The sequence below is a fragment of the Parasteatoda tepidariorum genome, chromosome 3 (genome assembly GCF_982258835.1).
Source record: "Parasteatoda tepidariorum strain Cologne lab strain chromosome 3, Ptep-v5.0, whole genome shotgun sequence".
NCBI classification, from domain to species: domain Eukaryota; kingdom Metazoa; phylum Arthropoda; class Arachnida; order Araneae; family Theridiidae; genus Parasteatoda; species Parasteatoda tepidariorum.
In genome coordinates this window covers 95,432,235-95,504,323 of record NC_141757.1, presented here as the reverse complement: position 1 = coordinate 95,504,323, position 72,089 = coordinate 95,432,235, and the positions used below count along the sequence as shown (strand labels likewise).

General features: G+C 27.5%; 1 protein-coding gene across 2 annotated transcripts; it reads left to right on the top strand.

Moving 5' to 3' along the window:
* The first annotated feature begins 37,957 nt into the window (after positions 1-37,957).
* LOC107451396 (CD63 antigen) lies at positions 37,958-66,955 on the top strand. 2 transcript variants are annotated; one of them, XM_071183175.2, is made up of 7 exons: positions 37,958-38,301; positions 50,417-50,599; positions 53,929-54,003; positions 56,248-56,337; positions 59,820-59,930; positions 64,483-64,566; positions 65,905-66,955. In XM_071183175.2, the coding sequence occupies exons 1-7, from the start codon at positions 38,239-38,241 to the stop codon at positions 65,968-65,970; spliced, it is 672 nt and encodes a 223-aa protein (XP_071039276.1). In that variant the 5' UTR covers positions 37,958-38,238; the 3' UTR covers positions 65,971-66,955. The 2 variants fall into 2 exon arrangements, 1 of the variants encoding a protein (XP_071039276.1); XR_015432657.1 differs by lacking the exons at positions 64,483-64,566; positions 65,905-66,955 and adding exons at positions 60,316-62,052; positions 63,179-63,478 and having other exon boundaries at positions 38,042-38,301; positions 59,820-60,265.
* The last annotated feature ends 5,134 nt before the right edge of the window (positions 66,956-72,089 follow it).

Genomic DNA, 72,089 nt, shown 5'->3' with positions numbered 1-72,089 from the left:
ATAACAGTTGAAGCGATTCGTTAAATGATTAAAAACTTAACGATCAGCTGCGTCCCCTTAGTGGTGCATGCGCAAATTGTATTCAATTGGTATACATCGTACCTGTTTGGTAAGCAAAAATATTAAATTTCGGTTATGAACTCATCACATTTGTTTCCGCATTCAGTTTGGACTCTAGTGCCGTTTGGGGTTCTATTGTGGCGACGAGAGACATTAAATTTTGGCGTATGGGTCTATGGCCTGGGTCGTAGTATATTATTACCTATAGCTATATACCTATAACTTTGAATGTTATTTTAAAAATTGATTACTAAGCAAAATTATTTATGTTCACAAATAGGTCTTAATAAGGAAATGTTTGGACGTGGTTAGCGTAAGTAAAACAGACTACTTCGTTTTAGTACAGATATTTTAAGTGAGTAACTTTAACTTTCATAGGAGATACTGTTTTATTCCAAGAAACAACAATTATTGGGAAGCAATCAACGGGAATGGTGAGTCCCCTAGTAATGCATATAAACAAAACATAATTATGTTTTATTGCTGAAAGCATCTTCATTTTGAAAATATTGAATAAAAAATACACTAAGACATTTCATCTAAAGAGAACTATGTTATGAAGCGTTCGCTGTAAATTTATCATTTCATTTCAAAAGTGCCCACCTACTTATTGTCAGGTATTTATCTAGAAGAGATAAAGTAGAGCACTCGACTTTTGAGCCTACGAATTTTAAAATATTCCATTGTGTCAGTTTTATCGCTAACCACACCAGGATGGTACAGGTAAAGAAATCAACAAAAGGAAGTAAAACTAAAATTGATACAAGTCCCAAGAGCATCGAAAATTGATTGACAGCTGACCCTTCTTATCAAATATTATTTATTATAAAATGAAACCTTGAAAATGAAGCAAAAGATATTAAAAAGGATAACAGTCTTTGTGGATTTTAAGAAGTACAAAAACTCTTCTTTCATTTAATATTTTTTTTTAAAGAAATAATTTTCATTTTAAAAGATTTTTGGAAGATTGTAAATTTTAAAACGTGCTTTTATTATCTGCACCTTGATTACGATTATCAAGAAAAACGTAATTAATTAATTACATTTATATATTTTAATAATTTTTTATTATTAATTGAAAAATTTAATTAATTTAATTAACTAATGAAATAATTTTTAAAGCACAAATGCCTAAAATCGCTATCTTTCAATTATGTTTTGCGTATTAATATTGATTAGCGTAATATCAATTGAAAATTATTGAAAACAATCCTACTTGAAAATGTTTAATTGTAATTGGGGAAAAAATAGACAATTTTAGTAAAATTTAAACCCCGGATGCAAATGCCCAAACATTTATCAAAATTAAAAATTAAGGAGAAACTCTTTTTACTGTAGTCACTAAAATATTTTTCTTCCTGATATTGTGAAAAACTACTTCCAAGTCAGACTAATTAAATAAAATAAAAAATCTCAATTGATCCGCTAACAAAATTTAAAAGTTGCAATTGCTCGAAAATATTTATTTTAATTAAAATTTTAAATCGATACAATAATTCGTGTGAGTTGAAAGTGCATTTTTTAAACTATCGCTCAAAACGGTTGTTAACCATCTTTTACGTATTAGTTTAACACGTTTTTATGTAACGCCGCTACAATTTTTTTTACTATTTTAGTTTTTGATTGGTTTTAAAAAGGTAACCAGATCTTAACCCACGACAACAAAATTTGCTCATTTAAAAAATAAAAAAAATTGTGTGAAGAAAAGGCACGATTAAAACTATCTGAATGTAATAAAATTTACCGTGTTTCTGGATATGGGAACACCAAAGAGCTCGGTAATTTTTACCGAAACGCTTTGGTAATGATTTTGGTAAAATTAGCAATAAAATATGGTTTTGAAATTTGGTTAATGAGGTAAAATTTGGTAATTTTATTGTAATACCTAAAAGCATAGCACAAAAACCATTTATTCGGTTAAGTTTGCTCTCCAGTTTCGCATTTTTGCTAAATGTGTGGTAATAAGAACTGTAATTTTGAAGACCACAATTTCCGGTAAACGGTTACCATATGAATGGTTTAAATGCTGTATATTTTGTTTTATTACCAAGCTTATGCTATTTATTAGAAATGTTTTGGCTATACAGTACGGTTATTTTACCAGAAAGATATTTCTCCATGTGATGACTCATTATTCTTCTAAATTACTATCTTGACAAAAAAACCAACAAAGCTGAGCATTTAGTCAAACGTGCTCAATGCTTGAAATAGTTCGCCGTGTTATTAGATATTTAACAAACAATAAAGTCTATTGAAAAATTTAAAAAGAAAAATTGCAATTTCATAGCTTTGGTTGCCGGTAAAGGTAGCAAAAATGCGTCATTTGTTTTTAAAATAAAGTATTTCTTTATTTATCTTACTATATACACTGCCAAAACCTGCGGCAATTTTCTCAGAAAAACTGTTTTATTTTAGTGCGCTCTTGTTTATTTTATCAGCATAAAGATAAACAAGTTAAACAGCAGAACATAATCTATATTTTTAATTTTTCTGTGTCAATTTCGTAACGAAAATATACTTTTTTATCGAACGAAATTACAGGGCCGACGAAAGGGGTGAGCCGCCCGCAGCGCCAGGTTAGGGGGGATCACGTCTACCTGCACGTCAAATGTGCTCTAAATAAAATGTGAAATTCTTGAAATCATAATATTTAATGCTTAAAATACTCTTATTTTGTCTCCAATTTAAGTATTTCATCCAAATCTCGGCGGAATTTTTTTGAGAAATTGGAGTTGATTGGAAACAAGACTGGAAGGCTAATTTCTAAGATAATTAGTAAAGATTGGATAATTACCAAGCTTTTAATATATATTATATTAACAAGAAACATGAATACATTTTTACAAAATTTAATTTATTTTATTGTTTGATACATATTTAAAATAGTAATTGTATATAAATAAACTATGTATATTTCTTTAATCTGGATTTTCTGGGAGGCTAAAGTAAGAATTATTTTTCTCTACAAATTATTCGTAATAGCGAGTTAGATACTTTCTTTATTCATCTGATTTATCTAAACGTTTACTGTTGTAGTTTCCGTTGCACGGGTTTTTATTTATTTATATAAATAGTTTTATATACCTATATTAGTCTCTCTGGATAGATAATATCTAATCTTTCCCAAAAATTGTTTGATAGCAATAACACTTGAGAACGAACGTTAGGTTCCTTTGATACTAATACTTGATATTTTATTTTATTTTATAAACGTCGCTGAAAAGCCGACTCAATTTTCTGGGTTTACGATTACTAATGTTCAACTCCGTAGTCTTGTAATTTTGAATCTTATCCAGAAGACAAGGGAACTCCTAGATCAAGTTATGGGAGAAATTTGCATTTGAGAAGGTTATTTTGATGCAACTAACCCGCATTTGCGTTACATGGAGACTGTGGAGCACTGTGCTCGGTGCAAGCCGGATGCGGAATTCGTATCGTCCAGCCATCGCTCGGATTCGAACCCGGTTCACCTCCTTCTAAGGCGAACGCAAATACTTGATCTTATTTAATTTTATTTCATCTTATTTTATCCATCGTTGAACAACCGGCCCAATTTTGGGTTTACGACTACTAATATTCAACTTCGTAGTCTTGTAATTTTGAACCAATCCAGAAGACAAGGAAACTCCTGGATCAGTACCCCCAGAGGTATTGCTTTGTTATGGGAACATGGAGGACTTTTCGACTCGACAGGGATCGAACACACGAACTCTTGGACATGAGTCCAGTGCCCTATCAACCAGGCTATCCCGGCCCTAAATACTTGATCATGCCTAATTTGGGTGTGGGGTTTTCAAATCTGAAATAATCAGAAATAAAATTGCATAGAAAAGCATGCTCGGAAACGTTGTGCAGCACCGACAATAACTTTTATCGGAAATTAAGCAGCCAAAATATTTAATTTTGAAGTGTCTATAAAACTGTTTGTTTGCCACTGCTATAACACGAAAAAAATTTATTTCAAAGTTTATGCTTACATATTTGTATGTCATATAAAATTATGTTCTTTAAAAATATTGTGGGATACCTGCAAGTGACGTAGTATGGGTATCTCAAGCCTGATTGGTTGTTAAAACGTGGCTTTGTTGACATTAGCAACTGTTCTTTCCATTCCACTTACCCCGTAAAGTATTAATTCTCTTAAGTGATACATTCTACAAAGATATATAAAGATTCTTTCACAATGATTTCGTTTCTTTCACCATATATTTCTTACTTTTAACGAAAAGTCACAAAGACAGGCACGAAGCCATGTAGAACCTAAACAAACTAATAATGCATTGAAGTTGCCAGGTACACAAAACGAAAATCTATCACTACAATAAAATACATAAACAAAAATAAATCTACGAAAGAATTATATTTCAACAAATTCAATGTGTGATAGGCGCTGTATTTAATTAACATGCTAACTTATGTGGAAAAACCCAAAACTTTGCTCGCCACTTTGCTTATTCATTTCATTTAAGGAATTCACTCATCAATTAACGATACTCTTTAAAGCTCAACTTCGTCACGCCATTTTGCTTATTGACGATCAGCTGGCGCTGACGTCATAGGTCACATGTGTGGGTAAGTTTGATCTTCTTCTTCTCGAAGTGCAAGCATCCAATTGATATTTAGCTTATTCATATGTTTCCTAAAAGAGCATTTTGGGTTGGTATAAGAAAAGAAGATATAGAATTTTTAAAAAAAAGCACTTTTCTACAGCGTTATGACTACACGGGCAGAACAATTCAAATTATTATTATTTTTTTTAAAAATCTTTTTTTTTTTTCCAAATTAAGTTTTAAGAGCCGAAAATTTCTTCTGCCGGCACTGCAAAATCAGCAGTTTTTTACGCAAGAAGAATCGGTTTGCACCGTGCTCCTTCATTCTATTTTATCGCTAATTTCCCTGAAGCCCTGATTATTACAATTTCGAACATTAGTATCATATTAACCTGTATCAATTTCAGAAGAATAAAATCCTAGTTACTATCACAGTATTTTAGAATATATTGCTTAAACATTGGAATGGGACTAAATTTTCATAGAGCTACCTATACAACAGTTCATTTATTTTAGTCTACGAATAAATAAAAAAAAAGGGTGGAAAAAAAAACTATCAATGTTTTTTTCTTTGTTGTATTTTCTTTTCTTTTTATGAAACCTATAAACAGAAATATATATATATATTATGCGACACTTTCAGTACAATTAAAAAAAATTAGCAGTATTTATAATGAGGGTGGGTATTGGTAGTCCAGTGGTAAGAGAATTGGACGGAGGGGCCGGTGTTCGATTCGCGACTCCACTAAGACCCATATATGCGATATAGGTGCTCGTAAAATCCGTGAAATCGAAAATGTTGCAGTCGTCGCTGAGCAATATCACAGGTACAGAGATCTGGAAAGAAAAATCCTCCCACATCTATGTCTAAACTAAGGAAGTAGTCACTCGAATAAGTAATGTGACCCTCTATCTGTGAGATTCTGAGCTAAGACGTACTTTCACCCTTACGGTGCTCTCTTGTCAAACGAAAGGCGCAGTTTTCTGATTCATTTCGAAAAGGCCAATGTCCAAGAGTCATTAGAAACAACAACAATATAATGAGGGTAAATACAGTTTTTATTTACCCTTTAATTCTTCTCTATAAAAATTTTTCTAATTTTATTTTTTACGCTGTAAAAATCCTTGGTGTATAGTTTTCACCATTTTTGAAGTAAACTAACATTTCTTACAGTGCATGTGGTTGCATTTTTTATTTACTTTTTCGCAGTTTCGTTTATTAATTCGTTCTTTTTTGTTTGGTTGTTTTACTGACAATGCAGATTTTCATCGCTTTTTGTTTGGTGGCTTAGGAGTCTATAAAGAACACACACATAGACATTTATTTATATATAAATAGATATGATATATCGAAAATCTTCTATTTGATATAAATCATTCTGTATTTGTTCATTTTTTCTGAAAAACAATTTTGAGATTCCAGTAAATGAAAACTAGTAAAAATATTTATTTGTATTGAAAATCATAGGTATATTTTAATTTTAGAAAAATTAATTAATTGAAAACTGAGTAATAGAGAGGAAATCCATTGTATTTAACCATATATTAAGCTGTTTCAGTTGTTCTGTATCAATTATTAAATAAAAATTAATGTTCAATGAACATGTTACGGCAAGCGTAAGAATGGATTTTAATTAGCTATGAAATACAGTGAAACCTGCCAAGTTGACCACCCTTGTAAGTTGGGCACCTGCATAAGTTGACCTCAATTATCAAGAACGGAATTTTTCCTATATAATATAAAGAAGCAAAACCTTTGTAGCTCGACCACCTGTCTATCTTGTATGTTGACCACTGAAATAAGTCAATTTTGTCTAGGAGTATTATGAAATTCTATTCTAAAACCCTTATAAGTTGACCAGGAAAAAAAATTCAGAGAATTTTCTGTCATTTTTGCAATGTATGTTAAAATTTCACTTGTTTGGTGAAATAGTGTAAAAAGCTAATCTAAACCCTTTTGTGAGTTGACCCTCAGGGGAAATTGTAAGGGGTCAGCTTTTGACCATTTCTTTCATCCGTTCATTGAAAACAGGTGTGTTAGTTGAAAAGTTGCTCTTCCAGTTGCAATAGTGAGCATTTGAATAAGTGAATGCTCTGAAATATGCTTTGATCCTTTATTTATGGTCTTTGATCTTTAAGTTTAGTAAATAAATTTTAAAGTGTTCAAATAATTTTATTTTGTTAAAGTTTTCAAATGACATATTTTGTTAAAGTTTTCAAATGACATGACGAAATAATTTTTAAAAAAAATTAGTTAAATATTAGAATTATATGTATCAATTTGAAGTTCATTCAGGTTTAAACACATTTAAGATATTCATTTGCATATTTTCTGAATAAAATTTTTAAGTCAAGTAAAAAAAAAATTTAAATATACAGATGGGTGACAAAATAATACGAACACCTGTGAAATATCAGAAAATCTTTATTAATAGGGAGTTGCACCATCCTTTGACTGAATTACAGATTTAATACGACGTGGGATCGATGCATAAAGGTCATGGACAGCGTTTAAAGGAATATTAAGCCATTCCTCTTGCAAAGCGGCCTCTAATTCCAAAAGATTTGATGGAGGTGGGAATCGGGAACGAAGTTCAGACTCCAAATAGTGCCACAAATGTTCAATAATATTTAATTCCGGAGACTGAGGGGGTCAGGCGAGATGCTCAACTTCACTGTCATGCTCTTCGAACCATGTTTGAACGCACCTAGCGGTGTGGATAGGGGCGTTGTCGTCTTGAAAAATCGTGACCTCCGTCGCTCTCCAAGGAATACAGTCTGTACAAAAGGATGAACATGGTCAGCTAGAACGCTTAGATAGTCATTAGATTTGATTCTTCCATGCAGACGTACAAGTGGCCCAAGACCACGCCAAGATATCGCCCCCCAAACCATAATGGAGCCACCTTCGTGTTTCACAGTTGGTAAGAGGCATTCAGGATCAAACGCTTCATTGGGTGATCTCCAGACATAAACGCGTCCGGTGGTCTGAAATAAGGTGAAGGATGATTTATCGGACCATATTACTTGCTGCCACTGCTGTGGGGATCAGCATATGTGACCTCTGCACCACTGACGGCGCTTGAAAGCATTGGTTGCTGTCACCAAGGGTTTACGAATTGCCACTCTCCCATAAATGTTCGCTGCATGAAGTTCTCTTTGAACAGTTCTTGTTGAAACGGGGTCCTGAAGATGACTGTTTATGTCTGGTGTTATCTCGGATAACGATTGCTTGTGTTTTCGAGCTACTGCGCGCTGCAAGACATGTCTATCCCTATCATCAAGCTTTGACTTTCGGCCACTGTTTTGCTTTGAAGACTTCGTCTTACCTTCTTTCATGTATGCTGTCATAACGGCTGATACAGTACTTCTTGCAAACCCCAAAAGGTTTGCTGTTTCTGTCACCGATACTCCATTTAAACGTGTCCCAACAATCATCCCTCTTTGGAATTTTGACAGGTCAGACATTTCACCATATAAAAGCTAGTTAGATAAACTCATGCAACACAGGTGACTAATGTTGAGAGCCTGATAGCTTTCTCTTCACGCTCACTAGAAGGCAGACTTCTGTTGCAGGTGGCGCGGCTGTACTGCAGGTGTGAAATAAGTCACACTTTTTCACAGGTGTTCGTATTATTTTGTCATCCATCTGTATAGCAACATGATATAGGTAACGAAAAAGTAAACAATGACCCACCCCCTCTATAAGTTGACCACTTGTCTAAGTTGACCACTAAAACAATACACCACAAGTGGTCAACTTACACAAGTTTTACTGTAGTTACAAACAAACCTTGTTAAGAATTTATGGCTATCAAGTTTTTAAATTGCATTTCTTTTGCGTTTAAATTTTGAACGCATAATTGTTTAAGAAACAATAAAGTATTTAGCATTTTTAATTTAAAAAATGCTTGTAAACAAAATCTGTTAATAAATTTTATCTTTCGAGATTTAGAAGGCATTTCTTCTTATGATTTTATTTTTGACTCTAAAAGGTTAAAAGACAAAAGAGCATTTTCATTATTTTAAATTCTATTAAATAAATATCTATTAATAATTTATATCCATCTATTAATAATTTATATTTAACAGGCATTTATTTTTACTTTAACATATTTGTTTCTCCTCATCAAAAGAGCATTTTTATTTTTACAAACAAAATCTGTTAATTTATTATTATCAAGAGACATTTATTTTTATCTTTATATTTTAAACGCATAACGCATTTCGTTTCGCGCATTTAAGTTAAAAGAATAAAAAAACATTTTAATTTTTACAATTGCGTCTAAACAAAATCTGTTAATAATTTATTGCTATCGAAATTTAAAATGCATATCTTTTTACCTTTATATTTTTGGTGAATAAAATATTAAGAAAAAAGAAGAGTTTCTGCATTTTTACAAATGCTTATAAGCAAAATCAGCGAATTAATGATCGATTTTTACACGGATAAGAAAAATTCAGATAAAATTACCGCACTATGATATTTCTATTAAAAAAAATACACAAAAATATATATATATATATATCTATATTTCTGGTTTTTAAAACCAGTCATTTTGTAATTTTTCTATTTATACCGAATAGATTCACCAAAAATCCAGGCTTTAAAAAATTATAGTTCTTATTACCACAGTAAAAAATGCAAAACTGAAAAGTAAATTAAACCAAATAAATGGTTTTTACGTCTGGTTCTAAGGTATCATGATAAAATTACCAAGTTTTATCACTTATTATAAAACCATATTTTATTGTTATTTTCCAAAATCATTACCAAAGCGTTTCGGTAAAATTTACTGAGATATTTCGTGTTTCCACAGAGCCAGAAGCACGGTAAATTTTAACATATTTTGCTTTTTTTTTATCATGCTTTTTTTCCTAGTGCAGATTTAAAATGCTTTTCATTTTGCGTATAAAAGTTAAAGAAACAAAAGAGCATTTTCATTTCTTTTACATATTTAAATTAATTAGTTATTACTTTACAATTTTTTCTTAACTAAGCAGAGATTATTGTGAAGGGTATTCTATTATTATAAGTTGAATGCGAAACATATAAACACAATTTCAGGAGTTGTTAAAAAGAACAAGGCCAAACAAGTTTAAATATTACGAGGCTGAGTTTCATAACTCATCTCTTGAAAGGAACTCTAGGAATGATTAAAGGCCTCGTAATGGTTTTTAAAATACTTTTTAACAGCTTAATTACGTAAAGAAATAGAACAGAAAGAGAAGATTAACAGGATAATTGCAATGATTCATTCTAAAAGTTGATAATTTTAATTAGTAGTGAAATAAGTTATTTTTATGAAACGTAAATATGAATTTTTATGAACAGATATCAAAAATTAATGGATAATTTTTTACTAATCCCTAATAAGAAAAAAAAAGGATTATCAGTTGATTATTCGATTTAGTGACTAAACAAATCTTCGAGAAAGCGAAGATTTTGAAGCTATATTTTATGAAGAAACTGGGGAACTGGAGCTAAGATATCAGGATCATTACATTTTTTTCACAAATTTCTTTGGATTGTAAAACAAACAAACAAAAAATTTGGAAGAAAGAGAAAATCTTTGTTAAAAAACAAAAGTTCAAAAGTAATTTTATGAATAAAAAAAAAAAAAACATTATGGTAGCATTACCGTATTGCATGTTATTGTCAATTCTGGTTAAAAAAAACAACAACATAATTCTGGTTAATAAAGTCAAAATATTATTCATTTGGTAATTTAATTTTTTCTTTCACATGGTAAGGGTTTAGCAGAAATTCTGATTTGCCAAATTTTAGTTCGTATTACCACACATTTAGTAAAAACTGAAAAGCATATTTAGTGGAAAAAATGGTTTTTAAGCGATGCTTACAACATTTATCAAATATTATCAGATATAATAAAACCATATTTTATTGCTAATTTTACCAAAATCATTCCCAAAGATCTTCGATAAAAATTACCGAGCTTTTTGGTACTCCCAGAGAGCCAGAATCACGGTCAATTTCACCTAATTCTGATCGTTTTTCACATACTCTTACCATTTTTTTTCTTCGTAAAGAACAGTAGAATTTCAATAACTGATTGTTGTAAATCTCCGTTTCATCACAGACTTATTTTTTACAGCTCATGAATGCGATTTAATATTTTTTTCAGTACATTTTTCATTTTAAATAGTATTGTAATCTCTTTTTTAAACAAATCATTGATGGCAGTAATAACAAATGCTTTATAACACTAAATTTTAAAGATGAACACAAAATAACGTCTTAATAACTCAGGACAATTTCTTAGTAATTTAGATGCTTCTCCATCTACTGCTCTAATGCTTATCATCAAACTATTATAGCATACCTACTGAATCTCTTGTTTTTTTTTGTTTTTTTTTTTAAGTGGTAAGTATCTGATAATATTTTTTTATCTTTGCTCTACAAAAAATCGGTTTATAATTATTTTGACCATCCTTACATGTAAATAGTTTAAATAATGATATAAAAGTCCTAACAGTGTTTCCTAAAAATATTAAGTGTAGTTAAAAAACATGGTCAAATAATTCCTGCTCTGTAAAAAAGGGTTTCTCAAAATCGAGCAAAAATGTGTCAAAATAACTTCGAAACAAATAATAATCGAGTTTGAAAACATGTACTCAATACTGAGTATAGTGACAAGTTCAAAACAACATATACTCATTTTTGAACAAAATGTAATCACAAAAATAACATATCATGTACTCATTTTGAGTTACTTGTTTAAAAGATCTGGTTTTAAAAATGAGTAGTTGTTTTGAGCATGTCACTATATTCAATAATACACACATGTAGTTTTTTAACTATTTGTTTCAGAGCTATTTTGACACATTTTTGTTCAATTTTGAGAAATCCCTTTTTTAACGAGTCTTACAATTGTAAAATCAATTGAAAATATCGTTAAAACTTCAAAGAATCTTAGTGAGAAAATGCAGCTACGTTATTGTCTGTCTTAAGCTGATATTTATTAACATTTCATCCATTAGTTTTTTTAAATGTGGTGAAATTAGACCGAAAATTATTAAAAAGAATCAGTACTGAAAACTATTCTTTTCAATTGAAATAGTTAAAAAAAAATCTTTAAATTTTGAGATGCAATGCGTAATATGAAAAATAATAATAAAGGAACAATAAAATTTTGACCACTAGATAAGGAATGTGCATTAAGATAAATAAAAAAAATACATAGAGAAAGGGAAAGTAATATCCTGCAGGATTACTTTCTTTACTGTTATGGAGAGGGATTATTTTCCTTTTGTATAAAAGTAGTTAATAATTTGTAGCTTAATATTTTTTTTTAAATTTAATTTTCAGTATTTGAAACTTCATAGTTTAGTTTACTCTTAGTTTATCAAAACTGTTTTTTTTATATTTTAAATTTTAAATTACAAATATTAAAGAGAATTTGCTATTAAGGTTTTCTCTCGTTGTATAGCATCCTCTTGAATAATATAATTATCAATTTTGGAGATAGTAGACACGTTCTTTTTCTGTAGTAGCTGATGCATACTATAAGTAATGCATTATCATATGTTAAGTGATGAATTATTACAATTTTGTTACTATTTACTGTAAAACTATTGAAACACATTCTCGCTCTCTCTGTTTTTTTTCTCTCTTTTATCTTAACTGATGGATAAGAGGTTATTATTTTTCATAACGTAAAGGATCGAGCGGTAGTTCTAAGAAAGATAAAGAATCATTACTTTGAAACTCACGTTTGATCTTAAAAATGTTTTTTTGTTTGCTTATCTTATCACAAAAATACAATACTTACTTTAAAAACATTATAAAATCAATTGAATGCAATTCAATTCAATTTAAGGATTTAAATTTCAGAACATCCAATTTAAAATTATGTTTGTTGATGCTCCAAATACCAAAAGGAACTAGGGAGAACATAATTTTTTTTAAATTAATTTAGAAGGTTCCTCTTATCAATCCCATCACTTCATGTCGCTGCTTCGGATTCATCATCGTTTTTTGTTTTCACTCAACAGTCGATATTTTTCAAAATAATTTTAAAAAATTATAAAATATATAACTATTATTATTTTATGCTATAAAGGTTTTCGGTAATCGTAATGAATGATTACCTAAATTTCGAAAAAATAAGGATAAAAACAGGTCTTAGGCAGGGAAAGAGGGAACAATATTTATTTAATAATCATAAGAGAGAGAACAATCATCAAAGTGACACAAAATCATTGTGCTCCTCAATAAACGTTAGAGGAAATCTTGCAAAGTAAATTCGTAAAATATTTAGTTGTAGGGAATAAGGGAAATCTTAGTAATTATAATTGATCTATTAAATTGGTCCAGGGAAAAAGTCTTTTCCCGCGAGTTAGAAAAGAGAAAAACGTCTAACTGTTAATTGATACATACTTGAACTAAAAATAGATCAAAATACAGGATGTGAATTTTAAAATGTGAGAAAGATTGTTTCGTTTGGAATAATAAATTAAGAAAAAAAATTTACAGAAAAGGAATAACATAAAAAGATTGGTTGAAGCTTTTGATGTGTTCTCCTAAGCTTATAGAGTGTTCTAAGCGTTTTCAGAAGAGCAGACCCCCTTTGATCCCTCTTAATGCTCCCTCCTCGCCCTTTAAAAAAAAGCCCCCATCCCTTAAAAACGAAAACATTACCTTTTATTTTTGTCAGGGAAAGGTTGTTCTCTTAACTAACTGTTTTATTGAAAAGTCCACTTAGATTTTTAATTCCATTCCTTCATATTAGTAAGATTTTTTTGTATGTTGTCTAGTTATATAGTTAAAATTCACGTGATATTCGGCCCCAGGGATATTCACATCTTTTATTTGGGGGAGGGGGGCGGACGTATATTAATGAGTTTTTATAGTGATTTTAAATTTAACCATTATTTACCAATACCTTATATTTAAAAATGCACATATAAATGTTGTTTTCTTTCATAATCTTCAGTTTAAAGTAAAATAATAAAAGACAATAAAAAAAAGCTTTTAAGTTGTTTATTAATTAAACTTCTTTTTTAAGTTTACTTTCTTTTAAAATAAAATTTATACATCGAGAGATAGTCTTTTAGCATGCTTTTTAACTATTTTTAAATTTGCTTTACATTTTTCTTTTTAATTATTTTTCAAATACTTTAAATATGCACATAAAATAGTAGTGTAAGACTGTAATTTAAAAATTAAGGTTCAAATTAATAAAATGATAATACACATTTTGATAAATTTTAACGATGGTACATGATAGACCTTTGTTTCGCTTTTCACACATTAAAGTTACTATGGTGGCTTTTTAAATTTTTCTTATTATATAAAGCATTTTCGTGACAGCCTCTTATGGTAGACCAGGGGAGTCGTGGAGGTTAAGGCTCCCCAACTTCACGGCCAACAAGCATGTTGTTGGTAATGTGGTCAGCATTGCCCAGGCAAGCTTATGCCCAACGATCTGAAGCTGGGTGAGCTTTAAGACGACTTCCGGGATATAACCCCAATTATTCCCAATGGTAGTTCAATGCATTAACCACTGAGACATCGCGACTCAAATTTTTTCTCATAACAATTTATTTGAATTATGGTTTATGTATTGAATTATGTATGGTTATGTATTTATTTATGTATGAATTATGTATGAATTATGTATGAATTATGTATTGAATTATGTATTGAATTATGTATGGTTATGTATTGAATTATGTATGGTTATGGTTATGTATTTATTTGAATTATGGTTATGATATTAATCCTTATTTCGTTATAGGTATAGATTCTCTTTACTCTTTAAGTTTGTTTTTCACTTCTTTAAAAAAGAAAAGAAAAATACAGATAATTTCAAAATTAATAGAGAACGCCTATGTTATCCTAGAGAACACGTTTATTTATTTTAATGCTTTTTTTAATAAGCCTTTTTGTAAAAGCTGAAAGAAAATACATAACTATTATAAATGTCACCCAATTCCTCCACACTGTTTCCAAGAATACTTAAAAATTGTTCGAAAATAAGAATTGTAAACGCCAGCCAATTCCTTCAAACGTTTTTCGAACATATTATTTAAAAAGACATGAAAAATAAACATTTATTAAGCATATTTAAAAAGACAATTCTTTCAAACGAAGATAAAAAAATAAAAAAAAGACTTATAAGTCTTTTCAAGATTAAAAAAAAAGTCTTATTAATATGACATTTTGTATAACCTCCTGTCCTATGAAAAAAAAATCTGAAATTTCAATCAATCGGATACACGAGGCATGCGGGTAGAAGTGTCAAGTACATCATTTGATGTGTTTTAAATCACCAGGGAAACAGGTTTTCGTGCCCAAGGAACCTTGAAAATTCCTATTAAGCATAAAAAAGGAGAATATATGTTTTTATCAGAACACTTGAACTATGAAGGAAATGTGTATCAATATTTGAGCACATCATACTAATTTGGCAGCTGTTTCGGTCTCTTTAATATTAAAAAAAGGCACACAAGAAGATGATTTGATTCTATTCAGATTAAAGTATGAATTTTTTATCCAATGAAATAGGAGTTTTATGTTTGGGCTTTTAATAATACATGGCGTGTGCATTTTTTTAATCAAAAGGAAAAAAAATGTTTTTCTAATGTTTGCTTAAGATAAAAAATGTAGATATTGACAAAAGTAGAGGTATTCTTTTCTTTACATTAACAAATACTCCAGATTATAGGCTCGAATCTTATTCGAACACTTTGAATTAATTGTCCTTGAAACTAAGCATATAAACAAGAAGAGTACCAAAATATATTTTTTTATTATTGTTTTCTGATTGTTTATTTCATGTTATTTGCAATGCATATTTCAAAGCAGTCACTACTCAATTTGAACTGTTTATTTTTTAAAAACTTTCGATATGCAAATGTATTATATTTATTATTTCGATATGCAAATGTATATATGGTATTACAGAAATTACATTTTAAATTGCACTTTTAATGTAGGTAATAGTTTTTTTTTTATAATTTTAGTTATAATTTCAACAGTAAATTGATATTTTTTTACTATAAACATTGATATAAAAAACATAACGTAAAAAAGCACATCATAAGATTTATATTATATTCAATGGTGTACTAAACAATAGTTGATACAACTGTTTTGCAATAAATTGATATCATTTGGGCATCAAAACTAAGGTTGCACGATTAATGCAAAAAAATATATATAGTATATGTAAATAAATAAACAAATTTAACTTATTCGAAAAATTTTAATTTTGTTTTTTTATGGCATAAAAGTATAAAGCATAAATGATATATTTTTTTATTTGGGATAATATTGATGAAAATTATAATGCAAATACTAGTACAATTAGTTTATTAAGCTTTTATAAATAAATGCACTCTATAGATGAAAAAACATACATTATGAAGAAAGAATATAAAATTCTGAATGTAATATTTAGTTAATTTGGATACTTATTTTGATTATTCTGACTAACTAAGCCTGCATTTAAAATTAAATAGTTTTAGATATTTTTCAAACAAATACTTAAAAGAGATAGCTTTAAAAAAATAACCTATCAAGATAAATCGTGAAAGCAAAAGTCGTGAATTAATTGACGTAAGAGTTATGAAATATGAACTGCAATATTGCAAGTTTATGAGTTTATGAATAACTAGCAATAAGCTAGCAATAACTTAAGGATTTATTGCTAGCTTATAAAATGATACTCAGCAAAGTCGGTGTAAAAAATGTCAACCATATCCTTGTTGCTCATAATTCTAAAAATTTGCTTGAAACAAAAATATCACGAGGTTATAATTAAGTCATAATGTCATATCTATCAAATTTTCTATAAAATATATCTAATCTAATTTTGACAGATAATTTTTATCTAAGCTCAATACTGATAATTGCAACTATGCAACAGTTTCCCAAAAGTTTGCAATTGCATTAGTTTAATATTATTATGTTTTTTATATAATTCGTCCATTTAAATCGTACTTCGTAACAGTCAGTCGTAAACAGTAATGAAAGAAATGATAAAAATAAACGTAACATAATAACATAGCATTGACCAAAATTTGTATAAATATGATGCATATTTCACTCATGAAAATACGCCATTTTATAAAACACAAATACCATAAATGTAGTTTCTCGAAAGAAAAAAAATATTACTTATTTAATGCACGATTCATTATTTAAAAAATAGTTATCCTTTTTTATGTTTTATAAAGTTATTGTTTCGAATCGTTTTTTACAATACACCAGCATCGCAGACTAAGTTTTGAAAAAAAGTATAATGTTAAATTCAACTAATGCTAATGTTAAAATAATAAAATATTAAATTTAACTTCTTAAAAAATAAATTAAAGAAAAATTAAAAAACAATATCAATTTAGTTAAAACGAATTTAACCAGAATTAGACTGTTAAGTCAGGTGCACTGTAAAAAATTCTAGATCAAATTATGGCGTATGAAGTGCGAAAAGAAAATTAGGCCAGGCGAACGACCTTTATAACACAAAATGTAGGCGAATTTTTATTTACTTACTTTTTTTGTATACTATTATATGAAAATATTTACATCTCTACTTTTCACAGCGACTTATTTTGAAACAATGACATGCCACATTTTCAGCATATTTTTTAACTAAAAAAGTATAGTTTAATGGAGTAAATTAAAAAAAATTTCACATCATACAATTCAACGCAGTGTTATTTACAAATTCAAAAATAAATTAGCCGAATAAGCTACTGGGAAAGTTAGTTTATTATAGAAACAGGTACTTAATATTATCCAGTGGACCATTTTCGCCAACACCGCGCCTAATTCATTTTAGAATCTTCCAAATGTGTTTTTACGTAGTTTTTGATCATTAAGAAATAGACAAAATACAAATATAATTTATTGTAAACAAAAATAAGGAAATATTTAAATTTAAACCACTTTCGAATTTATTTTCAAATTTGATGAAAATGTTTAAACACCCAGAAACGTGCAAAAATTATAATATTTTTTTAATTTTTAATGGGCTTAAATGTATGACAACAGTTTTAAAAATAAGTTTTAAAAATAAGATTTTAAAGATAATTCAGTCAACACTAAGAAGTTTTCGAAAATATTTAGTTTTTACATAATATTTATGAAAATTAATTATTCCGATAGCTTCATTATCTTTTAAAAAAATAATATAATTGGTATCCTATGAAGTAAAATTTTTCTAAGTCATGTAGGAAAACAATGAATGACTTGCAATTTAGTTAATATCTTTTCGTAAATGGCGCATTCAAAATAATGTTTATTTTATGAGCGTACTGTAATGAAAGTGGTTGGAATCATGTAGATGTAAAGTAATTAATTTAGATGTAAATTAATAAATACCTGCGAATAATGACACTCCTGAATCTTTTCCTTTCTTTTTTTTCCTGACGCTTGTGTACCATTAAAATCGTGTTTTATTCAAATTCATTTAGTATGAAGTGATGATGACATACACTTAAGTGTCATACATTAAATATTAAATCATTATTTTTCGAAGCAAAATATTGTTTACGATTTTTAAAAATGCATACGCAATACGGTAATGCTTTATTGTTATTTTAAGGATTTAATTTAGGAGTAATTTAGGAGTTGAGCTCAAATTGAATAGGGTCCTAAAATCTACTTTTCTAACTTAATTTTTGAATACATAATTTTTTTTATTTTTAATAAATTAAAATATTATTAATTAGTAATAAATTATTAATTATTTTTAATAAATATTAAGAAATAATTATTAAATTATTGACTAATATCTATCACATTGAGTTTCAAGAATATTATTGTAGTATTATAAGCATTATTCAGAAATTTTTCTCAAAAGGAAATCCCATTTAAAAATTGCCATATTTTGAAATAATATATTGATATTAATAGGAATTTTTTTTACAAGAAGGATCTCAAAAAGCTCTATACCCTGGTCCCCAGGTTCAGTAAATCAGTCCTTGATTATTTTACATATGCATGAAAATAAAGCTTATGCTATATGATCTAGATTATAAAAGCAATTTTTTATTTTCTTAAAGGAAATATTATTTTTCAATAAATAAATAGCAATTTTAAAAATACATAGCAAGCAAATAATATCAAATTTATATTATATTTTTAGTTATACGTTTTTGAACGCTTTTAAAACTTTTCAAGTACAAAAACAAATACCATTATAACCAAAACGTGTTTCAGAGGGCCCTACCATGATAATAAATAATAATGCAATGGCTGGTCTTCATGTTCATAAAACAAAATGAAAATAGTGATAGGCCTATATAAATCAAACTGCACAGTTATCCTTAAATGATAATTTCAGATCTGTTTAAATTAAAATAATTAAGTTTTTTTTCTTTTTTTTTTTTTTTTTTTTTTATGAAATTGTGATCTTAATTGAAAAGCATAAGGGAAATTGTTACACTGTGCGATACTTTTGTGAATTTAGGATAGGAGCATCAGTTTTTTTTTTAAAAAATATATTAAGAGCATGAATTTTTTTACAAAACATTTCACGTTAAATCTTAATTTGTTTAATGATCTGGCAATTTTACCATATCTAAAGCTATATAGAACATGTTTTTAAGCTAACACCCTCGTCTTGTTTTGTATGTCATATTTTGCCAGTAAACACTTCAGTTATAATTCTATTAATACTCAGTTATAATAATTAAGATTTTCATGCAATTACAGCTAAATGTTCGAAATTGCATAAAGTAAGATGCTAAGAAACTCTGAAAAATGCTAAAATAAATAAATTTTCGAATTCTGCTTCAGAAAAATTTTTTAACCACATCTTTTTTTAACTTAATGTAAATGTTTCTCTAACTTTAAAGAGTGTTGCTGATGTGTAGTCTTTATAAAATTTCCACCTTCTGCTTATACCCATAGAAATAAATACATACTTACTACACTGATAAGAAAAGTATGGGGAATAATAATTGGATTAACTCTACTTATTAAAAACATTACATTATTCTTACTTCCATGTTCCTACTATGTGTTATGCAATGTGTTTATACACTGAGAAAAAACTATGGTTAAAACTACCAGAATATTGTAAAATTTACCGTGTTCTCAGCTCTGAGGGAACACAAAAAGATCGGTAATTTTTACCGAAGCGCTTTCGTTATGACTTCAATAAAATTAATAATAAAATACGTTTTTATAACTTATGATAAATTTTAGTAATTTTATCATGATGCATTGGAGCATGGCATAAAAAACATTTATTCTGTTAGATTTACTTTTCAGTTATGTATTTCTTACTAAATGTGAGGTAATAAGAAGTATAAATTATAAAACTTGAATTTCCGGTAAACCGTTACCATATGAACGAAAATATAACCGATGATACCGCATTGGTATATATATGGCATATTTTGGTTTTTAAAACTAGAATTATGTTGTTTTTTTTACCAGATATATCATTACCACACAGTATGGTAATTGTACCCTTATTTTTAACTAAGGGCGACTAAGAAAGGCAACTCTTAAAACTTTAATTGCATTAAAAAGTTATATAAAGCGTTTTAAAATTATATAAATATAAGTGGGGGAAGAAGGCGAATTTTCTCGCAAGCGTCTCACTTGAAACAAATTTTAACGAATCATGCTTTTTGGGACAGTAGATTTGGTGACAATTTTACAGAAGTCAGAGTTCTCGAATCCGAATCCATATATATTATTAAAAATATTCACGCGTTTCTCTTTAATTGTTGCCATCGGCCATTAAGGCAGAGGGGGTGCGATTGTTCTTGTTTTCCAGTGGCGCCATCTATCCCCATGAATTTGATTTCTGCCACACCCATACGCCACACCCGTTATGGGAACATGGAGGACATTGCGACCCGACAGATTTAACGTGCACCATTCACCATTTACTACACGGATAGTCTGCCCGTTTCGACCTAATGTTCTTACAAACTTGAGTCCAGCGCCCAGCCAAGCCGGCTATCCCGGCCTTCTCTTCACTTAATATGCAATTATAAATTATTTGGTCATATATTTTATTAACAAATTATTTTTTTCATCCAAGTTAATTTTTTTTTTACTAATTATAACCTAAGTTGCTAAAGGTAAATTAAATAATAAACAAATGATGAGGATTTTTATGAATAGAGCACAAAACCGCATAATTTATAATTATCGGCTTAATCGCCAAATATCCGCAAATATTATTTTTCAGCAAAATGTCTCGATTAAATTCAAATATTGATTTAATTCTCTTTCTCGGCAAAAAAAAAAGAAAAAAAATTCTTTCGCTAATCGAAACAATTTATTATTAATGACAATTTTATCTTCAAAATTTCGCCTTAAGTATCTTAACTTTCTCATTCAAAGTTCTTTTAAGAATTAGGACTATTCACTAGATATCCTGTTCCGACTTAAAAACTCTCGCCTAATGAAACTATTTCACGCCATTGCTCAAGAATCATTAGAGGACAAAAAGCATTTAAAAGTAATTGAATCATAAACGTATGTGACCTCCATTTGATGTGGCATTCTTTAAATGAATAAAGGTATAATTGTTAAAATGGTTGGGAAATTTAGAAAATGCTTATTTGATTATTTTCTTCATATTGCAGCTTAAGTTAGGGATTGTATTTGATAGATCAGATAATAGAAGAATTAATTCGAGTTTATTAATAGTTGATGTGTGTTTATGTCAAATTTCGTAATGATTAATTGTTATTATTTTTTATTAATATCTGAATGTTTGACAAGTTATAATTATATTATGAATAATCGATGAATTGCAATTCAATTGTCTTTTAGTAACTTTATAATCGGCTCTATTCCTCTGAAAATGAAAAACTATACATTTACCTGAGTGTGTTTGATGTTTGCTGAAAAATTAGTTTTCTCTTATCTAGTACTCAAAAAAAAAAAAAAAATAAATAAATAAATTTTGTGACAGAAATGTACAGGGGTGAAAAGTTTTATTTTTAAATTTTTATATTGTTATATCAAAAAATTTATCGAATTTAAAATGTTAAATAATTATTATGGTTAATGAGACTACAAAATTGAATTAATCTTTTGGATACGGCGTTTAATATCCGTTATTTTGGTACACCTGTTATACCAGCGGTCATCAAAAGGTTAAAAGACATTATTATTTGGAATGCAAATAAAGATTTTTGCCATGGAGAAGTATAAATTCCAAGATCACCTCACAAATATTGAAAATTTTAGGTATTTAGAAATATTTATAATACTTCGAACGAAGTTCTTAATAATATGAATTGCATTCTTAATTAAATTATATCATAAACATATCTGAATCTATACATTCTTAATTATATGAATATGCTATTGTTTAATTTAATTATTTTTTATATTAGAAATTTCATAACCTTGCTTCAGAAATGCCATTACTTCAATTACGTGCTCCAAATTTTAATTGAAGGCCTGTTTAATTTCTTACATGTTTCTTTACTTTGTGCTTCTCTTTAATTTCAAAATTTTATAACAATACAAGAAGAAAATATTTTGTCAACTTAAGTAAAAAAATTTTAAAAAAATAATAAATAAAAACACGCAACTTGTAACCAAATTATCGTCTACAAAAACGGAATGATTTAAAGTACTGAAATACTAATTTTGAATGTTTAAGAACATAATGAGCTTCAAAAGAGCATTTAATTAAAATATGTATTAAAGAAAAGAACGAAGCTTCATTATGTAAAAAAATATTAAAAATAATACTTATTTCAAAAGAAATTATTGTAAATTAATATAGGTCAAAACGACGGAAGCGAATTACTTTACTGTTTCACTCATTTTAAATTAACAAAACAATTAAATGTTCAAAAGCATACAATTCACAAATTTATAACTACTACTTTCTAAACCCTTTAAAAATTAAACACCGGATTCACGTTTTGTAAAGCTATAAAAACCGGAAGGACATTTTTTATTCTTTGAAAAAACTCTTACATCACCAAAAAATACCTTTTCAACAAGGAGCCTTGTTCTGTGCCGGTCAGATAGCTAGATTCAAGGTTAGATGAAAATAATAGAATTGGCGGTATCGTTTTCTGTTTTCTTTCAGTTTTCTGACGTAGCCTTCAGAACAAAAATGACGCCATTGGTTGAAACTTTCCCTAACCACCCATTTATTTTCTCTTAGAAATGGCAGCTTAGTTCTTGAAACAAGTTTTGTAGAATTAGACTTTAACTGTTAAAGACATTTGTGATGGTAATTCTTCTGTTGTCATTGATAACAGAAGGACGCCCTAATCATGATTATTCTATGGTTAACCCTTTTTTTTTTTCATTTTAGAAAGGTAAAATCAAATTTGAAAGTTTACATGAGAACGTAAATATGTTACCTTTTTTTTAAAAAATATATTTATAATTATGTCGAATCTAAATGAGGTTGCCATTTAGTGATCGAAGAATTTATAAAAATATATTAATATATTTTATTCGAAAACTTAAAAAAATTATTAATACTAGCTGTAAAATAAAATTTTTGTGTATTCCAGAATGACATTCTAATCTGTGAATCTGCAGAATGTTCTGTAATCACCGCCCTTAATATATTGCTTCATAGTATTCCTATAGACATATATTGTTTATATTGCTAATTGTGTATGAACTTCTGTGTGTGAACACTGTGCTAACTGTGTATGTCGTTTAGTTTTCAACGACTCGAACAACTATTAAAAAAAAAATATTTAATTCGAAAATTAAAAAGAGCGAATTCTTCTTTTAAAATGAAAATTTTAGATTTTTGGAGTGCAAAAGTTTTGTTTTTTAAAATATATAAAAATCCATTCTAATCTGTATATCTAGAGGGTTTTCTGTAATTACTGCCCTTAATATATATTTATGGGATCCCTGACCAAAATAAAGACTTATTTAAAAATAAAGAAACGTTCTGCATCAATAAATCCTTAACTTTAAAAGTTTCGGTGAAGCTGACATCAACTGAGTTAGCGATGTATGTATATTTTGTGACGTCAATGATAACAAAAACGTCTGCTGGATAATGATGATCATTTTTTTAAAAAAAAATTTTTGAGGAAGTGAAGATGATAAAATTTTAAAAATGACAAAACATATTTTTTTTAATATTGCGCGTTATTTCTGGCTTAATTGAGTTTACAGTTTATTTTTTATTGAATAAGTGAGAAAAATTATTAAAATATATCATTCATTTGATGAACAAAAATAAAACTCATTTTAATAGATAAATATTATTTAGATATTAGTATAGTTTCTTTTAAAAAACTAGTACTAATAATAAGATAAATAATATTTATTAAGACTTATGGTAGTACAGTACAGAACCCGTTATCCGGAAATCAGAAAACCAAAAAACCGGAACGAAATTCGATAAATTTTCCTGCCATTTTTTAAAAAAAATTTTTTTTTCCTCATAAGATTTTAGGATTTTTCTTTCTATTTTGAAAGATGTTTACCTTACCATCATTTTGGAAATAATCATTAGTGTATTACTTCATCGTTTTTTCTTCTTTTTAAGATTATTTCCAAAAAAAAAATTTTTCAGTTGGGTTTAACAATAAAAAAAACGGCTTTTTGTAGCGATTCAGAGAACCGGAAAAATCAGTTATCCGGAATAGTGATGGTCCCGATCGTTCCGGATAATCGGTTCCGTACTGTATAAACAAATTCAGGAGGAAATAATACACTATAAATGGCATTAGAGCATTAAAATAGCTTTGAAAAAAGGATTTTGAGTAAATTAAGAAAGAAATTATGAAAGAATTAAGAAAGAAAGAATTAAGAATATATAATTAATAACGAAAATTAATTTATGAACAAATAAAAAAAAATGACCAACAAAATAAGTTACATTTGTGAAGCTGGTGGTTTAATGAAATTAAATCAAATTGCTTGGTAAAAAAAAAAAACTACCAAACTATAATAAAATTTGTGGGAAAAGAAAAAATATTGAGAAATTTAATTAAAAAAAACATTCATTTTGTTTAAGTATGGAAAATCAAAATTCTTATCTGCCGTTAAAAAATAAATGCTTTCTGATTAAAGAAAAAGGTACACATCAAGTTTCGGGTTATTGATCAAAATCAATCTAAATGAAAGGAAATAATCCTCGGAATTGTTAGGCAAAAGGATAATGATTACAATAGACGGAAGTCTATAAAGAGCATGAAATAGGAGGGGAAACATTGGTTTTCCGAATTAATGAAGAAATTAAATCTTATCACCTAAAAAAATAAAACGATAATATTGCATAGAATAAAACTAGCTTAAGAAAGAAAAAGTGACGTCACATTTACTCAGACGATGGTGACTGGACAAAAAAGTTGCATCATCGCAACCTCTGGATTGCTTTAGGATGTTGATGAGTCATCAGTTGTTTTGTCAGGATTCAGTTTTATTCCACATAAAATAAATAGCTATGAACTCATTTTTTGAATAAATCATAGTTCATGAGGATGTAAAGTTCCGTTAGAATCATTCTCAAAGTATTTCCATTTAATTCTATTCTATGAAAGATAAGTTGAAAAGGTTTTAGAGACATTTATGAAATCGTAAAAAATTCTTACCCTTTTCTTGTTATAACTTCGTAAAATATATTCATATATTCTGTTTTCCAAGATAGTGTGCTGGAGGTTTCTGTTATTTGAATCTTAATTCATTAATATCCGCAGAATATGATCAGAACAGTGGTTAATTATTCTGATATTCTATGAGGCTCTGCTCTCCAACCATTTTATGGACGCGGATAGTTAGTTTCGTTTATTTATTTTACCGGTTGTTGATAGTTTATATTTTAGATGGTTTTGATTTAATAATTTTATCGTAATTGTATTTCAATTGGTCTTCAAAATCTCTGGTTAAGTTACATAATTTAAGTTCTTAGTTCTCAATAGAAATTCGATAATTTCCCCGGAAAACAAAATATGCGCTAAAGACCGCAAGGTACTCCTTTCTGACAAGTATTATTTCTTAAAATAGCATTAAAAAAATTAGTAAGCACCCATAAGCTAATTCCTAAGTAGGTTGAATTTAATCGGCAATAAATGGGGGATTGTATTTTTTTCTCTTTTCTTATCAAACCATAGAAATTTGACAATTTTTCCCTGAAATCCAATTTCCTGAAAACAAAATATTCCTTAAACACCACAAAGTACTACTTTATGAAAAGTGTAGTATTTTTTTTTTTTTTTTTTTTTTTACACAATAAATTAAATTAAGTCAAAACCAGACCGATAGGACTAATAGAAAGTTTATCGATGTAAAAAGTCCAGTTTTGCATTTGAACTTATACTCATCTGACATGGCTATATTATCAAACGAAGGCTTAACGAAGCTAGTTTCAGACTAATTTTAAGTTAAATTAAAAGGGATCAAATTCAAATCGATAAAATAAATTGTTTAGATGTTATAATGGTTATAAAGGTTTTATATATAAAACGTAAAATTTTTTCTAGTTTCACCTATTTATGTGTTTGATGTTAGTATCTTGGCAAAGCATTGTCTCTGATGTATTTGTTTATATTGAATCCAATAATATCAAATTTAAGTTTGATAGAACTAATAGTTTCGAAGTTATAAAGGTTTGCTGAAAAATAAGCAGAAAATATCCAAAATGAAATCAAAAATATTACCTTACTTGTTACATTTTCAATTAAATTTGGAATATAGAAAATATTATCTTATATAGAAAATATTACTTTACTTGTTTAGATAAGACTTGACGCATAAGACTGATACATAAATAGGAGACGTAAGAAATTGTACTTTTGCCCCTTAGTAAATTCAAGATGGAGAGTAAATATTACCAGCGGAAGCGAACTTGTTCAGGCTCCTATAATATCCAAAAACCATAACTTTTAAAATAATTTGCAGTAACTTAATCCCAATTCTTTCCATTTTGAGCATTTTTTTTTTAATTCGGGAAAAGGCCAATAAAGCAGTCGTGTAATATGGAGCAAAAAATAGGGTCAAACGCTCAAAAAGTTAAAAAATAAATAAAGAAAAAGATTATGATAAAATTGTAACCAAACGTTTTCTTTTTTGAAATATCAAATATTTTTTCGAATTAAGTTATGGTACTCTTAAATATCTCTAAACTATAATCGCAATCTAGGTAACTCAAAATAATTCTGATGATAGAGTTATGCTTAATTTCTTCTGCAAGTTAAATGCGGCCATATAAAATTACCGTAAATTCCACTAATAACAAATATTAAAAAAATATTAATGTTGACAAAGGCGAAAAACTTTGCAAAATGAAAATTAAAAGTAGAACCCTGATTATCCTTCATCGTTGTTGGACCAGGGTTAGATTTCTAATGGATTATCGATGGAAGTCGATTTTTCAAGTGGAAATACCCTAAACCAGGGATGGCGAACCAATGGCACGCGTGCCATTTATGGCACCCGACACAATATTTCAGGCACGCCACCGATCACATTTGTTATTACACAAATGTTATTACACTATGAAACATATGTAACAATTAAATTAAAATTCACAAAATGACAATTAAAATTCACAAAATGTTCGATGAGGTCATTAAAATGACCTCATCGAAAAATTTTTTAGAAAAAATGGCACGTTGGTGTATAAAGGTTCGCCACCCCTGCCCTAAACAATGAATGAAATTACTTAAAATAAGCAGTGGAATAATGAAGGAAAAAACTGAAAATAAGGAACATTAATGATAAAAAAGTTATTCACTTTCCCATAACTAAATTCTTTTTTGCTTCCCCTTTAATCGTTGTTTCGAACAAACGAATTTTTCATTTGTCGTCACACATATTGCACATCGGCAAACCATGCTTTGATCAGGCGTCGGATGTTGGAAAATATTTTATTTTTATCACCATCTACCAAAAGACCTTCTAAGAGTTCTTTAATTTGTTTTAATCCAATCTAATTACAATGGCGATTTAAACTAAAAAATAGTCACCGAATACTAAAGCACTTTTTACTTAATTACATGTACGTGTTGTACAAATAATAAAGTCGAAGCTCTACACACCCGTACAAATTAAACAGCTGGAACATACTCCTTTGTAGAATGTATTTTATTTTATTTTTTTTAATTGGAAGAGATAAAGACTGATAAACATTTTGGTGATTAAGCGCTAACAGCTGTATTATTTCAAACTAGTGAAGTTTATTTTGTTGTTCATACAGAGAAAACGTATGGAGTGAAAGATATAAATGTTGATCAATCGACCACCGAATGAATGTAATTTAGATATCAATTATTTGAAAATATATTCAACAAATAACATAATTCAAAAAGCGTAATTTCGAAATTTCTGAATATTATATTGACTGACCTAAAAATAACAAGGTATGATTGAGAGCCTTATATGTGAGTTAAATGCGATTATCTATATAGGATCTTCCATAATAATGTAGTTCCATATACAGTAGTCTCCGCTTAATATGATCGCTGTTAATGTTATCAATCGCTTATTGTTATCGAAATCTCTCGGTCTGTATTTTTTCTATTCATTTGTATATTAAAATTATCGTTTTCCGCGATCTTTAACATCGTATTTTAAAATTTTCGTATTCTGTAAAAATTATATTATATCAGTCTTTTTATTTATTTTTTGATATTTTTTTTGTATTCATTCTTATTGTTTTTTTTATGTATTTGAAGGAACTTTAAGTGCCGAGGTTACCCAATGGTTAGAAAATCGGACTCCGGTCCGGAGGGGCTAATAAAATGAATGCAAAATAAGATGCAATTTCAACTATTTAATATTGAAAGTACCATTAATTTTTTTACTTACATAATTTAAACTATTTATTTCAATAAAATATTCAAAACAATAGTATTTTGCTAAAATGTTTTAATAGAAATGAACAATTCCATCAATCAACTGAGAGCACACTAAAGCATATAATCATAGACGTCACAGCGAGTCGTGCGTAGCACGATTGACACGTTAAATTATGCTATAGCTTTTACATTTTTACGAATTTTAATACAATTATCTTAAAAGGATAAACTATCGAAAAATGCAATTTTTTTTATTCACTTTTGAAAATTCTAGTGTTGTTCCCTTTTAAAAGATACGACGTATCACTTAATAATACAATATACTGAATAATTTTTAGAACATAAAATCTAAAGACAAAATTTCCCGAACCGAATTCAAATTTAAGACATCAAGGAATTAAAATAAAAGGTAGTTCGCTTAAAACTAATAATTTCGGAAGTGAAAAGCAAAGTACGAGCTATTTTAATCAGCTTATAGTCCATAGAAAAAGTATAAAATTCAAAGAGAGTATTCTTCTCTTAAAATAATTCAATGAAAATGAAACCGCGATTAAACTGAAATAACTGTCAAAATGAACACAATTAAACTAACTGGATCAATGTCTGTCTGAATCATGAAAACTGATGCATCGTAAATGCCAGTTTAGGAATCGAACAAAGAGATATATAATAATGGCGCAATAATCGAATTGTTTGAAAGTGAGGCTCAGCACGTGCCTCTGCTGTCAAGTCCAACAACCACAACTGAGTACACAACACCAATACCACCCATAGAACTGATTTATTCTATGATTTTCGAGAATCATCTGTGTTTAGTCAGTCAGCCTCGGCTTTTTATTTATAGTTCCGACTCAGTTTTTTTTTCCTCGAAAAAAAATTGATTCATAAAGTATCTAAATGTAAAAAGTTAAATAAAGTCACATTTACATTTCATATGATATATCGGTTTTATGTACAGGTATATAAGTACGTGTATTTTAAAAATATAAGAATTTTCATATTGATTTCCAATAAAACATGGGGAATTTAAAATCAATTTAATAATGATTAAATAAACTCAAAATTTCTAAACAAAATTTATTTTATGAATTCATAAAATTAGGTATCTCAAAATTATCTTTGCAAATGTTATGTACTATAGCGCGTAAAAAATAAACTGACTAAGTTTTGTTTATTGCGCATGTAAATATCTCAGCAGCAACTAAGCTGTTTTTTTTTTTTTTTTTTTTTTTTTTTTAATGAAGGTTATTCTTGCATGAAATATCGAAACGATCGGAACGTCAACTGGGGTTTTCGTCTTCACCTAATTGCGGCAGAAAAAACGTGAATGCGTTGTTTCAATGTGAAATAACCAAACAAACTTCAGAACGCTTTTTTAAAAAAACTAACAACTTGCATTAAACTATAATTTTTGCTAAGGTAATATGCAAGCAGTAGAAATTGTTTATCTTCTTTAGAATAGGTGTTATTGCGAAGCACGTTTGGAAAAGCAATCGTGAACTAGTTTGTATTTTAAATATGCAGCAAACTGACTATAGATAGTTAGTTTTATCTATTAATATGTTTTGAAACGGTTTGTTCTTTCAAAATATATCGATAAAGCATAGGTTGTTATTTATTTCCTTCACTAATTGCACGAAAAACCAAGGTTCGAATCACGTCCCAGATATAACAGCTGGATTACTCCATTGATCAAAACTCTGTCAATCCCCCCCCCACACCTCCCTACAGCAATGGATGGCATTATTTTCACCAGGCAAAAGAGATTGTTCTAATTCTTGATCCAGGAGCTCCCTTGTCTTTGGAGTTGAATTTAAATGTGCAAGGGTTCAAATGAGAACTGTAAAATTCGAGTCATAGGAGTGCTATGGGTATCAACAGTGTTTAAATATCATTGAAAATTATAAAGGTGCGATATCAGTTTCCAGTTTCGATTTATGTAAGCCTCGCTGCATATCAGGGAAAAAGGTCTTTTAAAATATTCGACAATTAAAACGTTATCAAAAGCTATTGTTTCTAAAATTGTTCGATAAAAATTGCTTTGAATAGTTAAGATAATTTAGCAATTGATAACCGATATTATCAACCATCAAATACTGTTAAAAATATTTTCCTTTGTCAAATTGTCTGAAACTAAAACTTAGCTTAGGGGATAGTGTCATAGTGTAAAGTAAAATTTACAAAGAACAGTGAGTAAAAAATGAATTCGAACAATTCTAGTTTTGAAAAACAGTCCTTTTTAAATTTCCAACCAGTTAAAAAAAAAAACAAAAAAAAAAAAAAAAAACGATCTTTTTAGAAACTTAAACATTTTATTTCATTTTCTCAAAATACATTTAAAAAAATCATTCGTTTCGTCAAATGTATTGACTTCAAAGTACTGAATGTCCAACTGAATGTAAAATATAAACTGTTGTTTCTAAGGTAAATGCGGCCGTTGCGTCAGTGATTTTGAAAGTCCTCTATTTTGAAGGCCGGTGCGTCGTCGATTTTGATGGCCGGTGCGTCGTTGATTCTAAAAGTAAATGCATTTGAATGAACTTTTTAAATTAAATTGGACATCTTAGTTTATAATTAAACTTAGGAATAGCTTAGCTTTATTTGCTAACTCTATTCCTTAGCTCTATTTGTCTAGAATGCCATTAATTAACTTATTATGCGTTAAATTGGATGACGGAAATAGAATTAAAAACATTTTAGCTAAAACAATATAGCAATTGTTTAGTGTTCATCTTTCAATCTTAAGAATGACATCTTTCAATCTTAAGGTATTGCATATCTTTAATTATTTCCCCACACTAAAATCCATCTTATTTAGACTGAAGGAACACAATTGATTAATGTCAATAATTTTAGTTATTAATAATACGTTTAAAACTAACGCCAGACCTTCCAACTTCTCTGGCTTTCAGTTGAAGATTTTTCGAAGTATTTAAAATGGCTGAAAAATTTATGCTTTTATTTAAAATAATTGATTTGATTTAAAATAATTTTGGTTACCACAATCTTTGAAATATATTGTGGAAAGGAAAACTTTCCAGGTTGGCAGTGATGCTAATTTTGTGATACTAATTTTAATTTCAATTATAATTATGGTTGTAATTATATTCACAATTTCTTATGCATAATAGCTTTCGGCATCATATTTGGCGTGCCAGCCTAAGTTGTCCTGGATTAGCCGTCTTCTATCTCAAGTAATTCTTCTCACCCAGTTAGTGTTTTTCACCAAGTAATTTAACACAGTGCTCCCCAACGAAGAAACGAAGGAAAAAAAAAACGAAAAAAACACACAGCAACTATTTTCTCTTTCAATTAGTTTTAATAAAAAAAAATGATCACCATAACTGTAAATATCATAAATAAAACCTGAAAGCACTGCGCGAAATTTACATTTGAACTAATGAGGAACAGTAACAGCAACCAAAACAAAGCAACGGAATAAACTGGACATAAGCAACACACTTCGGGTGTCATTGTCTCCGATTACCCCCAGATGGAACAGTCTCATTGCAAAGAAATAAGCTCAGGGTTCTCATTGATTTAACGTTCCAGTAAGTTAAAATGTTAAATCACTTTATATTTATTTTTTGCTGTAACTGTATTTTATTTTGAAGGCATGTTTAAATGCAAAATAATCTAAAATATGAACAATCAACGTCCCCCAGCGGGCCTTGGTAAAATTATCAAACATTAACTGGTCCGCGGCGATAAAAAGGTTGGGGAACACTGATTTAACATACTAGATTTTGCAAGTAACTGTAATACAGTGAAACCTCTCAGGAGCGACCACTCACTGTCATTCATGGAGGTTTGTCGTTTTACCTCCATTGACTTCAAAATGTTATCGAAGGTGCGTCGCCCTGGGCTCCAATCTCTTAGGGTTTTTCAAATTACAGTTAATCATTTCTTCAAAAAAGGCTGTTACGTATTTTATTTTATTTATTTTTTTAAAAAAATAATCATAAACTTCAGTGGAATACATTTTTATAAATTCTATTGTAGTTTTATTAATTAAATTTTATTAGTTAATTTTTAATTATTATTAAAATTTTAATTTTTATATTATTAACAAAGTAATTTTTTTTTTAAAATAATAATTCCCTATTTGTGAAAAATTTACGTTTAAAAGGTCCTGAAATAGATTTGTGTGCAGGGCCTCAAAATCTTTAAACCGTCTCTGAGCTTATATTTAATCAAAACTTGAGTTTGTTATGCTAAACCAATTAAATAAGAGCTAAATTTCTGAGCTAAAAATTGAGAGAATTTTCTTAGAGCATAAATGATATGGTTCATTGAAAGCAAGCAAAACAAAGTGCGTATATTTTTAAAAGTTTAAAAATATTTGAAATTTCGTTCCTAAAATATTTGAAAAGAATATTTGTGATAAGCACAGGATAAACGTTTCATTTTAATTTATTTATTTAATCTATTCTATGAATACTTCGAATTGCATTCTTTAATCACATCGAGAGGTTTTAAATCTTTGCGTTTAGTTGTGATATGATTTCGAGGAATAGCTAATTTAATCAGCTTCATCATAAAATTTGATTTCATCAGACTTACCGTTAAAAGCAGCAATAAAATTTTATTGATTGTGAGTCAGTGGTAGAAAAAGTGGGTAATATTTGGGAAGAATAAATTCAATTCGAAAAAAAGTAACACTTAGAAAATATTAGTTTCATTTCTAATTATTAAAAATTTAAGAACTTTTGATAGTAAATTGGGGAGTCCATGTTAGGAAAGTTAGATTATTTGAAAAAAATTAATTCGGGTCGAAAAATATTAACAACTAGATTAAAAATATCAAATAGATTTTCAAGATATTAAAATAATAGCAATTATCTATTTTTACGTAAGAAATAGGTTTTAAAAAATTAAATACTGAGTGAATAAATTATAGGTCGTTTTAAAATTAAAAAGAACTGTACTTTTCAAATTTGGCGGCACAGGCGAGTTAGTCGCCAACACACTGTTTAACTTTTTTTTTTCTTTTTGAAGGTTGCGTTTATAATTTTTTTTAAATAAAAAACAAGTAAATAAATGAAACAGTTGGATTCACTTGCGCCGACAAAGTGAAAAAATATCGGGGGGAAAAATAGCAAAATCAATTGTTTTTTGTATTTTATTTAAATTTTAGACGACGGGTATTTTTTTTTTTAATCAATATATAAAATAGCTGAATTTACTTGCGCTTTCGAAAATGGAAATGTACTAAAAGAACGTAGAATGGATAATTTCATTTTCGAAGATTTCTTTTTGCCCCATAATGAATCGTTCCGAAAATATTCGAAAAGACGATTGCTATAAGAAATCGCAAGGATTACATGATATTTTTTTTTTATCTATTCAATGGATAATTGCATTCTTTAATCACAAGCATTGGTTTTAAATTGTATTCATTTGTGATATGATTTTCAATGAACAGCTATTTTGATGTTTCTCGGAATTTCATTATTTCTCCTGACTTGCTGTTGAACGGAGCAATACAATTTTAGTGATTATGAGTTGAGACTGTAAGATGATCGGAAAAATAGGCAAAAAATCATAACACTATTGATAAAAATGTACCTCGTGAAAGTGAGAAAACAAAATCTTATTATTTGATGATTTACATAATAACAGGGAAATAATGCTTTTTTTAAAAATAAAAAAATTATTAGTTAGAATTTATTTATGGATTAAAATAAAATAAAAGTTATTTTGTATTTCTCGGCTTTAATATTAGAATAAAATGCTACATTTTGAATCATAGACGTGGACGTGATCATATGGATTTATATGGGTGTGATCATGTTTATAAATTAGAATGTGGACCGTTTATTTATACATCATTACTATTTTATTTAATTATTTTTGTAATAGAGAAAGTGTTAATTTAAAACAAATTTTTGAAAATATTCCTTAGACATCTCTGTATATATTAGAAACAAGCTTTCTGTCATATTTAAAAAAAAATATAGTAAGTAAAAAATTTTACAACAAAACGATGCTTTAAATAATTATATTACAATTATTTAATTTCTAAAAATAAAATTTATATGAAGAAATTTAAGTATGAGAGAAAGCAAGAGAGTTAATGGATCTAATTTGTTGAAAGTCTAGCCTTGGCTCAATGCCTATTATAATTGTAACTAATCAAGTCCCCCCCCCCTCCCCATCACTTCACATCAACTTCATTCACAGTTCCGTGCAATGAGGGTGGGGCGAAAGGGGCAACGGCTCCAAAAGAGGCATGCATCATTCAGATCACTAACGAAACTAAAATTTGAAATCGATCATCGTTATTCAAAAATGAAATTAATTTTTTTTTCTGATAAGTTTTTAGTACAAGTAAAATATCTGCTGAAGAATAATCTGTGAGACTTTCAAAAATTTAACAATGAAGTTTGAATTCATTAAAATTTAAAAAAATTAAGAAAAACTTAAGAATACTTTCCTGGAAATTTATCATCGAAGAATTTCCGCTCACATTCAATAGGCGATTTTAGATTGTTCTAAATATCTTTTCTATATGTTTTTTCTCTCTTTTTTTTCTAATTAAATGGAGCCCTAAGTAAGCTCTTTTTTTAGCCCCTTTTAGTGAGATTTCACTACTCTATTGAAGTATCAACTAATAAAAGAATTAACTCTCAGCATTACACACCTAGGCGTGCCATTGTTCCTCGATTATTAATCTTTCAAGAATTTCTGCTGGTATTGTAATCAATTTTTTACACACACTGATGTTACATTGTTAACAATGACCTCAGTTAAAAACGTATTATACTGTGTGGAAACTTTTACCGCAAAGGTCTTATTAATTTTAACCTTTTACGCGGGAGTGGGAGAATTTCATTGATGACTGCTTGGTTGTTGAAGGACAGGTGTTTAATGGAAGTCATTAACGTGAACCTAAAAAAGTTATTATTTTTGTTAAGATATGCTAACGCTATATTTTGAAATGCAGTAATGTTCAATCTATTTCGCTCACGTGATAAAATTATTTTTCAAATCCAAAACTAACTAATGTATCATTTAACAAGTAAAGCACGTCACTGGTAAACCGTGATGCAACAGTAATAATAAATATAACATACATGGGAGTTGGACAAAATAATGGGAAAATACATCTTTTCATATTTTTCGATAAATACTGAAAGAATCATTTTATAACTTCAGAAGTGTGTTGATCATGCGATTTCTCACACATATCAATACAGTTTGAAGCTTTTAGAGGTTTAAAGGGACCGGCAATAAAACGGAAGATAGTGTTTTTGAACGATGACCTAACGCCGAAAAATTTAGCAATGAATTTGTAACTTGTAACAATTATTTTGGTTATTAAGTGCAATCGTTATGAGAAATACAAAATGTTGTAAGCTTAAAATAAATATTTATGGAGATAAGGTCATTTTTATAAATAAAAATAAAAATATTTTTTTGTCTTACATTTTTTGCTATAACTTTAAAAATATTCAATAAAATTAAACGAAATTCTTAGAGCAATTTGAAATTAATTACAAAATTTTTGCTTTGAAATTTTAGAAAGAAAATTGTTGGAAAATGTGCAACATATAAGCAATTAAAGTATTTTTTTTAATTTTTTACACTGCGCATGTGTGGAAAAATTTAACTTTTTTTTTCCTTCATACTTTTGTAGTGAATCGTATTTGGCTACTAATGAGAAGAAAGTAAATAAAATAAACTATTTTAGTATTTTAAAAATTTATAAAGTTTCAGGGAATTTTCTAAGTGGTTCTTATACTTTTTAAAAGAAAGCTCAAAATGATAGGGGTTTTCGACAGATATTATTTTGCATCATAAGACAAAATTAAATAACAAATAATAATACCTTAACACCGAATTATGATTGTATAAGAAAAGAAAACTTGTGAAAGAAGAGATGTTTTTATAGGGGATGATCCCCAACAATGCCGGTGTTATTTTAAATAAATCTTGTTTAAAAGTAGGACATACAATTTATGGAAAATCCCTTGCCATTTCGAGCTTTTTATTGATAAGTACGGTAACTACTTAGAAAATTGCTTGAAGCCTTTCAAATTTTAAGGATATTGAAATCGGACTTCTTTCATAAGTTGCCAAATACGATTCACTACAAAATTCTTTTGTAGTGAATCGTATTTAATTTCTAATTCTTCACAATATTCTAATTTCTTTTTTTAATTTTTCCCGCGAACACGCGGTGTAAAAGAATGACTTTATTTACTCTTGAGTAGTTTTAAATAAATTTTTCTCAAATTTTAAAGCAATAATTTTTTAATTAATTTAAATTTGCTCGAAATGTTTTTTAATTTTACTGAATATTTTTAAAGTTACAGAAAAAAAAACGTAAGAAATTTTTTTTTAAATAAAAGTGTTTATATTTCCATAAATATTTAAGCTAGGTTTACGAAATTTTGTGCTATTATTGCATATAATAACCAAAATAATTTATACAAGTTAAAAATTTATTGGTATATTTTTTGGCACAGGGTGTTCAAAAATACTATATTACCTAACGCTTCGCATAACCTTAACACTTCGAATTTTTTAAAATAATTCTCTTAGCATTTTTTGAGAAAGATAAAAAAATGTGTTAGTATAGAAGAGTTTCTATTATTTTGTCCAATCCCTGTATATATAACGTATATCAATGAACATTGAAAATCGCCTTTTGATTATTTATTTAGCAAAATGTATTACTTTTCTATAACGTTGCTTTCTTGTAAACCTGTAGATTCCGTAATAACCTGTAGATTATTACGGAATATAAATATATTATTAAAAAAATCATAATTTTTTTTTGTAAAAGTTTTTGTTGCAAAAATTTAATTAAAAGTTTAACTAAAGATTCAACTTTAAGCAAAAATCTTTTATGAATGCAACTTTGTATTATAAATTTCTTATTTATCATTACATCACTCTTGATCAATTCTGTACATGACATATGTTTCGAGCCTAATGGTTATTTTATTATTAATATTATTATTGGCTTACTGTTATTAATTAGATTACTTCAATTTATAGATGATTTTTTAAATTTTAGGAGTTTAATGAATTTAAGATGTATTTTCGTCTTGAAACGCTACCACAAATACACATTTTTGCTTTGATTTAATATAATACATCTAAGAAATAAAATTTATAATTAGTATTTATTTTACGAATCATAAATTTAATTTACATTACGAATAATAAATTTATTTTTCTTAATTCACAATGTAGTTTACTTCACATAGATTTTTTTTAAATTAATTTATTTATTATAATCAATTTGTTCATTTTTAAAATATAAACTAATTTATTACACGAATTATGAATCAAAATAATTTACTATGTACAAATTAAATTCTTCTCCTTTCTTAATTTTTCTCCCTTTTGCTTACATATAAACCACGTTAATAATAAAAATTTGCACACTTTTGTCTTATATTTATTTAACATTTCTGGGGAAAAAAAGTAAAGAAGCTAATATTTCAATTTTAAAAAAATGTATTTTATAAAACACGAATATTATAAGTTTTGCAAAAAAAAAAAAAAAAAAAAAAAAAAAAAAAAAAAACTTATTCCTGTTGAATTTGATAAATTTTCTTTTTTCCTCGAAAAAATACTCGCACAAAATATTATTTTCTTCTAATCTCTTCCAAACAAGTAGCAAGCAACTCGCGAAACGATTGCTTCATTTTTTTTCGCCCATATGCAAGATTTCATTTCTGAACGCAAAGTGCTGTCATGAGGTAACTACGTAGAAGGTCACATGACTGACAAACAGAAGACATCAGTTGCTGTTGAGCTACGTATATTCTTTTACCTGCCTGCTTCTCTCTCAATAGTGACAGAGTTCTACCTCAGATTTTGGATACTCTAATTTCCTTTTATTTGTATATTTACTTCAATTAAATCTGCCAAGATGGTGCAAGGTAGTTCAACGTGTATCAAATACTTGCTATTCGTATTTAATTTTGTATTTGTGGTAAGTATATCTTTGAAATTCGAATTGGTGCTACGCCACTAATTGTTTTCTATTTTGAATTTAAAGTGTTGAAATATTATTGTTGCCGATACTTAAATAACTTTAGGTACTTAAATAACGGTAGTTATTTATTTAAAATAATTTGATGTACCGTTTGTCAGAGACAAAAGATAAGAAACTGACACCCCTTTTCCGTTATAAGTTTTTATAGCTTATGCGATATTTAAATTTATTCTATGCTGAGGATAATGTTTGTAACTAGTCCGAGTTAAAACTATAATCTTAAATGTTTACGGTATTTAAAATTCAAATTGCGTAATGATGTTTGTTTTGGTTTTAAAAAAAATGGCGGTGCGAGATTACGAAACAGCGCCCCTCCTCTTCATAGATTATTTTCTAGAACAATTTCAAAATAGAACAAAAAATTGACTGCGACTTAAATGTGGGGGCTTTTTAAAGGGTATTAAGTGTTGTAAGTTGCCATAATTATTTTTAGGGGGTGAAAGGATAATTTTTCGCCCAAATTTATTGTAATTCGCAATCAGAAACTAACAAATAAGTTCATTTAAAATCAGTAACCTAATTTGATTGGACTGGACTTAAAAAAATAATTATAGGTAACCATATTTTTAATAATGCAGTAATTAAATTTGATTTCGAAATTTCCTTACTAAGTTAAAAATGTATAATCAGCTATGCTCTAGTTTTGGTTTCACTTTATAATGTTAAAGGGTTTTAGATAAATAGAATAATTATAAAGGTTCTAATTGCCACTATAAATGGTTTTGTTTTTAGCTAGTTTTCATTGTTAAAAAATATTACTCTTGTTTCGTTTATATTTCTTTTTTTTTATTTAATTTTGATCAGTTCAACATTTGAAAATCTGATTAAAATATCATTGAAATATTGGAACCAAATTAATTGCTTGAAGAAGGAGCACAATAATTACTATTCCCATTTATTTGCAATTTTTATGTAATAAGTTAACTTAGGCATCAATATTTTTTTTTAACGTGTATTGCAATTCCTACAGCAAAAATGAAAGTTGAAATAAATACCAGGGGACTGTCTAGGTTTTTTTAAAATGTTCCTATTTTGTGAAAATTTGGAAATAATTTGTGAAAATTAAAAAGTCAACACAACATGTACACAATATTATTTTAATAAGTATTTTACTAAGTACTTAGAATATTAAGATAACAGTATACTCAGATAAAATAACAGATTTTTAATATTAACATACTCGGACAAGTTTTGACATTGTATTCGGTTAATACTGAGTAGTTGCGAAAATTAAATATTTATAAGTATAAATAAAGACTTATGTGTTCAAACATAACTTTATAGCATGCAATCATTTACTACTGCTAACTCATAAAAAAAGACAATTGTACCACAAAATTTTAAAAGGCATGGAGGAAAATTTTAAAATTTGCTTATTTAAAAAAAAAAGTATTGTATGAAATTTTTTTTTTTTAAAGTTGAATTTGTGAAAGTAACGTTTGATCGAACGTTTAATTTGTGAAGGTACCGCTAAACGGTAGTAAATTTGCCCTGGTCAGACCCCTATACAAACTTAAAGTTAAATATTTGCTAACTATTTATAACTTGTTTTGCTTTGCTGCAATTTCAATTCTTTTTAAAGATTTAGATTTTTACTATTATTATTTTTATTTCTTAAGGATAAGCAGATTGTTGCATAAAAATTTAATTTCTGCATCATGATGTGTCATGCCAACTATAATCGCCGAAGTGCCAAATAGATTTTAAACTTGCAATTTTTTTAAGGAAAAACCTGTTGATGTTTGCCTGGGGGGGGGGCTATGAGTTATACCCTTCGAGTTGGTCCTTTTCTGTGGTGTTTTTTTTTTTTTTTTTTTTGTTTCTCTAGGGCCACTGCCTGAAACTTGTTGGTTATTCTGCCACAGATCACAATACCGAAATAAATTTCTATTCAATTTTTAGTTGCTTTATAATTAGTTTCTTACCATATTGTTTGGCTATATTATGTAAAGTTAATTTGTAATAACAGTTTTGGCTGAATATTATTTTGTGTGTAGCTGATCATAAAAGTAATTATAACACGTTTGCACTTTAGTTATAATTTCAAAATAGTTTAGTTATATACCTTTTTCAATATGTCTTTCCTAAAAATTTTCAATATTTTTTTTACAACACATCCATGTGGAATTTTTTTGGGCTTTCTGCTACAAATTACTCCAGTACTAATATATTTCTGCAAGATTCTTTTAGTAACAACAGATATGCATGTTATTAACCTTAAGTAACTGAAACATGTTCATAAAAAACTATTTCAATCAAATAAAATTGTCAATATTTTTTGAAATTGAATAAGTATTATTTTATTTATTCTCATATTATGAACGATATTCTTGCATGTTGTGGAAGGAAATACGCAATTAAACTATTAAAAAAATAATTGTAAAAACATCTGTTCACAACATCCTGCAAATTTTCTGAGGGGCTAATAGGATTTTTTACATCATACCCATTTTTGTGAAAAATTTTAACTTGACAACTATCTGAGAGAAAATTAAAGAAAGTGAGAAATTTAAAGACAAAAAATAAATAAAACATTACCTAATTTTGAAGGACCCATTTTTCTATATTTAATATGACACTTACTATTTACATTATAACCCATGTATATTTAAAATTAATTCAAATTTACAAATCTTGATTACCCTTCTTTTTCAATTAAAAAGTTTTATATATAAATTATTTCCCAGCATATGCTCATAAATAATACAAAATTGTTTAAAAAATTTCTAAATGATAATCCAGTGATTTGCAGAATTTTTATACATTGTCATAATTTGATCCACTTAATTGTCTTAAATGAAAATTTAAGGATTTTGTAGAAAGACTGCTCCTTAATTTTGAACATACCAAATTCATCCTGGAAAAGTCTTTTTGCAGAAACTGTAGATGTGGCCAGTATTAGGGAAAATTATTTCAACAGCTATAGGAAATCATCCCAAATGGTGTTCTATTCCATGATATGTGATTTTTAAATCAAATGACTAAGGATTGCCATAAAGAATAGTAATAATTATGAATCATTAAGTGAAAGTGAAACTTATTTCTACATATGCTCATGTCAACCATAAAAATAAGCATCTCAATTAGTGCCACAGAGTCAGCCAAATGTCCTGGAAAATTTCATAAGAGCACCCAAAATCATACTTGATCTGAAACCATTTTTAATATTAGCTAACACTGAAGAATTTTTCTTTAAAATGTTTTCTGTAAATAAAATTTTAATATGTATTTCTCGCATACACTGAAATACTTTTGCAATAATTATTTTTAAACTCAATAATTATTGTATTTGCAATAATTATTGTATTTACATTTACTTAAATCTTTAGTAGCTTAAAATTTTTTTATAAATTTAAAATTTAGTGTTACAGACAACCAGGGTTGGCAGGTTTTTGACATGTGACAGTTTTTGACAGTTTAAACCATGGTTTAAACCGTCACGTCAAAAACCTCACTGTCAAAAATGTCAAAAACCTATATTCATACGTGAAATTTAATTAATACATAAAATTCATATATTTTTTATAAAGGATAGTGTTTCTAAATATGTTCTAGAAAAAATAAATTTAAAATTTTGAACACTTATATTTTGAATAGTAACCAAAATCTTGTACTTTTGAAAGCTCACATCTTTTGTAATATTATGTATTCATTTTCATGTGTTATTGAAAATCTGCAGTGATATTATTAAGAAATTTATTTATAACCAAATTTAGTGTATAGTATAGATTATACTAAAAATTAGACATTTTTAAAGATAAACATTAGCAGTTTTGCACATTAGACGTCTCTCTATTCTAAAAAAAAGTTTTTGCAGTTAATTTTGTCCCCTGAAAAACTTTTTAACTACGTGATGAAAATCTAAGATTAAGGAATCAATTCATTCAGAATCTTTCAGGGAAGACATTTAGGGCATTCAAATCTTTTACATAATTTTAAATTTTTATTTATTTTAGTTTTAAAGCACGATTTTGCAGTTAATAATGAAGAATAACCGCCGTTCACAACAGCCAATCACATGTCTGAAAACGGCAAGCTTAAAAAAGCGATTTACAAGTCTGAATTTTCTTTTTCAGAGATGCAACCAATCACAAAATAGTTAGAATTTCATTCTTCAGTTTTACAACATCTCAACTTATTTCGTATTGATATATTGATTAATCTGATTATTTGTTTTCTAAAACGTTAATTCGTAAGTTTAATCTGGTTTTAAATCTTAATTCGATTTGTTTATTTACAAGTAATGCCTAAAAAGAAAAGACCTGCCATCAGATGCAGTAAAATTATACAATATTTTTCATGAACAAATGATTGATAAAGATGCCGATGCCAACGATGCTTTAATACACATTGAACAGTTGTTGAATTCCGAAAATAGAAGTTGTAAGGACTTTGGATTACCCGAGCCCCCATTATATGAAAAAACTGGTTCATGCTATGGATATAAACGAATCAGTTGAAAAGTTTACTCTGATAAATGCTAAGTTTAACGAAGATCAACTGTTCATTTTTCAAAGAATAATAAAGTCTGTCTCCGATGAATCATCAAATCAGCAAACTTTGTTTTTTATCGATGGTCCAGGAGGAACTGGCAAAACCTTCCTATATAAAGGATTATATCATTATTTTGTGTCAAAGAGCATGAAAGTTGCTTGTGTAGCTTGGACTGGCATTGCGTCAATGTTACTTCCATCTGGAACTACTTCACACAGATTTTTTAATCTGCCTATTGATCTAAGTGACGATGGGATTTGTATTTTAAAAAAATGTGATAAGATTCGCTTAAAAAATGTTGACGTTATTATGTGGGACGAAGCAAGTATGATTCCCAGAAAAGCAATAGAAATGATCGATAGAACTTTTCGTGATCTTCTAGCTAATGAGATACCATTTGGTGGTAAGATAATCATTTTAGGTGGAGATTTTCGACAAGTGTTACCTGTCGTTAAAAAAGCTACACATATGCAGGTTATTAATGAAACTATAAAATACTCTTTTTTAATAAGGCCCAGGGCCAAACCTTCGATAAAGTTGGGCTATATATTGAACGGCCTATTTTTTCTCATGGTCAATTATATGCGGCATTGTCAAGATGCACAACGAAGGAGAACATTAAAATATTTATTAAAGATGATCCTGTCATTAACAATATTGTATATAGAGAAATATTATAACATATATATATAATGTCAAATTTATAAATGTATTTAGCGTAAAGAAAATGCTATTGGTGCATTGTTTATTTTAATTCCGCAAAATTAATGTTTTCATTTATAGTTATTTTGCTGAATATTATTAAAATATTTTTTTAAAAATTACCCTGTTCTTAACAATATTGCTTATTGAAAAATATTATAGTGTTTGCATATATATATATATATATATATATATATATATATATATATATATATATATTGAATTAAATGTGTTAAAAATATATTCATTTCTTTGGGACAAAGTCTGTATTATTGATTATCATTTTTTTTAAACAAGTTTCATATTAAGATTATATGTGCACATTGATGTTAATTTCTGACAATTTTGGCTCATTTAGAGAACAAATAGGACATAGAAGGAACTGTAGTCAACGAAAAAAAGTGACATTGATATTGACACACTGCTTATTCTGCATTTAAGAAAATTAATTCTTTTCGATGATAACAGTTAATATTCAGTTTAATATTGAAATATATGAAATCAAAGCATTCTTGGTTTTGCGAAGCAAACCAAGCAAGAATTGCGAAGCAATTCTCCGGGGGTTGGCGAGCGTTAGCGAGCAGGGGGCGGAGCCCTCTAGTCTTTTAAAAAAAAATCTTTTTAATATTCTTTTAAATCTTCTTAATAATCTTTTTTAACATAAGACAATACAAATTTAAGTGCTTTCTGTTAAATACACAGAGTAGTTAGTGTCGATTTACAGTATATTCAGCCTATTCATTTACTATGCTGAAAATTTAGTTTATCCAAATACTTGTGAATTTCATTTTGCTGAATACTATATACATAGTTTTGTTGAATATCTAAATATTCAGCTGTTGAATAATTACATTTTGCTTTCAAGATATGCATTATTTGTATTCTTAATACAAGTGGGGGAAAAAAATTAAGAGGTAAAAATTTTTTAAAATGATAAGTGTAATAATTATAAATAAATATAATAAACAATATGAATTATATTTATCATTATTCACAAATATAACTACTTTTAAATTCAAATTAACAATCTGGATAATAAAGATATTCGGTATAACATTAAAATTTTTTTTCATACACTTGTATCAAGTTTGTATTTATACAACATAACTTGTAAGTTCCTTATAAATATTAGTTATATGTTCCTTATATGTCAAAAATGCATAGTAATAAACTTTTAATTTTCTTAAGTATCAAAAAAAAAATTTTTTTTTTCAAAATATACATATTTAAAAAAATTTTGTGCAAAATTTTTCGGCACATGCATTTGAATATAAATTTCTGAGATTTTAAATCTGTTATTTTACCTTAATTTCAATTAAAAAATATTTTAAAACCTGCTGATTACCTATAGTATAATTAAATTTCAATATAATGCATGGCAACTGTTGGTAGTTTTGAAGTTTATATATTTTTTTGGCAAACTTTAGTTTTTGACATTTTTGACGGGTTTTTGACGGTTTAAACCAGTATTATACCCTTGTCATGTCAAAAACCACTTTTTGACGTCAAAAACCCAACCCTGCAGACAACACAGTGCCAGTATTTAATTTTTTAAGAAATTTGTTAATTTCTAAAAACTTCTGAAAATTAGAGTACAGTAGGGAACCGATTATCCGGAACAATCGGGACCATCGCTATTCCGGATAACTGATTTTTTCCGGTTTTCTGAATCGCTACAAAAAAACGTTTTTTTTTTTTTTTTTTTTTTTTAAAACTCAACTAAAAAAAAATCAAGTTTGGAAATAATCTTAAAAGGAAGAAAAAACGATGAAGTAATACACTAATGATTATTTCCAAAATGAAGGTAAGGTAAACATCTTTCAAAAAAGAAAGAAAAATCGTAAAATCTTATGAGGAAAAAATTTTTTTTTAAAAAAAATAGCGGGAAAATTTATCGAATTTCGTTCCGGTTTTTTGGTTTTCTGATTTCCGGATAACGGGTTCTGAACTGTATTTATAGTATAAGTGACCTCAAAACTTATTTTAACCAAAATTATTAAGACCAGGGTTGGCAAGATTTTGCCGTAGGTGGAAAAGACCATGGTAAATACCGGTAAAAACCGTCCTGGCAAAAACAGGTTTTTGCCAAGCAAATTGGCAAAAAGTGGCAAAAACCTATATTTTCCAAGATGAGAGGACAAAAACACATTTTTGATACAAAATTATTCCTAAAATTGAAATATATACTCTAAATACAGGGTTGGGTTTTTGACGTCAAGAAGTGGTTTTTGACATGACAAGGGTATAATACTGGTTTAAACCGTCAAAAACCCGTCAAAAATGTCAAAAACTAAAGTTTGCCAAAAAAAAATATATAAACTTCAAAACTACCAACAGTTGTCATGCATTATATTGAAATTTAATTATACTATAGGTAATCAGCAGGTTTTAAAATATTTTTTAATTAAAATTAAGGTAAAATAACAGATTTGAAATCTCAGAAATTTATATTCAAATGCATGTGCAGAAAAATTTTGCAAAAAATTTTTTTAAATATTTATATTTTGAAAAAAAAAATTTTTTTTTTGATACTTAAGAAAATTAAAAGTTTATTACTATGCATTTTTGACACATAAGGAACATATAACTAATATTTATAAGGAACTTACAAGTTATGTTGTATAAATACAAACTTGATACAAGTGTATGAAAAAAATTTTTAATGTTATACCGAATATCTTTATTATCCAGTATGTTAATTTGAATTTAAAAGTAGTTATATTTGGGAATAATGATAAATATAATTCATATTGTTTATTATATTTATTTATAATTATTACACTTATCATTTTAAAGCAATTTTTACCTCTTAATTTTTCCCCCCACTTGTATTAAGAATACAAATAATGCATATCTTGAAAGCAAGAAGTAATTATTCAACAGCTGAATATTTAGATATTCAACAAAACTATGTATATAGTATTCAGCAAAATGAAATTCACAAGTATTTGGATAAACTAAATTTTCAGCATAGTAAATGAATTGGCTGAATATACTGTAAATCGACACTAACTACTCTGTGTATTTAACAGAAAGCACTTAAATTTGTATTGTCTTATGTTAAAAAGATTATTAAGAAGATTTAAAAGAATATTAAAAAGATTTTTCTTCAAAAGGTGTCTAATGTACAAAACTGCTAATGTTTATCTTTAAAAATGTCTAATTTTTAGTATAATCTATACTATACACTAAATTTGGTTATAAATAAATTTCTTAATAATATCACTGCAGATTTTCAATAACACATGAAAATGAATACATAATATTACAAAAGATGTGAGCTTTCAAAAGTACAAGATTTTGGTTACTATTCAAAATATAAGTGTTTCTTCAAAATTTTAAATTTATTTTTTCTAGAACATATTTAGAAATACTATCCTTTATAAAAAATATATAAATTTTATGTATTAATTAAATTTCACATATGAATATAGGTTTTTGACATTTTTGACAGTGAGGTTTTTGACGTTACGGTTTAAACCATGGTTTAAACTGTCAAAAACTGTCACATGTCAAAAACCTGCCAACCCTGTCTAAATATAAATAATTACAAAAAAATTAACAAAATTATTATTCCATAATTAAATGATAATGTAATAATATATAATTTTAGTAGTTTAAAACATTATTGATTGGAAAATTTGTGATTATTCTTTTTTTTCCAGTGAAATGAACTTATTTTAAATTAATATAACTATAATTTAAAGCATAAAATATCTATCAATATGTGTAGTTAATTATTGTACAAATAATAATTTTTTATAATAAATAATAATATTATACAAATAATATTTATTTATTTGTAAAAAAACATTTATTTTAGGCAGGGTTGGGTTTTTGACGTCAAAAAGTGGTTTTTGACATGACAAGGGTATAATACTGGTTTAAACCGTCAAAAACCCGTCGAAAACGTCAAAAACTGAAGTTTGCCAAGAAAATATATAAACTTCAAAACTACCAACAGTTGCCATGCATTATATGGAAATTTAATTATACTATAGGTAATCAGCAGGTTTTAAAATATTTTTTTATTAAAATTAAGGTAAAATAACAGATTTAAAATCTCAGAAATTTATATTCAAATGCATGTGCAGAAAAATTTTGCACAAAAATTGTTTAAATATTTATATTTTGAAAAAAAAAATTTTTTTTTGATATTTAAGAAAATTAAAAGTTTATTACCATGCATTTTTGACATATAAGGAACATTTAACTAATATTTATATTTATAAGGAACTTACAAGTTATGTTGTATAAATACAAACTTGATACAAGTGTATAAAAAAAAATTTTAATGTTAGACTGAATATCTTTATTATCCAGTATGTTAATTTGAATTTAAAAGTAGTTATATTTATGAATAATGATAAATATAATTCATATTGTTTATTATATTTATTTATAATTATTACACTTATCATTTTAAAACAATTTTCATCTCTTAATTTTTTTTCTCCACTTGTATTAAGAATACAAATAATGTATATCTTGAAAGTAAGAAGTAATTATTCAACAGCTGAATATTTAGATATTCAACAAAACTATATAGTATTCAGCAAAATGAAATTCACAAGTATTTGGATAAACTAAATTTTCAGCATAGTAAATGAATAGGCTGAATATACTGTAAATCGACACTAACTACTCTGTGTATTTAACAGAAAGCACTTAAATTTGTATTGTCTTATGTTAACTATGAATTTAAAAAAAATTTAAGATTTAAAATTCAGAATTACTGATTTTTCTGAAAAACTAACAACCAATCACAAAAGTCAAACGAAACAGAAGAACATTACAGTCACTGATCCATGAAATATGTAAACAAATTATTATGGAAATTTTTTAATTACCCTAATTAAATACATAATTTTAAAAATTAGAACATGCATCACACTACATAATCAAAATGAAAATGATGGAAGTAGAAATTTAATTCAAAATACAATAGTCTAGTTCATTTGCACCTCGCAGCATACGGTAGCACATAACTAGTTTTGAACATTTTTCCACCACCAAACAAAGTATGTTGAAAGCGGTTCACTAATCCCCCTCCCCCCAGTTTACTTTAGAAGAGCTAAAAATAGACAAAAATTCCCTGATTGTGAATGTTGCATGTGCCCAACCTGTTTAAAAGATTTTTCTTTAAAAGATGTCTAATGTACAAAACTGCTAATGTTTATCTTTAAAAATGTCTTATTTTTAGTATAATCTATATTATACACTAAATTTGGTTTTAAATAAATTTCTTAATATCACTGCAGATTTTCAATAACACATGAAAATGAAAACATAATATTACAAAAGATGTGAGACATAATATTACAAAAGATGTACAAGATTTTGGTTACTTTTCAAAATATAAGTGTTTCTTCAAAATTTTAAATTTATTTTTTCTAGAACATATTTAGAAACACTATCCTTTATAAAAAAAATATATAAATTTTATGTATTAATTAAATTTCACATATGAATATAGGTTTTTGACATTTTCGACATTTTTGACAGTGAGGTTTTTGACGTGACGGTTTAAACCATGGTTTAAACTGTCAAAAACTGTCACATGTCAAAAACCTGCCAACCCTGATTTTAGGATTCTAAAATGAAAAGAGATCACAAACTTTCAATCTTTTAAAAAATTATTACCATTATATTAATTATTAATATGTTAAAAATAATTTTTTCATGTAATGTATCAAAATTATTATTCCTTATGATTGATTTAAATTTGTTTCAAGTATTTTGTAATAATATTTAATCAGCAATTTAGATAATTAGGTTTTTGCCGGTTTTTACCAGTTTTTGCCGGTTTTTACCAGTTTTTGCCGGTTTTTACCAGTTTTTGCCGGTTTTTACCAGGTTTTTGCCACTGTCCTGGCAAAAAACCCCTTTTTGCCGGCAAAAACTCCAACCCTGATTAAGACTGCTAAAATTTTTTTTTAACTGAGTTATAATTTTTTAAAGCATGTGACATTTGTAAATGGTTGAATTATCCAAAGTACCTACCTTCCCACATTATAAATAGTAGCCCTGATATTTTACTGAGCTCCCGAAAGCCGATATGCAGGACTGTATTATAAGCATTCTGCACACACGACCTACTAGTGTAATATTATAGATCAGTGTTTCCCAAACTTATGACTTTAGTGTATTCTTTCTAAATTTTTCCTAACGCTGTGTACCACTAAAAAAAAATTAATGTACTTTCTACTTAAAAAATTGCACAAAAGTTAAAAATCACACCTGGCTGTTGACACCACTAATTATTAACTGTTAACTCTGCAAAAAAATATAGAGAAATACGTAATCATAAATTTTCATGGCTAACTTTGTTTATAAATAAAATTTGTTGAAATTTTCGGTTGTTGCAAGATATTTTGCATAAGAGCGCGTACCCCCGCTAAGCTGCTCCTGTACCCCTGAGGGTACGCGTACCACACTTTGGGAGACACTGCTATAGATGAATAAAAAAATTTGAAAGGTAATATTTCTTTGGAACAAATGTTTTTTTTAATAACATTTGGACAACACATTCTAAAAAATCTTAAATTCAAAGTGAGTTATGAAATAATTAATTTCTTCAAAAATGGAAAGTTTAGATTGTTTTTTTAGAATTTCAAAATTTTTAGACTTAAGTGTGTACATATACTATAAATCTAGTATACTATAAATCTAGTGTGTACTTATACCAGTTTGCCCTTTTGTCTTCATCAGCTCGTCATTGGTAATTAATTGAAAGAGATTTTTAAAAAAAAACCTATTTTATTCTTTAATTATTTTAAAATAATAATTCTATTTAAGTATTTCTTTTTATCAAATAAATTTTTTCACTTAATTTTGTTACTTTCTCTTTATCTAGATATGTGGACTCGCGCTGATTATAGTTGGTGCTGTTGTGATTAAAAAGGATTTTACGGAATTTATGGATAGCAAATATGTAACAGCGCCTACCATTCTTATTGTTGTAGGATGCATTATCTTTGTGGTAGCATTCTTTGGATGCTGCGGTGCGGTGAAAGAAAATCATTGTATGGTGATGACTGTAAGTGTATTTGAGTTTTCTTTGTACTCATTTAAACTTTCTTCTTTTTCTTTTGAATATATATTTTAATCTTTATAAACTTATTAGTAAATTTTCAATATTTTATAGTATTTAGTTTCTTCTGTGCTAGTCTGATTTAAGGTTAAGAAAGTAACAAAAATATAAATTTTCAATTCGGCTTAGTATCATTAATTCGAATTCCAATTAAAAATTTTGAAATTAATTTTTGTTAGGTTAATAAATATGTACATTATCTTTTTGGCAAACATTATTTATTTTTAAAATAGTTGTTATATTGCTTATGGTTTAGGTTTGTAAAATAAAAAGAAAAGCTTATCTAATTGTTTAGTTAATTCTTCAAATCAGTTTACTTTTAATCTGAATTCATTGAAAGTGAAATTGCACAAATTGATTCCTTTATTTCAAAATCTATATACAATCAATTAATATAAAATGTTGATTTCTTTTTTGAGCAGAAAGCAACCTAAGCAATTTCACAGAAAGTGAGAGAGCCTGAATTTGATTTTTTTTCCTACGAAGAATTACAAATAAAACTGAATTGGTAGAATTCTTCATGTTTCTCTCTCTTTTGGTAAATGGTCTAGAAAAAAACTTTTATACCAAAAATTGCTGAATTTCAATGCTGATTTCCAATATATATAGAAATATTTTTTGGCTTGCTGAAGTATTATTTTTTTTTTTTTAATAGTGTCTTTTTTTGGTTAATATTAAAAAGAAAATGATAAAGGTCGATTAAATTCTTAAAAAAATTAGTAATATTTTTGTGCTGCTTATCTGTTTTTATACAGTGGTACAGTAGCTTCTAATGTGAAACTAATTCATATAATATATCTGGAATCACTCTAAATTTAATTTTGTAACAAGAGTAAGCACAAATGTTTTTGTTTGGTTAATTTTAGTCCTGTTAACTAATTGCAATAACTACAAAAACATTTTAATAAAATAGCTAAACTCAAAACTTTATAGAATTTCTTTATGCTGATTACAAGCTTAAAAGTACTGAACTTGTTTAATTTGTAAGTACAGAGCACAAGAACAAGACATTCTAAACAACTTTTGATCTAGTTATTATATCTTCACACTTAATCCAAAACTTAAAGGGATCACTCCAAATATGCTAATTACTCTGTGCAGACACTATTTTAAGTTAAGAAATCAAACACTAAAACTTATTTTCTCTATGAATTAACATTTTTTCTGTTGATGAATATGGTTTTCTGTTCCTGAAAATATCAATGAATAATGAGATGTAAGTGCATTCTGACGAATAAGGCCTCAATAGTTTAGTTAAAAAATAAGTCTAAAATTGGGACCCCTTACCACGAACGGTATTCCCTGCAATTGGTAGTAGCTAGTTTTACTTTTTGCATTATTTCCCTATCTCCAGACTCTAAGCGGATCGAAAAATTTTTGCTCACAATTGTTAAATTCATTTATCCAAAGCAAAAAATAATTTTGGATAATTATTATTTATATAATTAAATTATCCAATTAATATTTTTTTCTTCTTCAAAAAAGCTGAATTTTTTAATTGTGTATTACAAATATATTAATTCTTTACATTTTAAAGAATGTAATTTTATTTGAAGAATTCAAGATTTGAATGAAATTGGTAGACTATTAGTTAGTTCTTGAGAAAACAAATTTTAAACATGAGACTTTTTTAAAATTTGATAGCTACATAAATGTAATGATTCCTACAGGCAAACCGGAAATGGCCAAAAAATTGAGACTGTAATTAAATAAAAATGTAAAAAAGTTTTCAATTTGTTAATTTTAGAAATTACTTTTCCTTTAAGGAAATTCAATACATATACTAATATAAACTTATTTAGACTCATAATGGACTTTGAAAATTTCTTATCAAATCTTCTAAAGGGAATGAATGTAACAAGAGTAAAAAAAAAAAATTGGAACAAGAAATACCAGGAATTCCTCATAATATTTTTGTGTTTAAAATTGAAATAGTTGTAATTTATAAGTTGACCTTTCTTTCTTGAAGTTATTTAAAATTAGATTTTATGATATAGTCAAGCTAGGATATGAACATCAATGCAAATATGTAGTTGCCTTGTGTTTTTTTTTTCAGGTTGTAAGAGTTATTATGTTTTAAATTCATTCTATTAAATTTAAATTAAGTTTTCATGCATAAATATGAAAAGTAGATATTCTTTGTTATTCAGTGAAAAAAATTTAAAAAAGCAAAATAAGCTAAAAAAGCAAATCTATATGTAGCATCATAATACATGACACGTAACCATGGACTTGCCCACTTAGCTTTAAACGTAATGTAATTTTTTAAGTAAATTATTTAAGGTAAAAGTGCTGAAAGCTGTTGTTTGAAAACTTAAAATTTGTTAGTTTTGCTATTTATTCTATGCCAAATGAGATTTTTTTGCCTGTGCTACATTTTTAAGTAGTGTTAAATTGTCAATTAATGAAATTTATTAATTTAAAAATTACTTTTCCTCCTTTTTAAGGTTTTATCGAAATCTTTTTAATATCTTGTGTGTGTTTTAAAATAGCAAAAAAACATTGGAAACATTTCCTTTGAACAGAGTTCTTCCTGATAATAAAAAGGGCAGGGTGCTTCCTCACAGAAAAAGTCACTTAACACCGTAAAAATTTATCAAATTGTGTAATATTATGTAATAACTGAATTTGATCCTCAACAGTTTTTATATTACCCTCTTAATTTATTTTATGTATGTATTTCAAAAAGTAATTCTCAGAAGAGAAAAATTTGAAGTTAAAAAAAAATAAAGCATTATAAAAAAAAAAAAAAAAACAATGTATGTATAAATTTTTTCCAAAAAAAAGTAAACCCCCCAAAAAAATTTTTGATACACAACTTAAAAGTTTTTTCTACAATTTAAACTGAAAATTATGATAAAATGAACAGCTAAAGGTGCATTTTTAAATAAAGATTTATATTAATTAATATAAAATTTAAAATCACTTAAATTCATAAATCTAACCCATCCTAAAAAAAAAATTCATAAAATTTAACCAGTTAAGAATAATCCTAACAAAGATAATTTTACCAGTGTGTAATTATTATTCAAACAGTGAGTTAATTTTTTTTTGAAAATGTTATATGAAAAAAAAGGCAGCATTTTTAAGGGAGCCTATAACAGTTTATTTTTCAATAACAGTTTTACAGGTTAGCTTATTAAATATTGTAGTTAAGAAACCTAATCCTGTTGCATTACAAGCTGTGGGATTAATTCTAACGTTAAGTTTTAATTTTTTTTTTATTGTATTGTTCATTAGAAGATATGTGCTAAATCTAATTCTACTATTTCTAGTTTGGACTGCTTGTATTTGTCATTTTCGTTGTTGAGCTCGCTGGTGGAATTTCTGCTTACATGTATAAGGGAGAGGTAAGATAAAAATTAACTTGTGTGTTTGTGTAGTATATATACATTTTTATTGCATTGCATTGCAATGTGAATTATATTTTACTGAGACATTTCATTTGTTAAAATATTTTATTGACTTCTAATGTGATATGTTTGAAGGCAATCATCACATGAGAGAAGTTTTAAATTTTCTTTTAACTAAAACTGTTTGTGGTGTTTCTACATGTTTACAATTCTTTTTATAAGTTGTATTCTTGTTCTTTTAACCTCTTTTGTATGAGATAAATACTCTGAATGAAATTTAACTTTTTATTTAGAGTATATTGTATTTTGCATAATCTTATATTTCCTTAAATTCAGCATGTTGTGTAAATTTAAAAAGCTTTTGTGCTTAAAAAATAAACTTTGTGCTTAACAGAAAGAGGTCTTATATCCAGACATTCATTCACCTTTTTCAAAAAAAGTTTTTTCTACTTTCAACTGTATTAAAATATTTAGTTGTAAATTTTCATTAGACAGTAACAGTGTAATTGAGTTAAACTGAAATAAATTAATCTAAAGGTTGAAGCATATAGATTTAATGTTGCATCGAAGAAAAAGCTGTTTTTTTTCCTCTTCCTAATTCTTAATTTTACATCTTGTGATAAATTTTTGTAATATTTCATATAACTTTTTTTTTTTCAAAACTTGTTATGCTTATTTTTTTAAACGTTTTTTAAAACTGCAATTATTGAAATCTGTCAGAATAATTAGGCAATAGATAGAGCTTGGCTTTTCACTTGAGTTTTCTATTTTTAAACTTATATAGGTTCTGTGTTTCAATAAAAATTATTTCTTTTGTGGTGATAAAGGCAATAATCTTATGAATTGCTTGGGTGTGCATTTTAGGTAGATAACATCTAGATTGCCATGTATGCCAAAAAAAGTGCTGCTTTGTGGGGAGAAAACAAACCAAAAACATTAAGTATTTATCTGGAAAATACTGAGGAACAATTTAATTTACTCATATGGCATGTCACTTTTAGTGTCCTTAAATCTTCAATTTGATGCATTTAATTCCTAATTATCTCGATATTTCTTTTGATTATTTTTTGAGAAGCTTGGTTTTGTGACATAAGTAATCTTGTTAAAGTTTAGAACAGTAATACCAGTGCCTATCCTGCCCCCATTAAGATAAACTCTACCTGTAGTTCCTTCTTAATCATTTAATTACAAAAATATTTCTGTATGAAAATTGAGTTGTAATTTTACACCAAGCTGCTAACCATTTATGTATTAGATTATAAAAATTTTAGAAAGAATCAGTTCATTTTTTTTGTTGTACAATGGTTTGTTTGTAATTTTGTGATTCGTTTAAACTTTTTTTTGAAAATTTGTTTAGAACTCTAAATATTTCCAATGATATAATTGCATAAAAAATCAATATTTTATTTAATTTGATAATTTTTTTTTGAAATGTAGTATGTGATTCTTGTATAAATGTAATTTTTTTTGTCAAGTTTTAAATACATTAAATGTAAACATTTAAAAGTTTATTCTTAAAGTGTTATTATTTTAAAATTTATTAAAATATTTTAACCTATAAGGTTTAAATTCATGGTCTTCTAAGTTACGTTTCTTGTCCAGATTGCCTCATATGAATCGAAATGCGTATCTATCTAGTTTGGGTTATGTTAAATTATTCCTTTTTTATTTTCTAAATGAGAGTTCTTTTTAAGTGGTTCAATTTTCATTTTTATCTTACTTAGTTGGATAAAATCTATAATTGAATTAAATACGAGTAAAAATCCAAAATGTTTATTTTTTAAGCCAGCAATTTATTTTAGTGACATGTGATTGGATTGTATACAGTAGCACATGTAATATGTTATTGGATACTCTATTTTAAAGACACTAGTCAGACTCAACAGAAATATTGAAAATAGCTGAACACCAATATATCCGGAACATGAAAATTAAAATTTAAATTTGTAACAATTTAAGTATGTCTTAAGTACTAAATTTTCAGACATACCCATTTCTCTTTTGTTTTTCATGTCCTTGGAAGAAAAACTTCTTTGGACAACCGGTCAGTATTTAAGGGTAATAGTATTAGATAAATACTGGGATTTTTATAATAGAAATAAAATAAGAAATAAAAGGTGTCAGAGCTGAAAAGACCTTAAAAGTGGAAAATTGTCATTCACGGGTGATGTTAAGTCAGATTTCTGTAATTGTTATTTTAAACTTTCAGACTATTTATTAATGTATGCATGTGCTTTGTAGGTCAAAGATTTCCTGAAACAAAACATGAATGACAGCTTGGTGCAGCAGAAGAAAGATGCACTTCAACTTTGGGATGAAATGCAATCCAAAGTATTATTTTTGCTGTTCTATTTTTATTTTTTAGTTATTTATTTATTATTTTGGTCAAGTGTTATGAAAAAATTTTACTTTTATGTCCTGAAAATGTATATCGAAAAATATTTCAACTAATTTTGAATTTTAACTGTTAAATTTTTTTTATTTTTTATAACTTTTGATTTTAACTGATATTTGAATTCAAATACCTTTTAATTTTTGTGATTGTTTCTAAAACACGTAAAATATGAAAAAACTTTGCTCAACATGGTAGACAAATAAAGACCATGGGGAAAAAACTGTTTTTGTCAGGGATGAGATTCTTCCGCGGATTCGCGGATTTCCGCTTTTTTTCAGATTTTTCCATTTTTCCCGCTAATTTCCGCTGAAAATTTTTTTTTTGCCCGAGTTAAAATGTTTTAAGAGGAATTTAATTTTCCGCGGAGGGAAATTGTTGAAGTCCCTTTTCCTCCCTCTGAAGTTTCTCTAAAAATCATTTCCTTGGGATAAAACTGGTTGACCTTTATACAGGGATGAGATTTTTTTTGTCTCTCGAATTTCAGCCTTTTTATCAAAAACTCTGATTCTCTAAAAGTTTCGTTTTTTTTAAAAATAAATATCCCGTTTTTTTTATATTCAGTCATTGAAGTAAAATAATTATATTTATTTACGATTTTCAAAGATAAACAGAAAATTAAATCTACGCCCTAGCTGCTAACCCTTCCGCATTTTTACTTATTTTAGCTATTTTCTCCGATTTCACGCACTGAAAATAAGATTTTCCGTATTTTTTATCCGTCGGCTGGATAACTCGTATTTTCGTAATTCAGATCTCGATTTTTATTCACGCGATTTTAATATCAATCATCCATTTTCGTATTTACCTGATTTAAAAGTTGCACATTGCGATTCTTATTTACGCTATTTAAATATCGTATATTATGATTCTTATTTACGACATTTAAAAATCCAATATCGTGTTTTGTATTTATGCATTTTTAAAATCTCTATTTTATTATCAAATCTCGATTTTCGTATTTACCTGATTTAAAAGTTGAACGTTGCGATTCTTATTCAGGCGATTTAAATATTGTACAGTGCGATTCTTACTTACGAGATTTAAAAAATCAATATCGCGATTTGTATTTACGAGCTTTTAAAGCCCTATGTAGCAATTCGTATTCACGTGAGCTTAAAATCCAATATCGTGATTCGTTTTTGTGGTTGTAATATCGCGCGATTTAAAAATTATGCATCGTGATCAAAAAATTAAAAAATCATGATTTGTATTTTCGCATTTTTTAAATTCGATGTAGAGTTTCATATTTACGTGATTTAAAAGTCTCATATCGGGATTTATATTCACATGGTTTACAAGTTTAAAAATCGCGCTTTTTTGTCACAAATTTTTGTTTATATATATATATATATATATATATATATATATATATATATATATATATATATATAAAATGTTTTTTTTTGGATTTCCTCTTTTTTACTTTCTGACTACTCTCATCCCTGTTTTGTCCATTTTTTGCAAAAATTATGTTTGCACTGCGATCTTATGCATTTTAATGATTGCTAAGTTTTGGCAAATCAATAAAAAAAATCTGTTCTCTCCAAAGATTTTTCCGCAGTGGAAAAATTCTTGTCTGCTGCAAATAAGTTTTTTCTCAGAATCAGATTTCTATCTAATTATTTATATATATATATATATATATATATATATATATATATATATATATATATATATATATATATATATATATATATATATATATATATATATATAATATGTGTGTGTGTGTGTTTTCTATGTAAATTTGCTTTTTTCCAAAATAAAGGGAAATTTGAGCATAATCTTAATTTTTTAATGTTACACTAACAGCTCAGTTGCAGCTCTAAAGTAAACTGTCATTTTTTTATTATTATTTTTAATGCTGTTTCCTGGTTTTGAACTAAATTCTTTAAAAAGTTTCAAACATATATTGAAATACAATTAAATATTGTTCAATATAGATTTTTAAAAGGAAAATTTAAACATCTTTATTTAAAGCATGATAAGAATAAATTCACTCTTAGACTTAAGCTTTTTATTCAAAGCATATCTGATATTAAACAAATTCTATGAAAAAAAAAATATATATATATATATATATTTGTAATGTGTGTTAGTGTAAAGAGATATCCTCTAAATCAGCATTCTTTTTGAAAAGGCTGTAATGTAATTACCAAAAGTATGTAATTACCAAAAAATATAAAAATATTTTATATGAATAAAATAATTGGAAATAACTCATTCTCAATTGAAAAGGATTTAGAAAGCAACAAAAGTTTCGACAGGAAAAAAGAAATAAAATGAAAATTTTCGTCCAACTGACCTATTTTCTCCCATTTGGATACCTTAATTGATGTATGACCTCTTAACCAGATATGATCTTAATTCAAGAGCTTAGTGCAGTGTTTCCCAAACTTATGACTTTTACGTACCCCTTCTAAATTTTTAGTAAGGCTGTGTACCACTAATAAGAAATTAATGTATTTTTTACTATAAAAAATTTCACAAAAGTTAAAAATCAAATTTGGCTGTTGGCACCACTAATTATTAACTGTTAACTCTGCAAAAAATAATCGAAAGAAAAGTACGTAATCGTAAATTTTCATGGCTAGCTTTGTTTTTAAATATAAATTTTTGAAATTTTCGTTTGTTGATATTCCGTATAAGAATGCGTACCCCCGCTAAATTGTTGCCGTACCCCTGGGGGTACGCATACCACACTTTGGGAAACACTGGCTTAGTGGAAGAAGGTACTCTGAGACGTTCTGAATCAGTTTTTTAAATTTGTTACATTCAATAAATTTTTGCTATGCCATTTTCAATAATTCTTTTAAATGGGGAAAAATTTCTTTGAACCGCTTCATGTTCTTGCTATACGTTATGATACTATTGCTAATTTAATGAAAATGTTGTTAATAATTTTCAAAGAAGCTATACATAAATGTTACTTTTTTTGTTTATGACGCCCCTATCCCCTTTATTATACTATTACATAAAAGTATGTTTATAGTTTAATAACTAAACACACATCATTGATAATGTTTCAAATTTTATTTTTCATCTTTGTGTTTAAATTATAATATAATACCTGAATCCATTTTGTGTCTTCTAGTATATTTAGAAAGTATGTTTAAAAATTAGAGAAATTTTTAAAGATTCTAAAATATATCGTATGATTGATTTCTACACTCCAAAACCTTCACTGGTTGTATAAAAAAAAAATTTAGGATCTTTATCAAGAAAATAATCCTTTAAAAGTCTTAGTTAAATCAGGTTTTATATTCTCTTTAACATTAAACTACCCAAGCTTATAAGAATTTCTTTAATATTTAACTTGCTATAAACAAATTCCATCTTATTGAAATTTTTTAATTTAAATATATATATATGCAAAAAAATTATGAAATGGAAGACTAATAAAAAAAATTTATTTTAGTGGAAATGCTGTGGTGTAGATGGACCTCAAGATTATACTAATGTCGGAATAACCATACCAAAGAGCTGCTGCGAGCCTGGTACTGATACTTGCCAACAACCTTTCATCAAAGTAAGACTTGTATTTTTCTTCTGTTGAGTTACTTTTTTATTTATATTTCTGTTCAAAATAATTTGAAATTGCTATTAAACTGCATAATGCTCATTATATTGTATTAAATATTAGACTTCAATATTTTGACAAATGATCTTTTAGTCTCTGGTTTCGACAAAGCTACCCTGACATAAAAAGATAGGTTTAATGCACACCTTGGAGTTTTTTCAATAATGGAAAAATGACAAAAAATACTCACTCACTATTAAAGGAATTAATTTTATTAGCAACTAATTCTTATCAAAACAGAAAGACCTTAGAAATTTTGAATCAAACTGATGAAGTGAAAGAAAGTAATCAAGATGAAAAATTAGTTGAATCAAACTGATGAAGTGAAAGAAAGTAATAAAGATGAAAAATTAGAAGTGAATCATCTGCCATATTAGTCTAGTCTTAAATTATATAAAGCGAATTTTTAAACTAATCAACTTAACTGTTGTGATTCATTGCCTAATTTTTTTTTAAAAAATATATGGGTTACTTAGTCTATAATCATTTAAAGTCAAATTTGAAAATTATCCTATGTTTAGTAATATATTAAATTTTATGTGCCTTTTTATGGTTATTTTCGAGAAATTTTAAATCACTCAACTCAAAAGCATTGTTTTTGACTTTTATTATAAAGTTTCTGCATATCTAGGGTAGTTTCAAGTTAATGTTCAACATTACTTTTGTTATGTGTCAGTGGTGTACAACACATCAAGATTTGAGGGTGCACAATCCAGAATTAATACACTATATGATAGGGGTGCACCACTTGTGGCCCACTAACTCTTTATGTGTGGCCTGCAGTGGCACCTGGAAATACTAAAAATGTGATTCATTTTTATTTTTGGAAAATAAGAAAATAAAATTGGAAAGTTGTGCATATAAGTTATTGACATGTCAAATATACAAAGTAGTTTTTGCATCTTTTTTTGTTGTTAGTTATTGCTACTAAGTTTCTGACATTTCAAAAGACTCAGTATTTTTAATGTGACAAATGTGTGATTCAATAATTTTGAATATTAATAATCACTTGTTCATTTATAATTAATCCATCAATTTCAATTGTTTCGTATTTTCGGAGAGTTTCCACATGTTTTTGATATTTTGTTCTACATGTTTTCTAATATTCTGTAATGTAAAATACAGTGTTAAGATTTAATATTCATAAGATCTTTTATAAATCACTAAATATAAATGTTCACAAGTTAAATATACTGAACTAATACCAACTGCATGTTTTATTGTAGTTTGGCTATAATGCGTTTTATTTTAAATCGTTTTATACCCCATACAATTTCTATAATTAAAATCTTTAATTTGCTTTTGTGTTGTTCAATAAAATATTGATCTATTTTTTTTATTTTTTCTTACTTTCATTCCAGAACATGACGGTTAATTTATTTTAAAATACACTTGTTTTAATTAATGTGCAGTCTTTTTCCTCAATCTTTTTTTTTTTTTTTCTTCATCGATAATAAGGAGGAAATATACTTTAAATTTGAAGATAATCAGCTTGGTTTTCTTCAGTTTTGAATGAATTTTTATATTTAAAAGAATTTGATTTGATGGAAATATATTACAAAGTTGACTGATAAAAGGAATTATCTAAAATACTGAAGTTTACACTAAAATAATTATAATTTCTGTCAACGTGTCTAAATATTAGGGTACTCAGTCCTTCATTTAAAAAGTTGTAAACCCCTACATATATGAATTACAATAAACAAAAAATTAATTCTTTTATAAGATATTTATTTCATTTTGCAAATAAAATTAACTTTTAAATAAATTTTGAATATAATTATTGTAAGATAGTTGGTTAATTTCTCGCATCAAGATAAATTTCATTTCAGGGTGGCAAGTTAGTAAATACATACAATGTTCAAATTTACTACTATTTCTAGATTTTATCTTTTCATCCCAATTAATTCTTTATTAATTAATATTTAAATTAAAGTAAAATAAATGATTGTAAATACCCAAATGTCTCTTCATATATTTCTTGTCTCATATTACAATTTTAAAAATATTTATGTTATGTATAAGATAGGGCGCATTTGTTAATCTTGCAGGGTGGTGCACCAAAGTCTAAGTTTCAGGGATGAGATTCTTCCGCGGATTCGCAGATTTCCGCTTTTTCTCAGATTTTTCCATTTTTCCCGCTAATTTCCGCTGAAATTTTTTTTTGCGCAAGTTAAAATATTTTATGAGGAATTTAATTTTTCGCAGAGCGAAATTATTTAAGTCCTCATTCCTCCCTCTGAAGTTTCTCTAAAAATCATTTCCTTCGGATAAAACTGGTTGACCTTTATACAGGGATGAGATTTTTTTCGCCTTTGTCTCTCGAATTTCAGCCTTTTTATCAAAAACTCAGATTCTCTAAAAGTATTGTTTTTTTATTTTTATTTTATTATTTTTTTTATTTTATTTATTTATTTATAAATATCCCGTTTTTTTAAAAGAAAAAAAATTCAGTCGTTGATGTTAAATAATTATATTTATTTACGATTTTCAAAGAAAAACAGAAAATTCAAGCTACGTCCTAGCTGCTAACCCTTCCACATGTTTACTTATATTAGCTATTTTCTCCGATTTCACTGACAGAAAATAAGATTTTCCGTATTTTTTATCCGTCGGCGGGATAGCTCGTATTTTGTAAATTTTTATTTATTGCGTAAACAAAAAACAATTCAAACAATCCTTTTAGAAATCCCAAGTCCCGACTCTGCAAATATCTCGAATTTTTTTTCACGTGATTTTAATATCAATCATCGATTTTCGTATTTACCTGATTTAAAAGTTGCGCATTGCAATTCTTATTTACGCTTTTTAAATATCATACATTATGACTCGTATTTACGAGATTTAAAAATCTAATATGTAGCGACCCGAGCTTAAAATCCAATGTTGTGATTCGTTTTTGCGGTTGTAATATCGCGCGATTTTAAAATTATGCATCTTGATCTAAAAATTACGCATCATGATTTGTATTTTCTCATTTTTTAAATCCGATGTAGAGTTTTATATGCACGTGATTTAAAAGCCGCATATCGGGATTTATAATCACATGGATTACAAGTTTAAACAAAAATTAGACAAAAAAAGTGCGATTTTTTTTTTTTTTTTTTTTTTTTTTTTTTTTTTTTTTTTTTATTATATATATATATATATTCTTGGATTTCCTCTTTTTTACTTTCTGACTACTCTCATCTCTGAAGTTTGCCACTGGTATCTATATATTGAATATCGCCATATACATAGTTACCAACTTTTATACATTTTGTGTGAAATGATATTTTTGCATTTTAAATTGGTTGTAAAATTTCTATTTTTCTTGGATTTCTAAATTTTATTTAAAATTATTATAACCACCTCTCTATGCAAATGTATTAGGCAGTGTTTTCATCGCAGAAAAAAAAAATGGGTGAGAATTTCTCAAAAACGGGGTGAGATTTCAAAAAGTTAAGTGAAATATCTAAAAAAAAATTTAAAAAAGCACAAAGAGACTTGAAAAAAAATCATTTCTTTAATTATAATACATTTTTAACATCTTCTAATTTTTAAAGCGTTGAATATTTTTTTTGCATCATCATATGGAAAATGTTTTACATCTACTTTTTTATCAGCTATTCTCATTAGGTTGCTCAAATGCGTATTTGTTTCGTTTTGATCGTTTCTACCCACATTTGTTTCATTTTCATTTGTCTGTTTCGGAGTAGAAGATATTGGCTTTACAAGGTATTTGTCCATCTTACATTAACGAGCAAAAAATTTGAACATCTTACATGAAGAAACCTTACCTATGGTAAACACCTGTTTGCAGAGAAATGCGTTCTGAAAGAGGTTCCGTGGTTCCGAAGGATGGTGTTCTGTTGTTCTTAAAGGTTCTGTACAATACTGGTAAATAGGGAAGCTAGTTATGGAGGAGATGTTGAAAATAATGAAAGATCCAGGAAGAAAAGTGAAACGGGTTTAATTTTAAATGGCACAATGAGTATTTTTTTTCAAAATGCAAGAAATTTTTTGAATTTCGCGAATTTTGAAATTGTTTTATAGAATGCGTGAATTTCTCGCGGTAATAATTTTTTAATGCGAGAAAGGAAAAAAATATGAGGTTCTCGCGCTGTACTGAAAACACTGTATTAGTATTTATAAAAGTGCAATTATGCAGTGTTCTTTTTGAATTTCGAGCCAAATAACAGATATTTTTGTTTTCAATTGTAATTCAATTTTCAATTTCCTACCACTAGAAAAAATCATATCCGGGGGGAACTAAAGGTTGGCTCTGTAGTTATTTTTCTTGTGAAATATATTGAATAAAAAAGCTTGAAAAAGAATTGGTCCCCTTTTCTCTAAATGATGGTCCCTACATTTTTTTTTTAAACTAGCAGGTTTTTTTATTTTTACTTGTATTTCTGAAATCTTTTAAATACCAAGGCGATAAACGTCAACCATTGTGTTACATTTTAATTTTCTTAGAAGTTCAGCAACTGAATTTTATTTTCTTGGTCGTTTTTTTTAGGGCTGCTTCCCACAAATGCTTGAAAAAGTGAAAGGTGCTATTACTGTTATTGGTGGTGTTGCTGTTGGTCTTGCTGTAGTTGAGGTAAGTAATTTGACCTTTAAAAAAAACTTATTAATGTGGTTACATAGTGGCAGAGAACAATATGCGACTAAGTACGAGATTGAATTAAAACTATGATTGAACAGCATTCTTTTTTAAAATTGAAAACCCTTCTTAACTTACAGAATAACTTTCTTTATTTAAAATCTAGTGAAATTTTGACTTTAAATATTATGCATGCAAAACATAACAAACAAAAAAAAGTGGAGACATGTATTGAAATGAATGTGTTTTTATGATTTTAAGATTACCTTTTTTTTGATTTATTGATAACATTCTTAATTTTTTTTACCAACACAAGAATGACTTTTTTCCTGTTCTATTTCGATTCTTAAATAGAAGTCTTCAAAAAAAAAAAAAAAAAAAAAATGAATAACAAATTACATCTTGTAAAAGTCAGTTTCCAATCATATGCAAGTTAAATTTATTTATTGAATCAAAAGTTTTAACAAAATTTTTGACCTTCCTACCATCTGAAAAATAAGACCTCAGAAAGTTCTTAAAAACTAAGAACAGATTTTTTCTCAGATTAAAGATTTTTAATAAATTTTCTGAAGTTTTTAAGTTGTTGACAATTACACAATGATAGGTAATGTTAATTTTATCAAATTTTCATATTTAAATTACTAGTTTTAATTTAAAAAAAAAACTCAAATCTTTTTTTTTAAATTTTATTTTATTTTTTTATTAGTAATGCATATAAATTCTTTCAGTAAAAGTTTGAGTTTTGCATGATGAATATTTAATGTAATGTATTTTTGTCATGGCATTCCACAAAGCAACATTTAAACAAAAATATAATTTGATATAGTTTGCACACAAAATATATTTTTAATAGTTTATTAAATTTAAAATTTTTATTTCACCCATATTTCATTTTTTTTCGCCATCTTATTTTTAGTGTGAAGTTTATGCATGTTAAAAGTTACTATATTAAAATAGGTTACAATATTAAAAGCAGCTTTTAAATAAAAATATTACTAGTTGAGTTGATAGAGTTAAAGCACACAAAATATAATAATTATTTATTAAACTTAAAATTTTTATTTTATGTGATTCCTTTTTTTATATTTCACTATCTCCTGTTAGTGTAAAGTTTGTTAGTTTATAATTATTTTATTAAAATTTTGTCTCTATTTTAAATTGACTACAACATAACATGTTTTATGTATATTTATGTATATTATTAGACACTATGTATGTGTAAATATGTTTATATATATTAAATACATGCATACAAATCATCTTAAAAACTTGAGATAAATACCAGAAAGCTTGAATCCTATTTTTATGAAATTAATAATTTATTTTTTTGTTTAGCTTCTGGGATGCATGTTTGCTTGGTGCTTGGCATCTGCAATCAAACGAGACTACGAAGGAGTTTAATTTGTGCACTCAACTGTTCATGAAACACCATGTTCTTAAATTCGTCCGTTTGAGATGATTTTCATTCTGAGCACATAAGAATTCATTTATATACTGTTATGTTTTTTTAATTTTTTTTTAAATATTTGTATTTGTAAATTTTTGAAATAGTGGGTGCTTTTGTATTCTGCTATCGAACACTTTTAGTGAATTACTTAATAGATAATTCAAAGATGCTCTCTAAATCAAGGGATGTGCATTATTTTTATAATTTTTTATCAATGAAAATTTTGAAATTCTTTTTATGTAATATTAATTTTTGAATTATTTACTGTAATCTAAATCATTAACTGGATCTAAATTGACTAAATCTCAATTAAATCCAATTTTGTATCGGATCCTAAATAACATTCCTAATCACTGATAAAGTATGTGCCTTAGATATCCGTTATTATTAAAGTATTATTTTCGAAATATACAAAATTTATTTAAAAAATGTCTACACATTGTTTTCTTTTTATGAAATACTTATGTTTTTTTTTTTAAACTTTTATTTAATTATATGCCAAATAGCTTGTAATTAGAATATTTTGATATTTGAATTATATCTATGTGTGCCAATATTATACTACTCTATATAAGCCCTCCAATATTTTATTTCTAGTTTAAAGATTAATTCTTAGATTTGATTAAGTAGCTTCATTTAAATTCATAACTTTAAAAAAAATTTCTTTTAAATTATTAATCAAATTTTAAACTATTTTGAACTGTATACTTGTTATTAAGCACAAGTCTGCTTTCTTGTTATAAACATTCCAGTTTTCTTTATTATTAATTAATGCTATTAAACTTAAGCATTTCGCTTTATAGTGGCTTTATTTTTCATCATGCAATATTATTTGGTCTAATACTGTTTCTGTATCAGTAATCATTGTATATAAATCCTTGTACTTACCAGTGTAAAAAGTTATGAAGTCTGTGTATTAATAAAACTTTTAATGTTTGACTGATGTTCTATTTTTTTTATGAAAATTTTGGAAATATTGACTTCACTATAAAATTAATATTCAATAATATTAGCTATTAATAATCTTGAATATCAATATAAAGTTGAAAATCTGGGATGGTGAGGTCATTAAAAAGTTAAGTTTTAATTTTTGCAGGGTTGCCACAGGTGACTAAAATGCAACTATTTTTGGCATGAGGAGACTTTGGCAACTTTTTTTTTTGCCTGAAAAGGCTAAAAAAGCAACTATTTACAGGAAAAGGAGACTTTTCTGTACTCCGAGCGATGTTTTATATTATTATTATTTTTTGAAAAGCAGAAATTGAGTGAAAAATATGCACCCCACAAGATAGTTTCTGAACACACTGAACTTTTTTTTCTTAAAAAATAAAAAATGTTGAAAATTTTGAATTGCAAATTTGAGTCTTCACTGTTTAATTCGTTCAATCTACACAGACTCCATTGCAAGTCTATTTCATTTCTTGAACGCCTTTTCAATGATTATTGCTACGAAATTCCGCACGATTTTAAATTTTTTTTATTTAATACGTTATTACGATGCGTGAATTTTGAATATGAGCAATCACTTTTCATATATATATATATATATAAACATTTACCTTTATATAAAAATTATCATATTTGCCACCAACTTGGCTGAATGGATCATGGTATATGACAAGTCATTAACGAAATTTTAGTCATATTTTTGATGAATTTTTGTTCTTATTTAGGCAACTATTTTCCTAGTTTTTGGCTACTAAAAGCAATTATTTTGTTCATTTTTTTTCTGTGGCAACCCTGTTTTTGGCAATTTCGACCTTTTGTTGCCTTCCTTTTATTTTTTTGTTAATTTGCTTTTCTATTTAAAAGCAATTAGAAAGACAAATAATTTACTTTCTCTTGTCAGCAATAATAAGGAAATTCAGAACTTTTTACCTCTTGGTGCTTACGTAATATTTGAATACCTCATCTGATGTGTAACTTGTCTTTACTGTGAATAATTAAATCCAGGAGATTTTGTGTTCAAGTAACAAGAATCTTGCTGATTTGTTTTGGGGATTGAGAATTAATGCAATGCTCTAATCAGTTTACTTTAATGTCTATTTGATTTTGGAGTTTTATTAATATTTCAAAACAATTGTTATGCTATTAGCATTGTTTAAATATTACTGATAAAATAAAAGCTAAAAACCATTAATGTTTTTTTCTTAAATTTTTGAGAAAATTCCTTTTTTTCTTAAAGAAATCTTAATTTAAATCTATTTACAAATTTAATAAAAGCTCGAAAGTAATAATATCTATTGTAAATAAGGGACAGCTCTAATATTATGTAACCACCCCGCTTTAGGGTAGCTTATTTTTGTTGATGAGGCTGTGGGAGACTGAGTAGGAGCAATGTTTTTGAAAGCATTAAAATCCCCATAGTTGTAAAATTTTCTTAATTTTAAGTATTGTAATAAAAAATTGCTTGTGGAAAATTGGAGATGAAAATTAAGTGAATTTTTTTCTCTCCAAGAGTTACGGATGTCTAGTTTAAAACACACAAGTATGATAAAACTCAAAAGATTCCTAGAATATTTTACTCGAGCTTTTATAAAATTAATGTCTTAAAACATAAAAATTTTTTATGCTAAGTTACATCTTTTATTTGAATTGAATCTCAAAATTTGATGACTACAATCAAAGTAAAAATCGAGGGAGGGGGCTGTTTTTTCTTTTTGGTACTTGCGGATGAGGATGGTTGCCCAAAATATGCTTGCATATATTTAATCAGCCCCAATAATGTAAACAATTGCCTCCAATCTGCAAACACATCAGATTTGCATTCAATTATCAAATGTTTTTTGATGTTCCTAAAATTGATAGAACGCCTTCAGTTTTGTCAATGAGCAAATTCTTACATCTTAAAAATTTCTGTTCAACATCAGCGCTTGATCTGGGTCCAGAACTGTTTGAGACTACGCTGGTCATAATTTAAAATCAAATTTACATGTTTACGTGCAAAATGCTTTTGAAATATTTATATCATAAGTTTATTTAAGATTATACGTTAGTAAATTTGGGCTTATATTTATTTTAAATTTTTTAGTCTTAATTCTAATAGAGGATTATTAAGAAAAACACTAAAAAATTGTAGGCCTTCTGATAAATCGGGTACTGCCCTTAGTATTGAAGTATATTTTATATCACAAATTCACTTAATAGAAAGTTCTTTTATTTCAAAGGTGTTTCTTTTTCTCCTGCTAACATGTTTGAAAGTGTATGTGTGCAAGCCAAAAATATTCTGAAACTTACTGTTATTAAGTAATATTAGCCTTCTTTTCTTTCCTTTCGCCTTGCACAGGTTTTGAATTGCTGCGACAGAAAAAATCTTTTAACACGAAAATTTATTCAAAATTTACAATAATTTGTAAAGAAAAAAAGTAATGCTCTTAAATAAACATTGTCATTCAAAGTGTAGTATAAAAAAATTAATAAATCTCTATAAAGGTAAAAATACAAAATAATGCATAATGTAATACTTGCACTGATTATAATGCAAAAAAGGTAATTTTTTATAAGAGCGAGAGGAATTGTTATTTGAAACTTGAAATGCCTAATAAAAGATTTTTAAATTTTCAAAACTAAGATAATTTATAACAGAAAATCGCATAAAACTACAATGATTGATGCAGAATAAATCTGGTGAAACAGCAAGCATCGTTTTACAGGTGCCTCTACTGTGCGACAACGAGTAAAATATTTCAGTTTTCAAAAACGAATACTATATTCACTTTGAAAAAATAAATATACTGGCTGTCTTACCGGTATTCTAGAATGCATTTTAAAGTAAAAATTGGCTGGAGACCCCTCTAATAGAGAATCGCTTGTTTTTATAGCCATGAGAAAACCATTTCTGCGAATTTAAATAAAGGCAGGGAGGGGGGGGGGGCAACTGCCCCCTTGTCGGGACGGACTTAAAAATCGTCGGGAAAATTCTGCTGTCTTGCTAAAACAATTATATTCTTAAAAAAAAAATCACGTTTTTTTATTTTTTTAAATTGAGAATTGATTTAAAACCTAACGACGAGAATGTTTACATTTTACCACCAACTTCCAGTTAGACATCTTTTTCTCATAAGATTTTGTGGGTCATATCTTTTGTTTGTATCCATATGGTAAGTTATTCAACACCCCTGAGGGATAGGGCGAGACAAAAACATACCCCATCGTGCTCACGTGACTTCAGTTTTTCAGACAGACTACAGTGGGTGATCGGTTAACGAACAGATCTGTTAACGAACAAATCGGTTAACGAACACTTTCACGAAAGTTTTTTGCGTTCGGATAACGAACACTTTCAAAAAAGATTTTTTGAGTTCGGACAACGAACGGATAATGAACAAACGAATTCTAACGAACACTTCTCGGCCTGAAGAGAACTTAATATTAAGCATTTGTTATCATTTTGCATACAAAATAAGATCACTGAAAGGGGAAATGTTTAAAGCATGCTTAGTATATTGATAATTACTAAATTAAACTTGAATTAACAATGAATTTAAAGGTCATTCAATAATTATTATTATGAGGAGCTGAAGGAGTAACGAAAATCACATCTGCGACGCAAAGAAGTGCCATCCATGATAAAATGGAGAGGTTGATTTTAGTTTGGATAAATGAACTGGAAATGAAACGAGATGTAACTAGTATGCCTATCATTCAAGAGAAGGCTGGAGAAATTTTTGAGAAATTGAAAGAACAAACTTCAGGTTCGTCATCCGAGGAGTTAGAATTCAAGGCGCTCACCGGCTGGTTTACAAAGTTTAAAAGAAGGTCTGGAATTAAACATGTATTAATGCGTGGTGAGTCTGCTAGTGCAGATAAAGAAGCAGCTGAGAAGTACTGTCTCAAATTTCAAGAATTCATTGAAGTGGAAGGGTATCGTCCACAACAAATATTTAATTGTGATGAAACTGATATGTTTTGGAAGCGCATGCCGATCCGTACCTACATCACGAAAGATGAGAAAAGTGTTCCTGGGCATAAATCAATGAAAGACCGATTGACGTTACTTTTGGGAGCTAACGCTAGTGGTGATATGAAGCTTAAACCACTTCTCGTTTACCACTCTGAGAATCCCAGAGCATTAAAAACAAATTCCATAATTAAGAGCAAATTGCCAGTGATGTGGAGATCGAATAAGAGGGCATGGGTCACGCAGTATCTTTTCAAAGAATGGCTATTTAAAGTTTGTACCCCGAGCATCAAGGACTACCTTGATACCAATGACTTGCCGTTGAAAGCACTGCTGCTATTGGACAATGCCCCAGGACACCCAAAGGATCTTGAAGATAATTTGTTGACAGACTTTCCCTGGCTGACAGTTCAGGTTTTACCTCCGAATACGACTTCTTCAGCCGATGGATCAGGAGGTTATTGCGGCTTTCAAGAAATTGTACACTCACGCACTGTTTCGTCGGTGTTTTGGAGCAAGCTAATTCTCCTCAACAATGACTTTAAAAAAGTTTTGGAACGAAAAATTTGACATTCTTGAAGCTATTCGTATCATTAAAAAGGCGTAGTCAGAAGTCACACAGCGGCAGTTGATTTCTGCTTGGCGGAAGCTGTGTCCATCCTTCGTTCAAGGAGACGGAGGTGATCAGGGAGACACCCCTGAAATTATGGATGAATTTGACAACTGCTAGAGATCTGGAAGTGGAGGTGAACGAGGATGACATAGAAGAGCTCATAATGGGACATGAAGATGAACTGACGACAGAAGAACTCCAAGAAATTTTGAATGAAGAACACCAAGAAACACAGCGAAATGTGTCTCCTTCTGAACAAGAGGCAGACGAAAGAGGACCAATGCCGACATCTGCCATTAAAAATCTTTTGAAAAAGTGGGAGGATGTCAGAGCAATGATCTTAGAATGGCATCCAAACCAAGCTGATGTCAGTAGGGTTGGGGATCTTTACAACGATAATGCTATTAATTACTTCCGGAAAATCCTGAAAAAGAGAGAAAAGAAATCGACATTGGACATGTTCTTCAATGCCCCATAAGCAAAAAATTTAAAGGACTGATTAATATGTAAGACTATATGTATGTATTATTTTTAAAAAAACTTACTAAGAAATCATAAAT

Excerpts from the sequence above, each read along its gene's own strand:
- LOC107451396 (XM_071183175.2), top strand. The coding sequence starts at position 38,239 with ATGGTGCAAGGTAGTTCAACGTGTATCAAATACTTGCTATTCGTATTT. Across the intron at positions 56,338-59,819 it reads GGGATGAAATGCAATCCAAA|TGGAAATGCTGTGGTGTAGA; the intron begins GTATTATTTTTG and ends AATTTATTTTAG. Across the intron at positions 59,931-64,482 it reads GCCAACAACCTTTCATCAAA|GGCTGCTTCCCACAAATGCT; the intron begins GTAAGACTTGTA and ends CGTTTTTTTTAG.